This window comes from Rhamphochromis longiceps, linkage group LG1 (genome assembly GCF_057381845.1).
Source record: "Rhamphochromis longiceps isolate RC_006_pf linkage group LG1, R_longiceps_female_GT1.1, whole genome shotgun sequence".
Classification (NCBI taxonomy): domain Eukaryota; kingdom Metazoa; phylum Chordata; class Actinopteri; order Cichliformes; family Cichlidae; genus Rhamphochromis; species Rhamphochromis longiceps.
The window spans coordinates 40,347,261-40,418,983 of record NC_140557.1 but is presented as its reverse complement, the minus strand read 5'-3'; the positions used below and the strand labels follow the sequence as shown (position 1 = coordinate 40,418,983).

General features: G+C 41.3%; 4 protein-coding genes across 4 annotated transcripts; 2 read left to right on the top strand and 2 right to left on the bottom strand.

Moving 5' to 3' along the window:
• Nucleotides 1-14,602: 14,602 nt before the first annotated feature.
• LOC146679207 (uncharacterized) lies at nt 14,603-21,912 on the bottom strand. Its single transcript, XM_085406916.1, has 12 exons — nt 21,907-21,912; nt 19,520-19,581; nt 19,183-19,221; nt 18,730-19,074; nt 18,293-18,519; nt 17,815-18,051; nt 17,679-17,713; nt 16,787-16,939; nt 16,486-16,614; nt 16,239-16,277; nt 15,573-15,698; nt 14,603-15,057 (listed from the first exon to the last, which is right to left on the bottom strand). The coding sequence occupies exons 1-12, from the start codon at nt 21,910-21,912 to the stop codon at nt 14,986-14,988; spliced, it is 1,470 nt and encodes a 489-aa protein (XP_085263042.1). The 3' UTR covers nt 14,603-14,985.
• Nucleotides 21,913-28,843: 6,931 nt separating this feature from the next.
• LOC146679206 (serine/threonine-protein kinase pim-2-like) lies at nt 28,844-30,959 on the top strand. Its single transcript, XM_085412907.1, has 4 exons — nt 28,844-29,137; nt 30,148-30,328; nt 30,415-30,585; nt 30,675-30,959. The coding sequence occupies exons 1-4, from the start codon at nt 28,859-28,861 to the stop codon at nt 30,764-30,766; spliced, it is 723 nt and encodes a 240-aa protein (XP_085269033.1). The 5' UTR covers nt 28,844-28,858; the 3' UTR covers nt 30,767-30,959.
• A 13,992-nt stretch (nt 30,960-44,951) lies between these two features.
• On the bottom strand, nt 44,952-57,246 carry LOC146679205 (lactase-like protein). Its single transcript, XM_085412894.1, has 14 exons — nt 57,153-57,246; nt 56,225-56,357; nt 52,119-52,279; nt 51,395-51,482; nt 50,139-50,248; nt 49,923-50,051; nt 49,727-49,822; nt 48,886-48,940; nt 48,555-48,716; nt 47,397-47,671; nt 46,993-47,119; nt 46,685-46,884; nt 46,537-46,600; nt 44,952-45,067 (listed from the first exon to the last, which is right to left on the bottom strand). The coding sequence occupies exons 1-14, from the start codon at nt 57,159-57,161 to the stop codon at nt 44,952-44,954; spliced, it is 1,725 nt and encodes a 574-aa protein (XP_085269020.1). The 5' UTR covers nt 57,162-57,246.
• Nucleotides 57,247-58,662: 1,416 nt separating this feature from the next.
• On the top strand, nt 58,663-69,426 carry crybgx (crystallin beta gamma X). Its single transcript, XM_085412880.1, has 6 exons — nt 58,663-58,706; nt 59,152-59,200; nt 65,629-65,750; nt 66,671-66,806; nt 69,067-69,206; nt 69,294-69,426. The coding sequence occupies exons 1-6, from the start codon at nt 58,663-58,665 to the stop codon at nt 69,424-69,426; spliced, it is 624 nt and encodes a 207-aa protein (XP_085269006.1).
• The last annotated feature ends 2,297 nt before the right edge of the window (nt 69,427-71,723 follow it).

Genomic DNA, 71,723 nt, shown 5'->3' with positions numbered 1-71,723 from the left:
TAATACTGTACAGACAACTAACATATTATTTCTCGTCTTACACTTTCAGGAACCTGACTGACATCTGTGCTTTGCCTGGTAGGTGTGCACATATTGTAAGAGAAGTAGACCAACATAAAAATATAATCTGACTAATATAAGCTGTAAAGTGATGGGTTCAAACTTTGTGCTAGACCTTTTAAACACAATTTTATAATAAATACATATATGTGCAGCTTAACAATTGGGCTAAAATATTTTTGATTAAACATGTGATTAGTTAACGATTCACTCAATCATATTTTTATTTAAAAATATTATTATTGAATTAAATATTTATTCTTTTAAAAAATACCTAATTATGCAACTTTTTTGCACATGGCAGCCAACAACAGTGTAGCTTGAATATTTGTTTTGTCCTGTTTCAGTAGTCACAATTACCATGTGATATCATTTTAATAAAATTATAATTTTTTTCTTGTTTTTTTGTTCACAGTGTGCAGAAGAAGAACAAGGACCAGATCTCCAGTCTTCTATCTCACATCCCAACCCCCCAACCCCTCTATCTTCTGTCCTACTCCACCTGTTGTCTCTGCCTTCTTTCCATCTGTATTTCACCCTGTGGTTTGTGAGAAATTTTGCCAAACCAAGAATCTTATTGCGGTTTGATTTAAAGCCGTGTCTCTCCTGCTCTGTCTGTTCTCTCTGCTAAATTTTCTCTCTACCTGTTTTTCACTCTTTGGCTTGCTGCTGAAAAATGCACAAGCCAATAAAGCAATAAAGAGTGCATATTTTGCCTCAACCTGAGAACAAACTGAACAAACAAAGAAAACTCTGCGGTTTGATTTCCAAGCCGTGTCTTTCCTGCTCTCTCTGTTCTCTCTACTAAATTTTCTCTCTACCTGTTTTTCACTCTTGGCTTGCTGCTGAAAAACGCCAAGCCATTAAAGCAATAAAGAGTGCATATTGCCTCTACCTGAGAACAAAACTCTAATTCACGGTTTGATTGTGATTTCCCAGCCGTGTTTCTCCTGCTCTGTCTGTTCTCTCTTCTAAATTTTCTCTCTAGCTGTTTTTCACTTTGCGCTTGCTGCTAAGTTGTGCCAAGCCAATAAAGAGAGTGCATATTATTCTCTCGACTGACAAACTGTCAAACAAACAAAGACATCTGTTTCTGAGAAATAAAAACTGAAATATAAAGACAAAGAAAGAGTGTGCCACTCTTATTTTATAAACATATTTTCTAAAGACTAAGAGAAACACTTGTGTAAAAATGCCAAGGAAGCAGAAAAAGTCACAAGCTGCAAAACAACGCTGGAAGAAGTTCCATGAGTTTCACAGTGTGCCAACATGTGAACAAGCTGAGTGTGATTTTCCTCAGTGCTCTGCAGAAGACAGTGTGTCTGCAAAGACCAATGCTGATGTTGTCAAACAGGCAGGTCAACATGTTCCTGCACATGTACAACAGGTATCCTATGCAGATGCTGTAAAGAGTGGACTGCAGCATGAATTTAATGAACAACATGAGGTGTCAAGTGCTCCACAGGTGGGTTATGCTGATTTTGTGAAAAGAGGCCGTCACAGTGATGTGGTAGGACGATCTCATGCAGAAAGAGTGAACCTTGAAAACCAACCCTCTGTAACACATGTCTGTGCATCTCACAGCCAGGCTCATCCTAAATATGGAGACTCCAGAAACAAGCAGTGCACATGTAACTCACTCACATTTCTTGCTTTCCTTCATGAGAATGAAAACATGTCTACAGTTGACCTTAATCTGGTCTTGGATAAAGGTGATATGATATACAAAGAGGCCAAGAAAAGATTTCCTAAAAATATTCATTTGGCAACCGATGAGCTGCCAGACAAAGTTGATGCTCGCTGGTCTATGTATGATGTCGACATGACACAGCCTTCCCGGTATGGGACATTTGAAGAACCTCCAGAGGAGGCAGTAGATACCTTTCTCAGCTTAGAAGCAGGACTGAGCTGCCTGTTGTCAGATGTGCAGTATGCCTTACTGATTATGAGTGGATTGTGTATCGCAGTGTTCAGATCCACATCAGGCAAATATGGTTTCTTTGATCCACACTCCAGAACAGCCAGTGGTCTTCCTCTACCACTACAGTCACGTAATCGTGGCACAGCAGTGATGCTGAAATTCACACTCCTCAGTGACATGATTAAGAGGCTCCAGGATTCTTATGAAATGGTGGAGATATCACCCTCTTGTAACTATGAGCTGAAACCTGTGCAGCTCTACAACATGAGCACAGTCAACATAAGTGATACTATCACAGACACAGTCTGCAGACCAAGTGCCACTGCTGTGGCACCTACTCACTCTGATGAAGCAAACTCCTCTTCTCCAAGGAGAAACACAACCACTGATCTTACTGAGATCGCTCAAATGTCCATTTGTACACCACTGGTAAAACAACATGAAGTCCAAATGACTCAGTTCACATCACATGAAGATCCTGAGAATGAATATACTAATATACCCACTGAAGAACTATGCAGTGAATTAAATTTGCTTCCATCAAATGATGCTTTTTCATGTCAATCAAATGCTGCAATAACAAATGTTGCTGCCTGTGATCTTTCTGATATAGTTTTACAAAAACTGAAAAAAGTTAATAAACACCAAAGGCGCAAAATGAAAAGAAGATTAATGGCATCAGAGAAACAAAGATATAAGAACAAAGAAAACCAAAAAAGGAAAGAACGACAAAAGTATGCTTCAAACAAAGACTACAAAGAAAAGAAGAAATCTTACGCAAGCAAGGCATATAAAAACAATCCTGAAGTCAGACAGAAACAACAACAACGATATATTAAAAGGCTATATTGTGAGAATGCTGAATTCAGACAAAAACGACGCGCCTATATAAGAAGACTTTACTGTGAGAATGCTGAATTCAGAAAGAAACAAAAAAGTTATGTCACTAAAAGGTATCAAGAAAGCCCAGAATTCAGAGAGAGACAGAGATCTCGAGTGACTCAGCGTTATGCACGTGACGATGCATTCAGAGTGAGACACAGACAACTGATGAAACAACTAATGCGAGACAGGTATCAAAGTAATCTTGCATTTAGGATTATGCACAACATGAGATGTGCAATGAAAATAAAAAGGAAATACAGATGGGTGAACAGACAAACCCAAGAGAGTGACAACAGTGTGATCAACGAGGCCATATCTGTGTTCAAATCACAAATCAAAGTTGGACCATCATACCCATGTACTGTGTGTTTCAAGGCTTCATTTCCAAACCAAGTACGACCCTGCAGAAGGTCAAATTATGTCAAAAACCCACATATGGTTGCAACATGTTTGACAGGAAAGTATGTTCATGTTTGTGATGAAAACTGCAGAAATGAGCAGTGCAATGTTCCCGATGAGAGAAAGAGAGAGTGGATTTGTCACACCTGCCACGATCATCTTAAAAATGGATCCATGCCAGCACTTGCTGTTGCCAATAAACTGAATCTTGCTGATATTCCAGCTGAATTGTCTGATCTCAACATACTGGAGAGACATCTCATAGCCAAGTGCATACCATTTGCCAAGATCATTCCTCTTCCCAAAGGCAGACAAAGAGCAATTAGAGGAAATGTGGTCTGTGTCCCATCAGAGGTACAGGAAACTGTTGAAGCATTGCCTCGATTAAGAATTAATTCTCAGGTCATGAGAGTAAAATTGAAGAGACGCTTGTCTTACAAAGGTCATCAGCTGTTTCAGACTGTAAGCTGGTCTAAACTTGTGCAAGCACTGCATAAACTCAAGCAGATTCACCCACAGTATAAGGATGTGAGCATCAGAGATGATGCTGAGCTGTGTGATCCAACACTTCCTGATGAAGATGAGGAGGAGGAGGAGGATGAAAACATGAATGAGGACGATTATGATGAGGCTGATTTAATGGAAATTGACAGCTGTGAGAAAAATGCACTGAGTGAAGCACAAAATATAAATGAACAGGATATTGACATGTTACCCTGTGATGGTGAACAACCACGTGAACAGATGACAGATGATTCAGAGCAAGCAGATGGACTGACTAATGGTGGTTTTGCACTCGAGTCCTGTTTGCAGCCCCCTGATGTGGCTGAGGAAATATTATGTTTCAGTGAAGGAATCTACTCTGTTGCTCCTGCAGAGAGAAACAATCCAATAAGTTTTTTCAAAACACCTAAACTGGAGGCCATGGCCTTCCCTGTGCAGTTTCCTACAGGCCAAAACACACTTGATGAAAGAAGGCTGATCAAAGTATCCCCCAGTGGGTATTTCAAATCAAGACTTTTCTGCATTGATGATCGTTTTGCCAAAGACACAAACTATTTGTTCTTTGCACAGTTTGTGACTGAAATACACTTGGCTACATCCAGCATGACAGTACAGTTAAGGAAGGCAAAGCCTCTGACCAGAGATGGTAGAAAAATAACCTCAGGCATGTTACAAGATAAACATGAGGTGGAGAAACTGGTGCGAAATAAAGACGCAGTGAGATTCATGCAGCCTCTGAGAGGAACCCCAGCCTATTGGGAGAAAACAACAAGAGATCTTTTTGCCATGATCAGACAGTTGGGAACTCCCACGTTCTTTTGCACATTTTCAGCCGCTGAAATGCGCTGGCCCGAAGTGATCGAGGCAATAACAAGGCAGCAAGGTGAACAAGTGAATTTTGAAGGACTCGACTGGTCGGCAAAGTGTGACATACTGAGAAGCAATCCTGTCACAACAATGCGCATGTTTGACAAGAGAGTTGAAGCATTATTCAGAGATTTACTCTTATCTCCCGCAGAGCCACTTGGCAAAGTCATTGACTACTTTTACAGAGTTGAGTTTCAGCACAGAGGAAGCCCACACATACACTGTCTCCTGTGGGTAGAAGGTGCTCCTGTGTTTGAGGAGGATGATGAGCAAACTGTTGTTGATTTTATAAACAAATACATCACAGCTCAGCTGCCTGATCCACATAAACAACCTGAACTGTACAAGAAAGTAACAGAAGTGCAAAAACACAGTAAGAACCACACAAAGACGTGCTTTAGGAGTTTAAGCTCCGGGTGCCGTTTTGGTTTTCCCAAACCACCCTGCAATGAGACAATGATCACAAGACCCAGTGAGGATGATGCACTGGAAGTAGAAACGGCAAAGAACAAGCTCAGACCACTGAACCAGCTGCTGAATGAACCTGAAACTGCTTCCATGAGTTTAGAGCAGCTCTTGGCAAGATGCAAGTTGACACATGCAGAATATGAGCGATACCTGAATAAAATGAACACAAGGAGTACGATCATACTAAAGCGTGATCCAAAAGACTCTTGGATAAATGGCTATAATCCACATCTGCTTGAAGCCTGGAACAGTAATATCGACATAAGCTTTGTTTTAGATGCTTTCGGCGCTGCAAATTATTTAATGAAATATATATCAAAAAAAGAGGGCGGGCTATCTGAGTACCTGAAAACTGTCATTGAGAACTCCCATAAGGACAGTGTAAATGAGTGCGATGAAATGAGAGCCGTCATGCAGGCATATTCAAAGAAGCGAGAGATCAGTGCACAGGAGTGTGTTGCTCGTGCATGTGGTCTTCACATGAAGCAATGTTCACGTGCTGTAATATTCATACCAACAGATGATAATCCTGTGAAAATGAGTCGTCCCCTGTCAGTTCTGGACAACACAACACCTGAGTCTTCCAATGTTTGGATGACATCTTTGAATGACAAATACAAAGCCAGACCTGAAACACCGGAGTTTGAGGAGATGTGCATGGCAGACTTTGCTGCTACTTGCAGGATTGTCTATGGCCAACAGACAAAAGGTAAAGATGTTTTGCCCCTTCTCAATGAGATGGGTTTTGTGCAAAGGCGCAAAAACAATAAGCCTGCTATCATCAGATTTCACCGCTGCTCACAAGAAAAACATCCAGAGCAATATTACGGAAGACTGCTTAAACTGTACCTTCCTCATCGTTCAGACCACGAACTGAAAACGCCATCTTTGCCAACCTATCAGGCTTTCTATGGTGCTGGCTGTGTACAGCTGCCAGGTACTGACCGTCTTGAGTACGTGCAACACATTGTCAAAAGAAACAGAGAGAAATATGAGAAAAACAGTGAGGAGATCGAGAGCGCTGTTGAGGAATATGAGCAGAACAGAGGTGTGACTGACGAATGGTGTAATCTGGCACCTGAATCAGATCTCGTAAGGTTGCCACTTGTTGAACAAGAGAGAGAGCGAGACAATGAAAATGAACAGGAAGATGTGCCCGACTACAGCCGTCAGGCTGATGCTTCAACAGAAGTCAGAGCCATCAGGGAACCCCCTGCTATTGATCCCACATTGTTACGTCAGATGTTTCAGAATCTGAATAAGAAGCAAGCCTGCATATTTTATGCAGTTAGAGACTGGTGCATTAAAAGAGTCTGTGCTCTAAATCCAGAGCAGTTTTTCTTTTATATTAATGGTGGTGCTGGAACAGGAAAATCACATCTTATCAAATGCATCTACTCAGAAGCATCTAAGATACTGAGCAAAGTGCCCAGATATGCAGACGACGTTGACATATCAAAACCCACTGTCCTGTTAACTGCTTTCACTGGGACTGCAGCATTTAACATTTCTGGAACAACACTGCATTCTCTACTCAAGCTCCCGAGAAGCTTAAAACCTCCCATTCAGGGACTTGGCAATCAGCTGGATGAAGTCAGATCAGAACTTTTGAATGCTGAAATAATCGTCATTGACGAAGTGTCTATGGTGTCAAGACATCTCTTTGCATATGTAGATGCAAGACTCAAACAGATCAAAGGGACTCGGAGACCCTTTGGAGGCATGTCAGTCATTGCTGTTGGAGACTTCTATCAGCTACCCCCAGTGCGACAGTCTAAACCTCTCTGTGTGCACGACCCATCCGAGATCGACCTGTGGCGGGAGCATTTTCAGATGATCACTCTGACCGAGATTATGCGTCAGAAAGATGATGTTGTCTTTGCTGAGATGCTGAACAGAATTCGTGTAAAAGGAAAGTTGGATGAGCTTTGCGAAGCAGATAGAGATTTGTTGTTACAGGCCATAACTGAACCAGCCCATTGTCCGACTGATGCGTTGCACATTTTTGCAACTAATAAAGAAGTGGATGCACACAACTCTTCAACACTGGCTCTGCTCCACACTCATATCATTGACATCCATGCAGATGATTTTAGAAAGGATCCTAGAACTGGCAGAATGGCACTTCAAGACAGACCATTCAAAGGAGGTAAAAACGAGTTACCAGACACACTGAAAGTTGCAGAAGGAGCTCGTGTCATGCTCACCAGAAACATTGACATACAAAATGGTTTGGTTAATGGAGCTTTTGGAATACTACTTAGAGTAGTTTACTCTGAAAACGACCAACACATCATCAAGCTTGGACTTAAAATGGATAATGAGACATCTGGAAAGAATAACCGCACACCAGCAGACGACATGGTGTACATTGAGAGAGCAGAGGAGAATCTGAAGCAGAAAGGAGTGGTACGAAGACAGTTCCCAGTGAAGCTGGCCTTTGCATGTACAATACATAAGGTACAGGGTATGACAACCACATCAGCTGTTGTCTCTCTTAAGAGCATTTTTGAGCCCGGCATGGCCTACGTAGCTGTCAGTAGAGTGACGTCTCTCAGTGGACTGTATCTTCTTGATATGGAGGAGAAAAAAATATTCACCAACCCAGAAATCACTGCAGCACTTGAGAACATGAGACAAGCCAACCTTGATGACATGATGCCTCTTCTACACGTGAGACAAACCCTCAGCAGGTCAGAGGTTTTCACCATTGTTCATCATAATACAGAGGGACTGCCAGCTCACATTAATGACATCAAAAGTCACCATGAATTGTGTCTAGCAGATGTTTTGTGCCTAACAGAAACACACCTGCGGGGCTCTTTTGTCGCAGAGAGTCTCCACTTGGAAAATTATAATTTGTTCAAACGCAACAGACACCTGTCCTACACAAACTTTCCCCAGATGGCTAACAGAAGTGGTGGTGGAGTTGCTGTTTATGTGAAAAGTGACATTCAAGTGCATGAAAAACAGTACATCCATAATGTAACTGACCTTGAATTTCTGGCTTTAAAGGTTGAAGCACCAGTCAGTGCTCTGATTGCAGTTGTATACAGACCTCCAGACTACACTCTGAGGCCATTCCTGAAAAACCTGGTAAGCCTATTAGACTCATTGGAGATCATGGACTGTCATCCCATCATAGTTTGTGGTGATTTTAATGAGAATGTTTTATCCAGTGCAAACAAACCAATCCTGGAGCTGTTTGAGTCTAGGGGATACGCACAGGTCATCACTGCCCCTACCACAGAGAAGAACACACTGCTTGACCTTATTTTCATTTCTCAGCCAGATCGATGTCTCCATTCTGGAGTCATGAAGACATACCATAGTTACCATGACCCAGTATACTGTGTATTGTCCTGTGATGATTCATGATCTAGATCTTTGAATACAGTAAGTAATTTCTATATTTTTGAATGACTTAAGAAAGTAGAGCGATATTTAAAAGTTGACGCCCTGCATTGCAGTATAATGTTTGAATTGTTTACATAAAATACAATTACATGAATTAAGTAATGATATCAGTAAAAGATGACAATTTTATTTATTACAGAAAATCTAAAATTCACTAACAGTAACCTATAAATGTCAGAAAAATCAAATATAGCAGTTTAAAATGAATAGTGTAGGCATATCCTCTCTGCAGCCAGGCTTCAACATCCTGCCAGGCTGCCCCAGTCTCACTGTGGCTGGGAGGGAGGGAGGGTGGACCAGAGGATTGCCCACACAACACATAAATGTTCAACAGCTTCTTCATTGTTTCTGAGAGAACAATAATGACTAAAGGTTGCTTTTTAAAAAAACAAACAAACAAACCTAATTACAGCAATAATGACAGTTAAGCCACTTTATGTGTGCCTCTATTTTGAAATACTATTTACAAAAATGTTATTATTTGGTTTGTTATAAACTTTAAACTTTTTCAAAAGTATACGATTATATTTTTGGACAAATTTTTCTATGAAACATAAATTTTTATGAGCTTTTATCATGTTTCGGCCAGTGCATTTATTAGGGTGGGTCTGGGTTGATAACTGCACATTTCTGGCCAGAAATGTTTCAGCAGTGTTACATATGTAGTACATATGTTACACTTGCTTTCTGTTACCAGCTGATACCCTACATTTTTATAGACATTGGATGGTGTGAGGTTGGGGAGTTGAGTGGGAGGGGGGGGGTTACGGTGGGAGTTGAGGGGGGGGGTTCCATTCCTGTTAGGTTTCCTTTGTTTTTCTTTTTAAGAGAGACACAGTCCTCCTGTGTCTTCTCCAAGCTTCACATGTAAGATCCAACAGTGTGAAGCACATAGCAGCTAGAAACTGTAATGCCACAGATCAGAGAAACTTCATCATCACCATCTTCATCGCCATACGATCAGAGCGTGAGACTTCACATCTGGAGCACAGGAGAGATTCTGTGATAAGTCTTCCTTCTAGCTTGTCCCACAAGCAGTCGGTGAGATTTACTAACAACAAAAAGGGTTAATGACATTATTTCCATGAAAACATGTATTCATTCTTTGTAAACTGTTTAAATTGTGTTTTCACTTGACCTTAGGAGTGTTAGAGTGTATTGTAATGTCTGTACTCAGGTGTTTCCCTCTGTGATTCATCCCCTTCAGAGCTGAGACACTCAGGACTGAACAGACTGCACAGTTTCTGTGACTGAGCCTTCTTTGAAACCACACATGATAGAAGGGCTTCATATTTGCAGCAGCACTACTACAGGTATTCAGTTTATTACAGGATGTGTTTGTTTCTTAGGACCAGCTCTGAGTGCACACTACCTAACATATACACCTTTCTGTTTATTACAAACCAACTACTCTGGATCATACGGCCAGTTGGCAAGAATGTTGCTGCAGGAAAACATCCCTGGAGATCACCATCATTGTCAGACTGACTGTGCCTCCTCTGTGCAGTGTCAAGATCCTCCCTAAATGAGTGTGTAAGTTAACATTTTCATTATTTTATTCCCTTTGATAAGACAAGTATCACTGATATTTACATTTACAACTACATATGTTGCTATTTTCTGCTCTTCTTTTAAAGTCCTCAGCTATCCTGCTTCTGTGCTGCTTGCCACACATCAAACACTGGCCGGATGACAGGGAGGATCCACTCTGAAGTCACTGGACATGATGAGGATCATATGGGACTTCATAGTTTCACAGAAACGTTGTGCTCTGTGATTACAGGTTTTAAATGGATACAATGACGGCCTCTCTCTGATCAACAGGCTAAAGGATTGTTTTCATTGTTAGTGCTCTGTACAATGTATGCTTATTTAATATTTCATCACAGAGCAAACCTTTATTTATTTAACATATTTTTATTTTGTTTTAATGTTGAATTAACTGTGGGGATTTTTTTAAGTGGGCACTCGGGATGTCATATGACCAGAAATGTGGTAACTGGTATTCAACAGTATGGAAGAAAAAATCTGCTAAGAACAAAACACACACAAAACCCCCCAAGAAAATTCAAATTCATTCCATGTAATCCAATCTAAAACATTTTAAACTGCTGAACAGCAACACAAACAGTGTTAAAAAACAGTGTTAACAGAATGATTATGATGATCTGGTACCAAAGTTTCAGGTCACATGGCACACCTAGTGTGTAGTGTGGGGTATCAGCTGGTAAGTATAGTTTTTTTCGTATTTGTGTCCTTAGAGTTTAGATAGATAAAGCCTTGTGTATAATATTTACTTATAATTTATAATAATGCTTCGTGTCTGAGCCCAGGTTAAAACAATGTGTAAAAAAAGCATTTAGCGGCATGGCTGAACAATGCTGTAAACTATTGATACTTATTTATCCATGTTCACAAAAAGGACTAATGTTTTTATTTGATTATTTGCATGTGTTAAACTGTGTCACCACCTTAGGCTTTCATTTGAGTTTACTCAAAAATCTCTAATACAGTTCTCTTTTACCACTGTGTGGACTCTGTTTACATTAAAACATAAAGAAGAATGAGTAATAAAAAGACATGTAGACAGATCAGAAGATTAAGTAGACCGATAGAAACAGCTGTTCAGCCATGTTTTAAGAAACCAACACAATTTAAAGGTTCAGGAATGTGGTTTTAAAAGTTGAATTTTCATGTATTTCATATGTTGCTTATTATTTTTTATTTAGTTATTTAATTTTGTTATTTTTATTTATTCTACTAGTCCTTTTCAGAAAGAAGCTGTAAAATATGACTTAAGATTTTTATGTTATTTTCTATGACATACAAAACAAATTGATGTATGTAATACTATTAAACACGATATACACATGTGTATATGGCTGAAAAACATTATGCTGTATATTAAAGTTTGTATTTTCTCCAAAATGTTTGTTCATCTTTTAAGTTCATTTCAATTAGAAGAATATGAACTTTTAATATTCATTCAGAGGTTTTCTGACTCTAAATTTTCTCTAAATTTAAACATTCAAAATTTTTAGCTTAATATTCAGCAATTAATTCATTTCAGTGCATACATTCAGATTCAAGCATTCACACTGCAGTTTCTTCAGAAAATGCACTTTCTAGTTACACATGCAAACCTACCTATTTCTTTCTTCATTGGAAACAATTCTGGAAAGTGCTTTCAATAAAACAGAAAAGAAAAGTATGTTTTGTTTTCAGGTTTTTTTATTCAACATCTCTTCACATGTACTTAGCAAGAGTCACTACACAGCGTTAAAAAAATCCTACTTAGTGTAGTGAGGAAGGCCAAAAGCAAAGAGAGCGTATGAAGGAAGTGGTGAAAGGCAAAGGCATGAGTGTAAGCCTCATTGGGATTTTCGGCTAATAAAAGGTAATGAGAGAGATGTAGAACGGGCGGAGGACTTGGCTGGAGCAGGAAAAGGCAAAAAGGAAACGCCAGTGCGCTTCCCCGCCCCCCGCGCAGGGCCGTGGCGGTGAGTTCGTGGGGGGTTCGAACTGGCGGAGTTCTGTAGCAGGGTGCTCCGCCACATGTCATGTGCCAAACGGCCGGCCGAGTGAATGCTTAAAAAAAAGGACATTTATCATTTCTTCTTCAGACACCTTTTTTCCCCATTGTTTTTACAAACTACACATTAAGCTTCTTCTGCAATAACACACTAATTACACATGCAAACCTACCTATTTCTTTCTTCATTGGAAACAATTCTGGAAAGTGCTTTCAATAAAACAGAAAAGAAAAGTATGTTTTGTTTTCAGGTTTTTTTATTCAACATCTCTTCACATGTACTTAGCAAGAGTCACTACACAGCGTTAAAAAAATCCTACTTAGTGTAGTGAGGAAGGCCAAAAGCAAAGAGAGCGTATGAAGGAAGTGGTGAAAGGCAAAGGCATGAGTGTAAGCCTCATTGGGATTTTCGGCTAATAAAAGGTAATGAGAGAGATGTAGAACGGGCGGAGGACTTGGCTGGAGCAGGAAAAGGCAAAAAGGAAACGCCAGTGCGCTTCCCCCGCGCAGGGCCGTGGCGGTGAGTTCGTGGGGGGTTCGAACTGGCGGAGTTCTGTAGCAGGGTGCTCCGCCACATGTCATGTGCCAAACGGCCGGCCGAGTGAATGCGTACAAAAAAAGGACATTTATCATTTCTTCTTCAGACACCTTTTTTCCCCATTGTTTTTACAAACTACACATTAAGCTTCTTCTGCAATAACACACTAATTACACATGCAAACCTACCTATTTCTTTCTTCATTGGAAACAATTCTGGAAAGTGCTTTCAATAAAACAGAAAAGAAAAGTATGTTTTGTTTTCAGGTTTTTTTATTCAACATCTCTTCACATGTACTTAGCAAGAGTCACTACACAGCGTTAAAAAAATCCTACTTAGTGTAGTGAGGAAGGCCAAAAGCAAAGAGAGCGTATGAAGGAAGTGGTGAAAGGCAAAGGCATGAGTGTAAGCCTCATTGGGATTTTCGGCTAATAAAAGGTAATGAGAGAGATGTAGAACGGGCGGAGGACTTGGCTGGATAAGGCAAAAAGGAAACGCCAGTGCGCTTCCCCGCCCCCCGCGCAGGGCCGTGGCGGTGAGTTCGAACTGGCGGAGTTCTGTAGCAGGGTGCTCCGCCACATGTCATGTGCCAAACGGCCGGCCGAGTGAATGCTTACAAAAAAAGGACATTTATCATTTCTTCTTCAGACACCTTTTTTCCCCATTGTTTTTACAAACTACACATTAAGCTTCTTCTGCAATAACACACTAATTACACATGCAAACCTACCTATTTCTTTCTTCATTGGAAACAATTCTGGAAAGTGCTTTCAATAAAACAGAAAAGAAAAGTATGTTTTGTTTTCAGGTTTTTTTATTCAACATCTCTTCACATGTACTTAGCAAGAGTCACTACACAGCGTTAAAAAAATCCTACTTAGTGTAGTGAGGAAGGCCAAAAGCAAAGAGAGCGTATGAAGGAAGTGGTGAAAGGCAAAGGCATGAGTGTAAGCCTCATTGGGATTTTCGGCTAATAAAAGGTAATGAGAGAGATGTAGAACGGGCGGAGGACTTGGCTGGAGCAGGAAAAGGCAAAAAGGAACCCCGCGCAGGGCCGTGGCGGTGAGTTCGTGGGGGGTTCGAACTGGCGGAGTTCTGTAGCAGGGTGCTCCGCCACATGTCATGTGCCAAACGGCCGGCCGAGTGAATGCTTACAAAAAAAGGACATTTATCATTTCTTCTTCAGACACCTTTTTTCCCCATTGTTTTTACAAACTACACATTAAGCTTCTTCTGCAATAACACACTAATTACACATGCAAACCTACCTATTTCTTTCTTCATTGGAAACAATTCTGGAAAGTGCTTTCAATAAAACAGAAAAGAAAAGTATGTTTTGTTTTCAGGTTTTTTTATTCAACATCTCTTCACATGTACTTAGCAAGAGTCACTACACAGCGTTAAAAAAATCCTACTTAGTGTAGTGAGGAAGGCCAAAAGCAAAGAGAGCGTATGAAGGAAGTGGTGAAAGGCAAAGGCATGAGTGTAAGCCTCATTGGGATTTTCGGCTAATAAAAGGTAATGAGAGAGATGTAGAACGGGCGGAGGACTTGGCTGGAGCAGGAAAAGGCAAAAAGGAACCCCGCGCAGGGCCGTGGCGGTGAGTTCGTGGGGGGTTCGAACTGGCGGAGTTCTGTAGAAGGGTGCTCCGCCACATGTCATGTGCCAAACGGCCGGCCGAGTGAATGCTTAAAAAAAAGGACATTTATCATTTCTTCTTCAGACACCTTTTTTCCCCATTGTTTTTACAAACTACACATTAAGCTTCTTCTGCAATAACACACTAATTACACATGCAAACCTACCTATTTCTTTCTTCATTGGAAACAATTCTGGAAAGTGCTTTCAATAAAACAGAAAAGAAAAGTATGTTTTGTTTTCAGGTTTTTTTATTCAACATCTCTTCACATGTACTTAGCAAGAGTCACTACACAGCGTTAAAAAAATCCTACTTAGTGTAGTGAGGAAGGCCAAAAGCAAAGAGAGCGTATGAAGGAAGTGGTGAAAGGCAAAGGCATGAGTGTAAGCCTCATTGGGATTTTCGGCTAATAAAGGGTAATAAGGGAGATGTAGAGCGGGTGGAGGACTTGGCTGGAGCAGGAAAAGGCAAAAAGGAAATGATAAATGTCCTTTTTTTTAAACATTCACTCGGCCGGCCGTTTGGCACATGACATGTGGCGGAGCACCCTGCTACATAACTCCGCCAGTTCGAACCCCCCACGAACTCACCGCCACGGCCCTGCGCGGGGGGCGGGGAAGCGCACTGGCGTTTCCTTTTTGCCTTTTCCTGCTCCAGCCAAGTCCTCCGCCCGTTCTACATCTCTCTCATTACCTTTTATTAGCCGAAAATCCCAATGAGGCTTACACTCATGCCTTTGCCTTTCACCACTTCCTTCATACGCTCAGAAGGCTGTACCAAACGCCAAGGCGATCAGCATCACGAAGAGACTGAAATTCGATAAACACCTGAAACACAAGAAAGAAAATGTATTCTGAACATTTTACCTTCACATTGTAAATGTTAGAAAACAAGTGCTAAGCACACGTGGAAAGAGTGAACTAAGTACAGCTTTATTGTGGAGTTCACTGGATTCAAGAGTCAGAAATCCTGGCTCAATGATGCACTGGAGCCATGCTCAACATGACCCCTGCACTAATGCTGTAATGTGATAAATACTAGTGCGCATGAGCATATGAAGAATTGCTCAGCGAGCAGCTTATCGGCAGTCTCTCTTTACTATCGCTATAGTTTTGCAGTTGTGCTTTCCTCAAGATAAGTAGCATCCAAATCTAGACACATTATCTCTTTTGAAGGATGGATTTATGAAGGTTGGTGCACGTCCTTTAGTTTGGTGTGCAAGCGGTTAATCTGTCAATTTTTCTGTATGGTTAAGATTACACTTACACAAGCACATATCTCACACAGCCTTTCACAGACTTCTAACACATGCACTTGTTGGCATTTATGAGTGTGTTTATACCTTGTTGAGAAGAGGCAGGTAGTTTCTTACACAATCCATTTTTTTCAAAGCTTCTCTGAGATGCCGGGACTCGCCTGGCGAAATGTTCCTGATGTAGATTAATCGTGCTCCATTGTCAGTCACTTGCTGCATCGAGAAAACCGGGTTAACGTGAAAAAACAACAACCCCACAAACAGTATGACATTCCAAACATTCTTATACTACAGCTCCAAGATCAAGGCCATAAGTTTGCACTTATATTCACACAGCAGGTATGCACCCTGGCAGCTATCTTCATTTTCCAAACAATTTATAATTGCAGCTCTTGCTGTTTTTGATAACACTGGTTGAAAAAGTATTTAAACTAATGTACACACAGTGCCGTGGAAAACGCATTTGGCTCGTTCCCAATTTCCTAATTTTTTGCACAAGTTTCAAATCGTTAAACAAATGTTTAAAAAAAATACAAAATGCATTTTTAAATGAGGATTTCATTTATTCCAGGAAAAGAGTTCTCCAAACCTTTCCTAGCCCTGTGTGAATATCTGAAAAAACGGGTATGTCCCCATTTTTCAAGGTGTTTTGACTTGGATGTGAGTGCTTCCAGTTATGACTTTATACTCTGACCAATAAATCTAAAGGTATTCGAGTGCAGTCTTTGTTTCTGAGATATGTGCGTTACTTACATAGCATAGCCGTTTCATCAGAGACTTATAAAACTCAAGCTGAAAGAAAAAAAACAGTTCAAAATCATTACATCACTTCGGATTCGGTTCGATTTATTTCAGCTTAAAGGTATTTTTTTCTACAAAAAGAAATATTTTTTACATTTATAATCACACTTTAAATAAACAAGCAGAAACAAATATTTTCAAATAATTGTAATAACATCTGTCACAACAGTAGATTGCATTATCTACACACAGTGCTTACCGGCGTCATTAAAATGTTGCCCTTCTCAACCTGCAGTCGAAGTTTAGACCCACTGAGAATAAAATCGTGATTTTCTGATGCTAGCACGATGTTTTTAGCTGCCACTGCTGTCGGCATGAGGGCAAAAGCCTGAAGGAAAAACAAACAACCAAACACTGATTTTTACTGAATAACCATGAAGACAGGCACTCACAAAATATGTATTAACTAACTAAATGTTAGTTAGGTCGTCTTAGAAAAGAGATTTAGAGCGCCATTAAAATGAAGGTCATAACCCAGCCCAATGCAAACTGGTGCTTACCATGCGTGCCTGTGGTATAACGTAGATCGTGTCGTCGTAATACTCAAATCGGTGTCGAGTGAGCAGACCGGCGATGTCCTCCTCTGCGTAACAGCCATCGTGATACTCTGGCAGGTTGCTTATTAACAGCACCTTGTAATCAAGCGAAACAAGCTGTGCAAACGAAAAGAATTTCAGGATCAGTTCACAATTGCAATGGAAGAAATTCCAGACAGAAATCTGAAAAATGCAAACATTAACTTATAAACCTCACTTTGAGCACTGTCTACAACTATGAACACAATCAGGTACCTATTACAAAATGTTTCTGATGCTAATTTTCCTTTACTTCTTTTTTTCTTTCTTTGTTTCACGTAGTGCAGCTCTACCTTGACTCACTGACAAAAAAGGCAGTAAGAGTCAGCTATGAAAGTACTTTTCATTTAAGGTGGATCCATAAACAGTGATAACTGATTCCCAAAAGGCAATGTGTAAACAGCACTATTGCACATGTCAAACTTGGGAAGGAAAAACCTTTTTAAGCACTCAAAACCACCATGTCCTGGATGACTGTGCATACAATTTGAACATGTTAAACTAGCTTTTCAATAAAGGAGTTTTAGTATGTGTTAGTACATGAGATAATTGTTTTATTACAATACTAAATTGGTAACCAAGAATGGTGCAATTCTATTGGTGTCTATACTGACTACAAAATCTCTGGTATTGCGACATCCCTAGTGAATTTTTAACATTTTTCTACATTTACACCTACTTGAGCGTCACCTGACAATGAGATATAACCCAACTACAAACTTGTAAAACAAACTGAACTATTTCAGATCAAAACTTAACCACTTTGATAAAGCATGTTTTTCTTACAGGTATAATTGAAGTGTTTTTTTAATGTTACCTTTGAATTGGGAAGTTTGACTGTCTTGAGACAACCTGTGAAGTGCAGAGCAAAAGAAAAACCAAAAAATAATTATGAAATAGAAAATATCTTCACATTGAGAAATCTTTCATACAGATCTTTGGGGATTTCTTACGGATTCTTTCTGGACGCAGTTGCTCTTGTATCCGCTCCCAAAATGTTGGGTGGGTAACAGCGACCGGCTGATCCTTTGAGATCTTCTCTGCAGTCACAGAGTCTTGGAATAAAGGAAATGTAGTTGATGATGATGTTGATGGGGACGACTTCATCTTGACTAGCTCAGCCAGCAGGGCAGGAGCCAAAGTTTTGACGACAGTCTCCAGGTCAGACTGGTTTGATAAGGACTGGAGAGCTAAAAGACCACAGGTGCAAAAGAGATTCACACTTTGGTGGGTGCCAAGTCTCGAAAATCATCTACCGTTTCTGAAAGTTTTATAATAGTAGAAAAAACTATGCTGACATTTCTGGTGGCACTGGTCTTTATTTATCCTTTACATTAGTAAAGTTAAGGTTGTGAGGGGGGAGGAGAACTTTGATCTTAGAAAAACTAATGAGTACATACAAAAAAATAAAACATGAAGCAATTTTCAAACCTGATGTTTCCAGCAGTTTCTTTGCCAAGATCTTTGAGCTGCTTGACTTCTTTCGCCTCGGAGATGACCTCTCAGTCGACGATCGCCTCTCCCAGCTTTTCCTCGGTGATGAACGTTTCTCATCTCTTCTTCTCAGTGAGGATCGTCTCTCGCGGCACCTTGAGCGTGATCGATATCGTGAAGAGGAAGGACGGTCATACCACGAGGAGTCAGAATGAGACCGGGACCTGAAAAAAGTATGGATCAAAGAACTTAATAACTCAGAAACATCTCAAAGCACACACCCAGCATGGATACAAAAGGTAAATGCTGTCCACCAATTAAGTTTTTTCAAGTTGATATTTTTATATATATGTTATATTTCACCCTTTAACAATCCACTGGAGAGCTAAATCTTCTTGATTGATCCTAGTTCTCAAAATGTTTGTTGGACAGACCTGCGATTGCGTCTGGACCTGTACAGAGATCGTGATTGGCTTCTGTGTCTCTCCCTTCGGCGGCTGCGTGATTGAGAACAGGAATGACTGTTCCTCCTATTCTGCAAGTCACGGTGGCGACGTGGGCTGCCGGAGCGGGAATGGCTGCTTCGCCTGTCCCTGCTACGCTCCGAGTCACGATGAGTGCGGGGTCTGCGAGAGCGGGAAAGCCTTCTTCGCCTGTCGCTGCTTTGCTCCGAGTCACGATGACTGCGGGGGCTGCAGGAACGGGAACGACTCTCATGTCTGGTTTTCTTCTGGGAAGTCTCAGCAGACGTTGCGGGAGAGGGCTTGGCACCTGACGCACTAACAAGTGCATTAAAAAGAAAAGCACAGTTAAATGAAAGAAAATGAAAGGCTCCAATGCTGGCATGTTTTTTTATTCGCCAAATGACTTCAAATGAAGATATTTACCCTCGCGGTGATGCTATTTCACCGTTCCACTCTGGGTATCTGTGGAAAAACACAGGTACATTTTTGTCAGATGTTGCCAGGTAGAATGTCCTTAAAAATATATTATTGTTCATTAATTCAAAAACTTAGAAATGTATTCAGCCTTTTAACAATAAATCATCAAGGTGCTTTACAGGAACGCAACAAATATGACAAAGAAAAATGAAAAAATACAAATGAACAGTTCTTAGGAAGCTATCCTAGCATTACAACCCCGACATCATTTCGGCACAACCATGGTTGCGCTGCCCCAAAGATATCGGTTCATAATCACGAAGTACAGAGAAGAAAGACTGACTGCTTTCGCAGAAGTTTGCAGTTCTCGATGTGAAGGCTGGTATTCTGGTGGGAGACCCAATCCTAGTGGTCACAACAAAAAACAAACATTTAGACCAGATTCATTATTATCAGGAGCAATGTTTGTCATTGACATCACTTGCTGATAAAAAGGTCACTAAACTTTGCAGTGGCCTTAAAAAAAATCTTAAAATATTAACAGTTAGTCCTTCACTGAACAGAGAAGCATTATAACATTAGCCAGGAGCCTGGATTGCACTTAGAAACCTTCATGGGCCAAAAACAAAACAGGAACAAATAAGCATGACACATTATACCTCTCCTGGGATACAATTTTAAAGATGAAATTATTTAGTATATATGGAAAACACAAGTCAAACATCTGACTACAAACAACCAAAACAAAAGGGTCATCTTAGGCTCTGGATTCTGGACTCTCAGGCTTAGGGCTGGGTTTTTATAATCGATTCATCGATTAAAATTGATTCTGGCTTGGATAACGTAAAATCGATTCATTAAAATCCTGAATCGATTTTTTAATATAAATTTATTTTGCCCAAAATGCCAGAATCTCAGGTGACATCTCACAAAATTTCAAGAACCACCAAACAGTTAAGACAGTAAATGAGAGCAGGAACACGGCTTCTGCACATAGACTTAAACACACAGCGCGACCCGCGGATCAGAATCAGTGAGATGTCGCCTTTCTCACGGTCGGGGCTGAAAGCCGACAGCTCGCTGATTCTGATCTGTCGGCGGGTCCGCGCTGTGTGTTCACGCCCTTTATGAGCCGATTCTAAAGCTGTTAGTTTGATCTCTCTCCAAACAATATTGACCGAACCAGCAGCAAAAGAAGATCCAAACGCTTCACATAAACATCATCATGAATTCACTCTGACTTTTACTGTTTTGCTTCCACCGCGATGCACAGCTCTCTCTCCCTCTCTCTGTACTTCAAGAACAGTTTCCCTTTCTTCATTATTCGCTTGCTTGTTACGCACAAGTCTACCGCTGTTTACAGGCTGTCGGCCGCTGTTTTTTTCCCTTTTACATTCTTCCGAAAAGAAAACCTCATTTCTGCTGTTCAATACTGAACAAATTAAAACTTTTTAAAATTATTCAAAATGTAAAACGCTTAACTGTGTCTCTAATAAAACCGCTGTAACGTCAGAGGTGATGTTCATATGTTGATTAATGGTTTTCTTTCATTTTTGATGTACTGCAGAACATTTTTATAAAATCCCAGGCCAGGAAAATCACCTTCATGTTTTTCTGTGTTTTATCTTCAGCTACTTTGACACAAAAGCATCTGCTGTGACGCTTACACCTGTGATAAAGTCTTGCGTGTGTCAGCTTCCTTTTGATTGATACAAAAATATGTAAATGTACTGATCTGAATTATAATATTTCTGACTGTCAAAATTTCCCAGATTTAAATCGAATCGAATTAAATCGAATCGTGGATCGAATCGATTCGGGACCTTGTGAATCGGAATTGAATCGATTCTAGAAATCAGTGACGATACCCAGCCCTACTCAGGCTCTTCTTATGGCATCAAAATTTCCCAAGGTTCCAAGAAGGTCGTCTCAGGAGAGGCCAAGTTTGGATTAGGACAAAATGCACCACCAAACACTAACTTAAAGTATGAGCAAAGAAAATTAGTATAACACAAAAACAAGGTGCCTACTGATATAAAATAAAGGACCAAACACACTATTGTTCACTCTAGTGACAAAAGACAAAAAGGGGAACTTTTACATTCAGCAACAGTTCCAGGAAAAGCAAAGCTGAATGAGCACTGTGGAACAGTAGCCCAAGGACAGAGACAAATGAAAAAACAGCCCTCTTCCAACATTTTCTGATGCACAGGTTCTTCATGCTTGCAGATTCTTCCTCATCACGTCATCTGAGGCCTTGGCTCCATTGTTAGCAAATGCCTTGAATGTCTTCGCATGGGTTTACATCAAGTCAAAAGACATTAAATCTATCAATTGCAAGTACAGACCACTGAAGTTTCTGAAGGTCTCTTTGAAGTAGTTTTTTAAATTACAACATCTGGTAGACATATAGTTAAGTTTAGTCTGGACTGTAATCCTTCAAAAGTTCTGTTACAGAATACTGAATTGCAGAAATATGGGAAAATGTGTCCAAATGTTTGCAGTCCAAGTTGGTAGTCTTCCTACAGTCATCATTATGCAGTAATAGTGAATAAAACAAACCAAATAAACTTTAAAGTAGCATCCATGAAGCTTTTTCAAAACCAAAATCCTATAATGGCATTCAAAGTCAAATAATTAAAAACAATCCCAAAACAAAACAAAAAACATTGCGTTTCAAATAAATAAAAACTGACTGAAAGCAAAAACATCGAACAATCTTCGACTTACCTTCATCTGATTACATTCCTTGTTACACAGAGAGCAGGTATGCGGAAAGACCCTAGGTGAAGTGGCAGTGTAGTCTTGCATCTGGGCCAGCACTGGGATATCCTCTGTCACTTGTAAGGTAAAAGGCAGGTTGTCAGGAGTGATCTGATCTTCAGAGTATGAGATTGGATGTTCCAGGTCCTCTTTTTCAAGTCCAAATTGCATAAGGATGTTCACAGCTGTTTCTGAAGTAGACTCTGCAGAGCCCACAGGTTTGGACTTCTTTATGTCCTCTTCCATTGAAGTCTTACTCCCTTCTGGCCTGCAGCTCATTGGCATAGTTAGCAGTGATGGGATTGTTCCTCCAGATTTTGCAGGAGACGCAGATGAAACTCCAGAAGAGCTAAAGCTGGACCCAGGCCCAAGATGAGGAGGTGTCTTATGAGAGTCTCTCTCTGCCTGCATACTCGACTGTCCATAGCGCCCCTGGGCTGAACTTTGTTTCCCAGAGGCATAGGGGTTATATAAGGGATGGGACATGGTGTTAGCAACCTTCAGAAGGTTTAGTAGACTGATGGCTGCAGCTGTCAGGAAAGGGGGGTGTTGTAGATATAAATGGGGCGCGTGTATTGGTTCGGCCACCAATAGCAATGGCGTTATTTATCTGTGTCAACGCAAGGCGGGCTTTCAGCTGAGCCAGCCGCAAGCATGCAGCTTGCTGTCCGATCAGTAAAGAGCTCCCTGGGAGCCTACCATGTAGGGGGCTCTGTTTGTACCCTGGTGCAGGAGAAGGGGTGTAACGCTTCGATGGCAATGGAAAGCTGGAAAGTTAAAAATAAAGAAAACAAAGAAAACAGGTTAATGAGTTGTACTGGGCCTCAGAATCTTGGAAAGATGAAATCCACACAGATGGACCTGGACTGGTGCAAACTGCCATAAGTCATGAACACATCCTCCTACCCCCTAAACATGATCGCAACAAGCAGGATTCACTGCACTGTTAATGTTAGCTATGTTATATTGCTGCCTCTGTTCGGTGGTGTCGAGCCAAACGGACTTTAACGTGTGTTTGAACGAGCTGACGGTTCACTCGTTAAGCTGAAAGAAAGATGCTTTAATCACAGCAGTCACACATGTGTCCACTGTACCATCTGGGAACTCTTCTTGTGTAGCACTCGTAATAACACAAACACTAAATCCTCCTTCTCTGGTGCTGTTGTGTAGCAGTGTGTACACCTGAGACTGTCACCTGTCTGTCTGTCCTGCACTCTCTCTGTTTCTTTCTCTCTGATTGTGGAATAAAAGTATGAACGTGTGTTTATAAGTTACACTTGTGTCTGAATCCTGCAGCTTATCGCACATTTCATTTCCATGTGTGACAACTGCAAGTGTCCAGAGTGAGGACAGACTGAGGGACCCACTGCTGCACATCATCTGTGAGGCTTTGCACCGCTGATGATCCACCAGGACAAACTCAGCAGTGTGTGAGGAAGAGGAGGAGGAAGAGCCAGCAGCAGCTGACAGATGGAGAGAATAGACAGACTGTTCCCTGTTTGTGAAGGACTGCTAGGAAAGTTTAACATAACTGTCTGTGCTGAATCAGTCTTATTAGGTAATGTTCAAATAATGTTATCATCCCAGTGTTTTCAGTGTGAGAGAAAGTACTCAGGGCCTTCAAGTTACACACTATGAAAGGCAGCAACAAGTTCAATGTTCAGAAACCTAAAGTATGTATCAGCAGCAGAATGGAGCTAAAAATAAATGTTTGTTTCAGTTCTATGAAGCTTTGAGGATTTTGGATCAGTAGCACTGCTGTGTTTGTTGCATCATATTGCTGTAATTGTTTATATGCTTTATATATTCTGAGCTAAGTTGATCTATAGTGTTACATCATATTCTATAAGGATGTTATGTGTTTGTAGACTTTCTGCCCAGTTTGACCCATTTAGCAGAAGTCAGCCTGTTTAAGGCTCTGATATCTATTCTGTATGACTTAAAGCAGTTATGACATGGTCTGATTTTCTCACCCAATAAAGGAATATTTCATGTATCAGTCTACTCTTCATTCTATCAGACACAGTTACCACAGCTCGCACATTTTCTTTTTACACATATATGTAAGCATTGAGCCAAATTTAGTAATGCCAGCATATTAAACGAACAATATTTGTCTTTTCTATATGATACATCTATATACACACTGTCAAACATACTTGTCTTTGAGTGAAGATTTAAGGAGATAGGAAATATAAATAATTGTAACTTGAATCTTATGGCGTTATTTTTGTGCCACTATTCTGAGCGCAAGTAAAAAGAATTTGAGCATAGTGGCACTAAAATAACGCCATAGAATCTTTACTGAAGCTCAGTATTTGACACAGAGTTCGAACTCACTGCTGTGATAACTAATAATGATTAAGATAATAACTATCATATTGGCCATATTATATTTACATTACCAAAGTAAGATGACTTTAGTCTCATGAACAACATGAGCTAATTGTTATTTACTAGCTAATCTTAAAATGACTGTTCAGTACAAAAATGAAGCCCAACAATCATGTTTTACACTCGTGTGGTCTCAGCCTCAGATACTTATCACATCACACAAAGCTCATGTAGAAACAAATGAACAAAATATGTTCTACTCCGTTTCTGTCAAACAAAGCTGTATGAAACGTTTCCCGCTTTTAGTATAACGGTTGATAGGCAACCTGGGCAGCGCGAGGGAGGCTAGACCGTCCCATTTCACAAGCCTACAAGCCTGTTTTTGTTTTCTTTACAACAACTCGGTGTACATACCGTGCTTTATATGTGTGTAATCCCTTTCTTCTGGTGTGCTCAAATGTATACTCGCAAAAAACTTCTTGCAATCTACAACTTTGCTAACGGAAAGTAAACGCTAAACGGTAGCCAGGTGACCCAGCGCAACGATTTCCGTTTCAATGGGCTGCCTTCAAAATAAAAGCACGAACGGAAACGGCAAATTTCAAGATACTGTAGTAATTCCACTAAAGCATATTATTAATGTTTTTGCTTTTATTCCACTTGTTTTGTAGTGTATTGCATTTATAAAATGAGGTTGCTGTTGTAAAATGTGTGACTTTGGGATATCCTTTAAGTGTGTGAGCTCTCAAGATTATGTTGCTGTCATTAGAAGGACCACATTGTGTGATTATTTCACCAAGTGTCTGAATAAAATTTGACCAACTAATTTAGTTTGTGTGGCTATTTCTGTGTGTATAGGTTAATAAAATGATTAGGTTCCATTCAGTAATCCAAATCAAGTGAGTAAACTTTGGAAATAAATCAGGAGAGGATACATACACATAATTCGGTAGTAGAACGACTTTTAGCAGCTATATCTTGAAGTAATCATTTTCTGTATGGCTTTATCATCTCACATAACTGTGGAGGACATTAGGCCCCTCTTTTAACAAAAGAAACTGTTTATTGGGCTTGATTGCTATTTAAAAGTCGGTGCTATAGTTCGGATATTTTTTCTTTTCTTGTTGCATTACACAGTTTTACTAAAGTAAATGACTCATTGTCTTGATACATGCTCAATCATCCAGGTAAGTACACTGAAAAAAAGGGATTGGCCAGCTCTTGGATTTACGTAAGCATCTTGCGTGTATTTAACACAATTGCCTCATGCTTTAAAGTTAAGTGTAACTACATAGTGTAGAAACTACATGATATGCAGAGAGGCTAGATTAAATTGTTTATATCATGTTCAAGTGAAGTAAGTCAATAATATATCAATGTTAAATCCCACGACACTGCACGGGTTTCAGACTCGCGCTCTTTAGATCGTGGTTTCAGGAAGGCATCCATCTCAGTCAAGTCGAGCAGCCACCTCTACTGTTTTTTACCAAAAAAAGTAAGTTGGGTGGTTGTTACATTAAAAAAGTCTAACTTGTAATTTGAACACAATAATTTCATGTTTCTATGAACGTAATTAAATCATGAAGAATCTGTACGAAATTCAACAACTTAATTTGTTCTTGTTGAGATGAGCTGATACAATCTAGTGAGAGTGGTTAGTTGCTGAACTCATGAAATTCACAAGATCGCACAAGATTTCAAACTGCAGGAGTTATAAGAGGCACTACACACGCACCACGTGCATGCTATTGCTATTGCTATTTATTGTGTATTATTACAAAACAAAACAATTCTGCATCAAATACAGGAAATCATAGCTTTCCTACATTTCCTAGATTGTTGGCATGGTGGTTAGTGCTGTTGCAAATGGTTGTTTGTTTCTATGTGATAGACTGGTCAGCTGTCCAGGGTGTACCGTGCCTTGTAACCTATCACTTCAGGGTTATTTCCCAGCCCTCCTGCAACCAGGATAAAGATAGAAGGATGGTAGTTGTTGAAGACCCATTCAATTTTTATGGTAACCAGGATCTAGACTTTGTTGAACATTATGTAATATGAAGACAGCATGTAGTATTTAAGTGACCAAGTAGTATTGGGGTAAAAGTTATTGAATACTGTTGAAATAAAATGACAAAATTGTGAAGGATTAAAATATTCCAAGAGCTCAACTTACTTCATCTGAACATGTTTCAATCGCATTTTATGAACACAAAATGCACAGGTTTATTGAATATGAAAAAGTTGTGTTGATTTAACTCAGTTGTTTAAGTTTCTGCCAAAGCAAAACATTTGTGTGCAACCAATGTCCATTATTGAATCAAATAAATCCAACATGGCCTTTTTTTCAGTGTACATCCCCAAAAGTGGATTTTGTTCATCTGGACATAGCGTTTTCAGTGGGAAGAACCTTTTTGTCACTCAGCCAAGTGACTCCTGCAGTGCAAAAAACCGACTCATTAAAACATACTAATTACAACAGCTAATATTCATGCTTTAACATTCCCACATCTTAACATATCTTAAAATATAAGTAAAGTTATTTTTATTTATAGCATTAAACATAACTGACATTTTGGTGCATAGCAAAACTGTCAGTCATACAGTCATAGAGCATGGTTAGCACCCTCATGACTTACCATATTTGCAATGGGCAATTAAAAATGGTACACTCATACTTTTTTGAGGTATAGTAAATATGCTTCAATTGATAGTCATTAATTAAGAGCTGTTAGTGACACTGAGTTAGTCATGACTATGCTTTCTGTGTTTTTTCCCTCCCCTTTTGGTATCCTGTTCCTGCTGGATGAGCCACTTCATGATAATCCTCATCTGATGACTCCGCTGCCTGGTAGATTCTCCTTGCTGCAGGTGTATGCTTCTGCCAGCTGGATGCTGTTACTGGATAGTACACCGTTCCAATGGAGCGGTAGGAACAAATTGAAACACACTAAAAGAAAAGGGTTATTGTTTAAAATTGTGTTTTAATAAATGTGTTAATGTTAATTAAGTGTTCATTGTGTGCTGGAGGTCCTACTGGTCCTATGGTGGAGCAGCTACTACCTCTCCTTTAAGAAACTAGCCTCTGATGGGATACAGATATTTGGGACACATTTCAATTCTTGTAAGGGTTTAAAAAATACACAAACTTGGAAGAGTTGGCTGGATTTGTACAAAATGAGATGGCTGGCAATGGAAAGATGCAATTCGATTGTTACATGTTTAACCCTTTAAAGCCGGTCGGAGCAGGCACGCTCTGTTTTGCGTAACTATTTTTAAATCCCTGTAGAACCGGGAACCGCATAAGCTAGCGCAATAATATTTTTTGCATATGAAACCAGAGGAGTTGTACTTACATCTTATGCCATCAGCTTGTCCTAGGTCACGGTTTCCTTCCACATATAGCTTTGCAAAAATTGCATAAAAAGCGCTTGCAGTAAACATAATATTCCAGAAACACGCTTTGCCGATCCGATCAGCTGTTCGTATTCCAGATGTATTTCATTTTCAATCAAGATGGCAGAGCTGTAATCTTGCTCTAAAATTATATATTGTAATATGAAAATTGTAAAGTTACTTAACCTGTGAGTCCTTGGTAAAGACATTCTCTTCAAAGTGAACGCTGCAAAGATGAGATGCAAGTTTCAAGTACAGTACAAAACATGTAGTTAAGATGATGGTTTTTAATTAGCTGCTGTAAAACAATGTAATAATAAATAAATGCAACATGACATTAACTGCTTTTTAGGTAAGTACTTTATGTACTTTTGGAGAACTGTTAGATCATCCATGTTTTCTACAGTCATTGGTTTGCTGGACAAAGTGGCCCACCCGAGGGGTCCCCTGCCATTGACCAGCAAGCCACCCTGGCTGAGGATCATCTGGTTGCCAGGGCAGAAGGAGCAGAGCATGCCAGGCAGTCATGGAGGTACAGCACTCTAATAAGGTGTCAAGGGGGTATACACCAGGCCTTGGTGGACACGGGCTGCACACAGCTCCTGGTTCACCAAACCCCGCTTTGCCCCGGGACATTATTGGTGTTGCAGTGGGTGGAGGTTACATGTGTACATGGGGGCATTCACAGACAAAACACATGGAATAAAGGCTGCAGTCACTGCCAAAAAGTCAGTGGCTGAACAGAAACGTAAGTAGCAAGCAGCTTAGCTTTTATATTCAGGTGAAGAGCAAAATGAACATTTAGGGTACAGCAGAGAGTAATTTGTGTGACAGCTGTAGTAAAACCCAATTTGTGTTTGTCTGTTTAGGAGACTTCCAAGCGAGATACGTGGAGGAGCACCGGCTTGGAGAAGGAGGATGCGGAGCAGTGTTTGCTGGCTACCGCATAAAGGATCATTTACCAGTAAGTGTTCAGATGGTGGTAGTGAGACAGGCAGTAATGCAGATAAGGGATAATATCGTAAGCTGAGACGTGTGCTGTTTTACACCTTTAATTATGTCATACTGAGGAAATGCTCATCAATGCCCTGTGTCTTTTAGGTGGCCATCAAACACATCCCAAAGGGGAAAGTGTACTGCAAAGTGAAGGTAAATGTGCAAGACTTGCATTGTTTTTACATTAGTGGATTGCATGCAGCGTTCACCTGTGGAACGTCTGTGCCTCATCATCCACTTTGTTAAAATATTTCAGGATGACAACGGGAAGAATCTGTCGGTGGAAGTTGCCATCATGCTGAAGCTTGCAGCTGAAGCAGATGGATCAGTGGAAACATCAGCCCCAGTGTCTCTGTTGGAGTGGTTTGACTTTGGCAGAGAGCTGATCCTGGTGATGGAGAGACCTGTCCCCGCTGTGGACCTGGATAAATACATAGAAGAAAATGGAGGATTTTTGCCAGAGGACAAGGCCAAGGCAAGTTGACTTGCCTTGGAAGAGTCTTAGACTGTACATCATTCAATCAAAGCACAGAGTATTAGAGAAACATTAACCCATTGATTGATTATTGTCTTTTTCATCGTTTCCAGGTAGGGCTGGGCTATATCACACCGTTCACGGTAATACCGGTGTAATTTTGGGCAACGATAGGAAAATGAAATATGGCGATAGAATATGGGTAAAACGCGCATGTGCAGTGCCTTTGTTTACATATGCACATGGCGGTGACGCAGAAAGAGAAGAGCAAAAGTGGATCGTTGAATGAAACGGATGAACCAGAACTGGTTTGTAAAATGCTGCAGCTTCAGTGGTGTGGAACTGGTTTAGCTTTCGTCCGTCAGATACACAACAAAGCACAATTTTTGGTAGCGCATGCTAGCAGGCCGTCGTTATTACCGTGTTGTATGGAAAATACGGCACACTTAAAATCAATCCTTTGATTTTTCTGAAAGTCGACAGAGCCCCTTATAATCCCGTGCGCCTTATGTATGAACTCTGGTTGTGTTTACTGACCTCGAAACGGTTTTATGTGCACGGCGACTTTGCTAAGCTACAAAGCCGCACCGCTCGATGGATTGTCGGAGCATTACGGCTATCGTAGGCAGGCGCCTCGCGGAGTGATACGTACTGCACCTCAACATGATATTACCGTATTGTGTGTGTATAACCTCTTTTTAAGTTTTGTGGATATTATACATGGTTATGCTGAGGATATGTCGGCCAGTTTCCACTGGAAATGCCTTTTGGTTAAACTGTCAGCGAGGAATTTGCACTGTTACATTTTTATATAACTTTAATGGACATAAAAAAACAGCTGCTTGTTTAAGTGAAAATACATTGATGGGGTTTTTTGCACTAATAAAGTTGTGGAGTTGTAAAGTATTTTGTCTAGTGTCAGTTATATCGTCAGTTATATCGTTATCACAACTTTTCAAATGTATATCGTGATGAATATTTTTGGTCATATCGCCCTGCTCTATTTCCAGGTCATTCTGAAGCAGCTGGTTGATGCTGCGAAGCACCTGGAGGATAAACACATCTTTCACCGGGACATCAAGAGTGAGAACATTCTAATTGAGACCGGCTCAGATGTACCGCGTGTTCGTATCATCGACTTTGGACTCAGCTGCTTTTTTAAGGAGCGGTCGCAGTACCGCCTCTTCTATGGTAACATATTCTGCTCTTGCTCTTCACAGATGTCACAGTTTTCGCCTTTTGTTTTAGAAGAAATTGCAATTGTGTCTGTTTATTAGGTACAGAAATGTACTCCCCTCCCGAGTGGTACGGGCGCAGTTGCTACAGGTGTGGACCCACCACGGTATGGCAAATGGGAGTGGTTCTGTACGAAGCGCTTCATGCGGGGGACTTTGACACCACGAGCTTCCTCAAAAAGCGCCTGAAATTCAAAAGACATCTGTCCAAAAGTAAGAAAACGTCACACTTCAAGACTGACTGATGGCTTGGACCACTGGAACTATCATCTTCATGTTTTTTCTCTTTCCTTTCTTTCCAGACTGCCGGGATTTCTTGGACGCGTGTTTAACCAAAGTCCCGGAGACGCGGCCGACGCTGGAGGACCTACAGCATCACACTTGGCTGAGATAAGCCTATCACACACACACACAAACACACACAATTCAGACGTTATCATTTATGTGTGATGTATGAATTACCTTTCTTTTTTTCAGGAAATAATTTTTTTAATTGGCCCACTTTAAATTTCAGTGTTTTGGAATTCCTGTAACCCCCCCAGCCATCCCAGGAAAGGGGATCTCTCTTTGAATGGGCTTTCCCGAGGTTTCTTCCCGTCAATCTGGCCCCCCCAGGGGAGTTTTTCCTCGTCTTCATAGAGAGCTTGGGCTGGCTCAGGAGCTCCATCAAAACTGTCTTTATTTAATTACTCAAATGTAATCATATACTTTAAAGTAATCAAATAAAAAACAGTAAAAATCTAAGACTTGAAGTAAACTTCCATTAAAATAAAACTTGTTTAATTCATCTTTGCTGAGGATACTGTGTTATTACTATTTCAAGGATTATGACACTGGTACCCATCCCTACCCATCACTAGGGAACAGAACAAACCAGACATCAATTACAACAAAAATGACACTGACCCAGCCAGCATGACTCGTCTGCCTTCAGAAATGTTTAGCAATATTACAAACTGGGTGATATGCCTTAAAGTAGCTTGTCATGTGTTCAGCATTGTCACAGGCTACATTTTAATTAAAACCACAATCTAGTAATGTTCTGTCTTTAACCTTCCTAATTTGTTTTTTGTCCTAACCTAACACTAAACTGCCAGTGAAAACAAAAGTTACATAAATAAAGAAAATTACGGTCTCACACAGGAGTCAAACCCTAGTTTCTAAATGATGTCAGTAATAGGAAATTCTATCTTTAAAAGAACCCAAATTGTTACACCACTTTGTCAGCCTCGCTGGCGTCAAGAATCATTAGTATGATGCTAAAGCTTTAGTAGAAGTTGCACATCAGTTGGTGTCCCCGCCCCTTATCCCCCTTAAAATCCTAACTTGAAGATGCAGAATTTGCTTCCTAGTAATATGGATGTCATTCATGAAGGTAATACCCAAGCAAATAGCAATTTTATTATGATCTGTGCTGCAGTTGTAAGACCGGGCACTCGAATCTTTCCTAAAACCCTCTCCCCACTCCCTACTGACATTGTCGTGATGTTACTGCTTTCTCACTGCAGTCATGCAATTTATTCTATAAAAAGCTCTTACGGTGTGTTCACACCGAACGCGATAGACGCGAACAGAGCGTCAGGTTTACATGTAAAGTCAATGGAAAAGCGCGATGACCCGCGATTGCGGCTCCCGCGAAAATTCGGAAGCAGATTTGTGTCGCCAAAACGCCAAAACGCCTGAAACGCGCGTCAGTCTAGCGCGTTTGGAGCGTTTGACTCGCGAATAAAACCACGTGCGTGACTTTTTGTGTTGCATTTTGTGCATACGTGCGTTACGCGTCTACCTGGAGTTGGAAAAATCTGAACTCCAGCGTCAAATCGTGCCGCGACAACCAATCAGGAGCCTGGTGACGTGGCTGTGACCTAGGTCAAAGGGGCAGATCCAGCCAAAGCCCTTCATTCTTCAATGGAAGGAAGGCTAATCAACGCCGTAGCAAACAACCTGGAGCTGTACGACACCAGCTGCTTTCTGGACCGAGACAGGAATATAAAGGACCGAGCTTGGAGGAAGATATGTGAAGGGCAACCTGGTTCATTCATTTCTCTTAAGTTTTCTCTTAAGTTTTCGCTGACCCGGGGAAGCCGCACAAAAGCTAGCAAGCCACCGCTATTTTCCCACTGACGTACAAATACCGTTCTGCTTTCATGCATGTTGTCATATAGGAATATATTTTCTTTATTAATAAGCAGCACACAGTGGTCCCGCTGTCACTGCTTCGCTTTTCCGCTGATTTTCTTTTTCTTTTCTTTTTTTTGCACCGTACAGCATTGCATTCTGCAGCCTGATTGACAAATCTGCTCCGTGTCGTGTCTCCTGCGCTTGCCAAATTTATCATGTTTGGTTTTGATAACCATCACGTCCAATAGAAAAAACAGCACAAAAACACCCATAACTATGAGCCTCATTCGGAAATAGACACCTGCACCGCGAGGGAAAAGGGCGCACGAAAGTGGCGGGCAGATGAAGACAAAACGCGGCATAATAATACTTTTACGTTTTGCAATCTACAAAGGTTTGCACTTTGAGAATCAATTGTGAGAACTGTGACCAATGTTCATGTGTGTGGGGAAAACAGTGTATAAAGTGCGTGGCCAGGGGCTAGTTATTCTGAGAACCCCTGCTGCAATAAAGGAGGGACCACTGTATATACTTTCTCTGATTATATTCAACCTGTTAGCATTTAATACTGTATTGATAGAGCCAACTGGTTCTGCAGCAGAGCATCCCCTGTTGCTTCTCCTGGCTCCCCAGTCCCTGAGCTCCTGCTGCTGCACCCACAGGTATGTACAGCAAGCACTGATACCTTTTTAGTCGGTGGGATTGCCTTGTGATCACCTTTACTAAATATCTACAACCAATCTGATTATATCCTGTTTTTGTTTTTTTTCACTGTTGAAATTAAAATCTAGTAGCAGCCTTCTCATTTCTTTGTGTTTTGTGCTGTTTTACAGGCCCACAGAGGAGGACGGCTCCGAGGCAGATGAGGGACGGGTCCCAGGACGGTCCATCGGCGGTGGAGCTGGCCACCCTGGAGTCCCTGAAGAGACCACACCAGTCTCCAATGGAGCATTTCCTCCTCAGCCTTGTTCCTGCTCTGGAGAGCAGCTGGTCCTTTTTATTCCTGTCTCTCTGTAAATACTTATATTTTATATATTTATGTTTAATGTTTTTCTGTTTGAGAATTTTAATATTATTTCAAATAAATTTTTATAATGACTGATGTCTCAGTTCTACTACACAGCAAATGTTGGCACACGACTTGACACATGTAGAAGTTATTTCATATTATACTAATGACAAAATATACTGATACAGTGGGATGCAAAAGTTTGGGCAACCTTGTTAATAGACATTATTTTCCTGTATAAATCGTTGGTTGTTACAATAAAAAATGTCAGTTAAATATCATACAGGAGACTCACACAGTGATATTTGAGAAGTGAAAAGAAGTTTACTGGATTTACAGAAAGTGTGCAATAATTGTTTAAACAAAATCAAGCAGGTGCATAAATTTGGGCACCACAAAAAAGAAATGCAATAAATATTTAGTGTATATCAAAGTGTGTGTCTCCTATATGATATATGGGGTGCCTTTGTCTGGACGTGCTTCCCATCCAGAGCTGCACAGCACAGAGGGAAGTTCCAGCGCTCCTGGAATCCCTCTGTGATGGAGCGCCAGTCTCCAGGTGAAGGCGCAGCCATGAAGTCGTCCACTAGAAAGTCCCAGATGGCCGTCGCTATTTTCGACGTCGCAAACATTTTCTTAAAACCCTACCTCTGTCTGGAACTTTATACCATATTTTCTCTCGTTTTGGTGGCTTTAATTTTACTTTAAATTGTAATTACAATGTTGAGAAACTCCCTGTAAAGCTTTCATCCTTCCATAAGCAGGTCCTCTTAGCGTGGACCCTCATTTATAAACACAACTTCTCACCTCACAAATACCTCATCTGGAACAACAGAGAGATTTTATAGAAAAATAAATCACTTTTCCTGGAAACTTGGCTCCAAAATGGGATCCTATTGGTGGCTCAGCTGGTTAGTAAAGAGGGACAACTACTTACTTACAACGACTTTATTGCACTATATAATTTTCCAATCAGTGTTCAGGAATTCTCAATGGTGCTTGGTGCCATACCCTCAGGGACTTTAATGTTATATAAAAACACTGACAGCTCGATCTCTACCTCAGTCACTCTCCCTGATCCAGCTGAGTCACCAATAGGAAAAATCTGCTTTTCACAGGAACTTGGTAACAGCAATAAGAGAATACGTAGTTTATTCCAAGAAGATATCGTCTCTCTCCCATATATAATATCTTATTGGAACCGATATGTTCCAGATATCAAGTGGAAGATAGTCTGGATGGTCCCCCATAAATATTTGATTGTAAATAAGGTGAAAGAAGTCTCTTTTAAAATTCGACATAAATGTTATCCAGCCAGTCACTACATGGTAAAATTTAAAAGGGACATAAATACTAATTGTACTTTCTGTGGGGATCATCCAGAAACTGTGACACATCTTTTTTGGTACTGTTCTTTTACACAGAGATTCTGGAAGGAATTTAGCAGCTTTGTTATTGTCCATATTTTAAGGGAGTTTTCTTTACGATGGGAAAATGTTTTATTCTGTTTCTTTAAGTTCCCCAAGAAGTATGAGAAATGTTTTTTTATGATAAATTTCTTAATACTTTTAGCTAAATTTTTGATCCATAAATGTAAGTTTACTAACAAAACACCATATTTCTGTCATTATTTTAAGGATGTGCACATGCACATACAATCAATATCAGACTGCACCAACAAAAAGGCTCAAAACAATATATGTATGTGAATTTTTGCGTGTATTCTTATAATTGTTACCTTTTTCTTTTACCCTTGGCTTTTATATTTATTTACGTATTTAAATATGATTTTTTTAAAGTAATGCTGCGAGATGGACAGTTAAATAAAGGTTTCATTGAATAAAAAAAAGATTTAAAGATGACTGGTGGCGGAAGCAGAGCACAGACTGTCTGTGAGAATCTATCGCCATCGTGTGGTGCAGAGATATATTGCCATTGAATTTAGACAACGAAAGCTTGGCTCACAGAGCAGCTGCAACAAAAAACATTAAATAGCAACATGATATATTATATTATATTATATTGTATTATATTATATTATATTATATTATATTATATTATATTATATTATATTATAGTGCAAACAGTGCAGGCTTCAGCTCTGGGGAAGAAGCTGTTCCTCAGTTTGGGTGGATTCCGTCACTCACAGCGTTGTTAGCCCTCTTGTGCGTGCAGACTGCAACCCCCCCACTGTGCTTTGCCCTGATATCTGCAGTGTGAGGTTGGATCGCTCATTTTCATCCTCACACTGATGCCACTTATTTCGGTCTTTGTTTGACATAAAAGGGCATATTTGTCACTTTATTGCAACTATATTTGCACTCTTGAGCTCCTTCATTCACTGACTGATCATAAAGTTATTACTTGCGTTATGTATTCATCCTTTTGAACATAATTAATGAAGCCACATGTAATCACTAAAATTTGTATTTTGGGTACAATAAGAGAGTTTCGGATGTAACGCTGTTTTGTTTTGTTTAAATTTCACCAACTTGCTGATGCCCACGGTTGTGAGTGCGGCTTCTTACTGTACATGAGTGGATGGTTGTAAATCACATCACAGATGCCAAAAACCTCTCAAACCAAGCCCTCTTGCCGGTGATGCTGTGCGCAACCTCGTGACAACCACATCACTGATACTAACTCCTGAGCTGACCGTATGTTAACATGCGCCACAAATAAGGGTCATATTTGGATTTAAAACAGTCACCGAGAAGCTTCCACTGAATGCTGCTTTCCCCTGCATGACACTGAAATCATTAACACATACTAACCCTCCATACCCTGTAGGAAACTCACTTCCTTGGAATAACATTTCAACAGGGAAAGAGTTGAGAGCAAATGTCCTTCTCTTGAACCTTCTGTCAGTCAGACAAGTGTAGCTTGAGCTTTTGTTTGCACAGGACAGGATTAACAATGGCGACATAAACGAGCTAAGGAAGCATAGAAACTGCAGAAAGGGCGTATGGCTCCTGTGTCAGTGAATCCAAACTACCTCTATGTTTGAACAATCCAGTTACACAGCTCAAGAAAATATTACTCTGACAGAAGGAAAAGGCAGTATGTGTCTCAGTAGTACTAAAAAGCTATTATATCAAAACGTAAAGGGAAAACAGTTTGATGAGCTGTATAGTGAACTGAAACTGAAACAAAACGAAGCCTATCATTAGGAATACTGACTTTTTACAGCTTCAGTTCTTTTTTCACTCAGTAGGTGGCAGCAAACTACAAACAATGGTTGCATTTTACACTCATCCGTTTTCATTAGAGGCAGAAGCCAGAAGCACATCCAGGTTTAGGTCTGCTGCTTGGTGCTACACAGAAACAGGCTGAACAGACTGAAACTCACATGAATTTGGACGAATCGAAGTAAGAATGTCACTTCTGCTCAATTGAATTGATTATCATGACCCTCACTAAGAGCCACTTAATAAGTTAGGAGTAATGTGCCAGTTTTTTTTTTGTTTTTTTTTCTCCATACAGGTGACCCAGGAGTTTTTTTTTTTTTTTCTCTCTCTTCCCCCCCCTTCTCACCGTCTCTTCTCCCCTTTGGTTTTCTTTCTTTCTCTCCCCCTCTCTCTCTCATTCATTCCCCCTGTCCTATTTATTAAAAAAAAAAAAAAAAATGACAAAGGATGAACTGAAGCTCTGCCATCACGTAATGTCGCATACTGCTGTTTCTGATGTCATTTAAAAAAAAAAAAAAAAAAAAAAAGGAGTAATGTGCCAAAGTAGTATAAATATTTGAACTTTTGGCAAATCCAGCAGGTTAATGAAGTGATTTCACATCATGTGTTCAAACGGCTTGTCAGTTTTTAATATATCCCATGTGTGCATACTTAAGCTTTAAAAAAATACAGTCCAATGACCTGATAGATGTTTGCTGAACATTGTGGTTTACATCAGCACTTAAACTAAAACATAAAGAACCTGTTTTGTGCGGGCTGTTCGATACCATGAAGCAAGACCTCTGAACATCTCAGTTTTTACACACACACACACACACACACACACACACACACACACACACACACACACACACACACACACACACACACACACACACACACACACAACAGGAGTTATAAGGTTAATGGGCATCCAGTCAGTTAGCTAGTAAGTACTTTGGGTTTAATATCGGCACATATGGCAAAATAACCAGTTTCTCACATTAAATTTCAAACAGGACAGTGGTAACAACAGCAGGCTACGGACAATCTGAAGTCTTAGATTTTAAATAGGCTGTATACATTTCAATGGGAGCAACAGGACGCTCAAATATCGCTGATTTTACTACAGAGCAGGACGGATTGTAGGGTAGCAAACATCGTGGGGAAACGCGTTTTCAACACTGCAGGTTACCTGGTGTAATGTTTTTCAGCTAAAAAGAAACATGGCCCGACTCCTACCAACTATATAAAGAGTAACTGAAGGTTAAATGCAGCTAATGTGTCCTGTTTTAAGACAGGCACTTCCACCTCCGCTCCGCTGCGTCTCAGACACCATCGCTCTGGATTTTTGGGGGATAAAATCGCCCCTGCTTTCACCTCATGAGTGTTTTTACAGTAAGTCGATGAGCTTCAGTGTGCTGTTATTCTACTGAGATCATAGGTCAGTCATCTTCTCCTAACCAGTTATTTCTTACAGTGTAACATAACATGTTTACCAAAGTAATCACATTCCCCTTTTTTGTGGTTCCCTATCATGAATAAATGTACTGTTTAAACCAGTGTGCCCAAATCTAAGCTTGTGTTTGTCATTTCTCCTACTTTAATTTTAGAAACCTTCCTTCCTATTATTTCTACCACATTTCCATCTCTTTTTTCCCCTTACTATGCTCTGTGTGATCCTGTCCATGACCCTGTACTTTTGCTAGAGAGATAAGTTTTGGCAGCTCTTTTCTAATTTCTAATGACATTTTTCTGTGTCTACCAATAATGTTTCTGTTGGAGCTGTTTTAAGTACAACTATCCAGAATCTTGCCTGATATTGAATACAGTTTCATTTCAGGAGAGCTGTGTCTGCTGCTGCATCATATACAACACATCTACAGTATAGCACAGATCTGATGAACCCACTTTCACCTAAACACTGAATTATATTTAATGCCTTCTTGCATTCATTCGTCTACTATTTTCTGAATAGAATAATAAGGAAGGGCACGCTGCTCCTCCACATCGAAAGGAGCCAGCTGAGGTGGTTCAGGCATCTGACAAGGATGCCTCCTGGGCGCCTCCTGGGTGAGGTGTTCCTGGCATGTCCCACCGGGAGGAGGCCCTGGGGCAGACCCAAGACACGCTGGAGAGATTATATCTCTCGGCTGGCCTGGGAACGCCCTGGTGTTCCCCCAGATAAGCTGGAGGAGGTGGCTGGGGGGAGGGAGGTCTGGGCTTCTCTGCTTAGGCTGCTGTCCAAACAAAACAAACAAAACAGTGAAGAAGGCGCAGCAGCGCCTCTTCTTTCTCAGGAGACTGAAAAGATTCGGCATGAGCCCCTGCATCCTCAGGACCTTCTATCACTGTGCCATTGAGAGCATCCTCACTGGATGCATCACCACCTGGTATGGCAACAGCACCGCCTACAACTGCAAAGCTCTCCAGCGAGTAGTGCGGTGCTCTGAACGGATAATTGGAGGTGAGCTTCCCTCCCTCCAAGACATCTACAGGAAGCGGTGCCTGAGGAAAGCGGGGAGGATCATCAAGGACTCCAGTCACCCCAGCCATAAACTGTTCAGACTGCTTCCATCAGGAAGGAGGTTCTGCAGCATCCGGTCCCGTACCAGCAGACTGAGAGACAGCTTCTTCCACCAGGCCATCAGACTGCTGAACACGTCATAGACACCTCAGCTTCACTACTGGAACTTCAACATTATGCACTCCACACTGTATATAAATGCCACTTGTTTTGCACATATTCAACTCTGTATATTTTATATATTTTATTATTATTATTATTATTATTTTATTTTATTTTTTTACTATTTAATTTGTAAAAATGTGTATACACACACACACACACACACACACACACACACACACACACACACACACACACACACACACACACACGTAGGAAAATATTTAGTATACACATCCAGAAATGCATATACTATTATATATTGTACATATATTTATTAGTTTCAGGTTGGCCATTCTTGTATTTTGCTCGTTTGTGTTGTTGTGTTTGCACATCTCTGTTGCTTGTGGGGCTCGCACACAAGAATTTCACTCGCATGTGCTGTGCCAGTGTGCCTGCACATGTGATGTGACAATAAAAGTGATTTGATTTGATTTGATTTGATTTGATTTGATTTGTCCTCGTGACCTGGCCCCGGATAAAGCGGATGAAGATGGATGGATGGATGGATGGATGGATGGAAGAGCACACCATATTCCCTGGTGTTCCACTTTCCACCCAAAGTCTTTCAGAGTAACTTGTATTTGACTATACAATAAATAAAATCCTTCATCATCTAAAAATTCAACCATTGATAACAGTTTTCCTCATTTTGTTTACTAGCCCCTCTCTAAACATCATGTCTTATATTTTTCTCATTTCATGTTCTAAACATTATGCTGGAACCACTTTGATATTCTATACAGTGTGATCCTCTTTCATTTATAATTTTCTCCATTATTTTGCAGATCTTGGATGTTAAAGCTCTGATTTGAGTACTCGCATTCAGTTAAAAGGACTAGATGCTACAGTCCCTGATAAAGCATTGCTTTAGATGGAGAGACTCTTGAGGGATGGCTGTTATGAGGAAAGGCAGCCCAGAAACTTTGTCAGCAGCACGCACCATTGTGTGCCTCAACTTTTGGTCTTTTACCCAGGCTAATCTGCCATTTTCCTTCCTTGGTTAGGTTTAGGGATTAGAGATCAATCTAGATTATCATTTTAAATTTGGGACACATCATCAGTAGTGGACCTTGGATTCATCACGTGTTTCGGCCATAATCACTAGACACCTTCATCCAAGGAGGCCCTGCCAGGGTTGATCAGGCCCAGTGTGTCACTGATTTATGTTAAATTGTTATTTCTCTTCTTCTTTTTTCTGTTTAGTTTCCTACAGTTTATTTTCTATCTATTCACTGCAACTGAGAAATAATACTTACCTCTTTAGCATTTAGAGCGGAATATTTCTTTTCTCTCGTGGTTAGCTGACTGCCTTAGCTGCCCAAGTGGTGTCAGCCCTTTTTAACCATAGCCAGTGACTGGTCCTCTAAGCAGTGTTAGCTAGTTCTCTTATAGCCTGCTGTTGCGCCTGTCCTCTGATCCCAATCTTGTTAGGATGCCTGGGTCGTCGACCCAGGGGTTTTGAGTTTATTATATTATTTATACTTTCTAGTCTTTGGTTTCTTTGAGTTCTGTCTTATAGTTTATGTCTCTGTCTTCTCTAGCTGCTCTGTCTCCCCTGTCAGCTGTATCCCCTTGTCTAGTTCGCGTCTCTGTGTGTCCTTAGTGGCTATATCCCCGTGTCCAGTCAGTGTCTGTGTCTGCCCTGGTCCCACGTCTCTGTTCCCTCTGTTGCAGTGCGTGCGAGTCTGTGTCTTTGTTCAGTCTGTGTTATGTTTCCTGTTTTACTTTGAAAGTCCATGTCTGATGTTAATGTGTCTGGTTTTGCTTCCCCTTGTCTCGTTAGGTCTGATTTGCCCCAGCTGTGTTTCCCTCCTGTTACCCATTCCCTAATTGCTCCCTCTGTGTATTTAAGCCCTGTGTTTCTCTGTGTCCGTGTCGCGATCTACCGTTTACGTTGCTGTGTGTTTTGTCAATCTGCTGGTGTTAGTTTATTTTTGAGGTTTTCCAGTTATTTTATGTTTGCGTTCAGCATTAAAGCTGTTTTGGTTTAAGTTCTGTCTCCGGAGTCTGCACCTTGGGTCCTATCCCTGTCCGCACACAGCCGACACCTAACAGATCTCTCTAAGCAGTTTTGCTGTTGTACTGGCAACAAAGCCCCTGCACCCCACTTCCACAGGGCGCACCTTGATCTTCCAGCCTCTGTCCTCTGCCTCAGCTGACAAGTTGGCATTGCGCAGCTTCTTGCGCTCAAATGCTTCCTCAATTGCTTCCTCCCATGGTACCGTCAGCTCAATGACATACGCAAGTTTTTGAGAGTTAGACCAAAGGACGAGGTCTGGTCGCACAGTAGTTGTTACAATCTCTGTGGGGAAAATTAGCCTCTGATCCAAGTCCACTTGCATCTGCCAATCCCTTCAGCGGGCCCAGGTCTGGGGTTGAGGGGCTTGTCCTCGGCTTGTTAACAAGAGACATGTTTGTCTTTCATCCTGTCGTCCTTCTCTCTGCCCAGCCAATCACAGCAGATGGCCCCGCCCCTCCCTGAGCCTGGTTCTGCTGGAGGTTTCTTCCTGTTAAAAGGGAGTTTTTCCTTCCCACTGTCGCCAAAGTGCTTGCTTATAGGGGGTCATATGACTGTTGGGCTTTTCTCTGCATGAATTATTGTAGGGTCTACCTTACAATATAAAGAGCCTTGAGGCGACTGTTGTTGTGATTTGGTGCTGTATAAATAAAATTGAATTGAACTGAACTGATCTATGAATTTTAAAAAACAACCTTTTGCCAATGTTACCTTTTCATAATTTAGACCTAGATATTCATTACCTATAAATTTGCATTATATACAGAACAATTTAAATCTTCAACATCAACATATTTTGCATTTCCTGATCACTACCTAACGTAATTGTTTCCTAATCAGCAGAACTGAAACACCACGTCTGGTGTCACCTCTGTGTCATACTCCTCTACACTCAGCTCTGTCTCTCTTTAAGTACCTGCTATGAACAAAAACTGGCCAGTGAATCTGAAACTAATGTGATTCCACAATTCCAGCTCTAACATTTAAGCTTTTACAGCTTATATCATGCAGATGAATCCATTCATTCTTCAATAACTGCTCCATTCTGGACATTGTAATTCCATCTAACATGCTGCTTGCATCAAGTCCCCCACATCAAATTACTTTTGCTTGTGAATGTCTGCCAAGTTCATCCATTGATTGTGACGATCTGTCGCACGGGCTGTAAAAACGAACTTATCAAGGTTTCAATTATAATGTGTTCTAAGTGTGTTTCTATGGGATCGTTTGCTGCCCACCACAGTTACAACATTTATCTCGTACATTATTTTTAAATTCTTGGTGCGATTAGCACAGTACATTGATGTGTCCATGTTTTTGGCACCTGAGGGGTGAAGGGATATATGGCCTAACCGAAAAGCTTATGCATCCTATTTTAATTCTCTGAAGAAGAACAGCCTATTGACATTCCAATCCGATGTTTCAAAATTCCAGGTATAGATCTGCTAACCTGTTGTTTTTTTTACAAACCTCACCACTGTTAACACTCTGTTACTGTTTTTCTAGATTGAACTGGAAAACCCGTCGTTACTCCCTGCATTACTTTGGTTTCTGCTAGTATCCTCTTCTCTTCTCTGCATATTCTCATCTTCCTTTCATTTCAGGGTAATTTAAAATTCCTCCTTTACCAGCTTTTGCCATATAATACATTTGTCCAAAGTGTTCTCCACTAAACTCTGTTTACTGCTCTGTATAAGCTTTCTACTTTTTCTCCCTGCTTCATGAGTAGGTAGAGAAAACATTTCTTCAGAAAAAAAAGTTACTTCTGTGGCATTTTATTATGAAAGATTTCATGAAGCTTCAAATATTTTTGTGTGGCTGTATCTTAGGAGTTGGAGCAGGTTGTGTATTTGGAGGTCATCTACTATTCGAAAGGTTGGCGGTTCAACAGCTGCTTCAGTCTACATGCCAAACTATCCCTGGCAAGATACTGAACCCCAAGTTGCTGTCTGACGCATTTATCAGGATGTGAATGTTAGATAGAAAAGTCAGATAAAAAGCACTTATGCATAAAAAAGAGTTCATGTGTGAATGAAACATTTTATAAAACACTTTGAGTGCTTCAGTAGGAAAACACAACTGTATCTAAGAACCAGTCTATTTACCATTTTTCCACTAAAAACTGATTCCAGCTGCCTAAATCAATGTTATGCATCATCTGCCTGAGACACCATTATATTTCAGGCTCATCAGCACATATAAAAATCTCTGTCCATCTGTGGTTGACTCAGTGTTTGGGGTTTTCATACAATAAAAATACATGATTACAGTGCAGGAACAGAAGGAAGCCTGAAAGCCTGTTCAGCCAGCAGGAGTCTCTGAAGTACAGCAGGTTGTTTTCTACAGCTTTTCTTTTCCAGTTCAAGTTTTGAAGTAATCAAAAAATGATAAAGAGCTCATATTATTATTTTCAGCCTGTTCCTTTAGGAATTGCCACAGCAGATCATCTACCTCCATCTTACCCTACACCGACAGAGATGTCGTCCTTCGACATCCATGCATCTACATCTATGCGTCTTCTCTGTGGTCTTCCTCTTCCATGGTAGCTTGATCGTTCAACATCCTAAGTCCCGTATATCCACTTTTAAACATGTCCATCTCAGCCTTGCCTGCAAGCCCCTCAACCTGAGTTTGTCCTTCTGATATGCACGTTTCCATCCTGTCGCTGTCCGTAACTGCAAAAACATACATCACAACAGGTCTCGCTACCTTATTGTAACCCTTCCCTTTCACCTTTGCTGCTATTGTCACCCCCTCCACCCCACCTGGCTAGATGTAAGACGCAGTCTGTCTCAAAGCGACTTATATTCCTGTTGTTTCCCATGCGTATCCCTCCAGGCTCTACCTGCTCACTACAATTATTTTTGATTTTTGTTACTCAAAAGAAGCAAAAGAAAACACAATAAACACAACGTGATACAAATGAGCAACAATAAAATTATAAATCAAACTGTTCATCAAGAACCAACAATTTACTGATGCTTAAATTGAAAGCATTTTGATCTATTTATTAGGAACACCTGTGCAGGTAATGCCATTGACACTGGACCGCATCAGAAAGATGATTAAAGTTTACTGGGTGGTAGCGCATTGGGCTCCTTTATTACATTTTTACATTGGTTGTTTTTCATAAGATAAAGTAATAACAAAGGAAATGAACCTAAATATTCACTCACCATTGAATTCTTAAAAATATATTTAATCAAAGTTTCATGACCACAGCATGGACATCACCTTCTCCCCGTCAATCTTATTAGAAACTTATGGACACAAGCCAACACCTCTCTAAAATGAACTTGGGCAGCCAATAGAGAATACAGCTATTTCAAATCACACAGGGTCAACTGATTAATGAAATAATCGAGCACAAATCTGGATTTCAGTCTCACATGGCGACAGACGTTTGCTTTTGGATTTTTCATGATGACCCCCAAACATTTCTTTTTCAAAGCAGCAGCAGGACAGTTAAATCAGCAATAAGCTTGAGACAGGATACACGTTTACAGCATGGAAGCAAAGCTTAGATTATTTTCTTTATCTGTGAGCTCTCAATGATGTGACTGCGTGCACTTTTCAGAGGCGTCGACGCAGCAGGAACATGAAGAAAACCGCACTGATGAGGATGCAGAGTGTACACACAGTGGGAACCACAATCTCTGTTACCATCTCCATGTGGCCTATCAATGGATCTGCAACGCGTACATGGAACCAAGAGTTAGTGTATCGCCATTTATTCAATTCAGCTTTATCTATTCAGCTCAAGGCATTTTATATTGTAAGGTAGACCCTACAATAATACACAATACATTTAGAGCCCCAGCTTACTTAGATTTTTGATTTAGTTGTGTACTATAAAAAATAATTTTTTCCTTAGTGCAAAAGCACAGCACTCTTTTAACAGAATGATAAGATGGGATGCTATGGTGGTGAGGATCAGAAAAACCCTTTATATACTTCAGCATGAACATATTATACCAATTTTACAAAGAAAATGATAAAACTGTAACAAATACCTAGAGTTACAAATACAACTAAATATAAATGTAGAAATACGTGTTGAATATGTTTATGGTGTGAAGCTCTGACTGTATTACTTTTGGCTATTTCTAATATGGGTTCATTCCTGGTGTAAGATGATTCTATTCAGCAGCTTTTCCTTAACTTGTGTGACTCGTTCTATTGTGGAGTTCACCACCATCTGCACTCTAAAATACCTACGAGGATATTCAGCATTGTTGTGACATTATGTTGTGCATGAGCTTGGTGGCTGACTAATCTGAACAAAGAACATACAGTGCAAATGAAATACAAATAAAATAAATATTAATTGTAACATATTAAGTGTTATATAATGTTAGGAGTGATTAATTTAATTAAGTGATTGTCAAATGTGCGAGCAGGGCTTAAACTGAGCTGGAAGGACGTGGAATAGCGTTCCGGCCCCTTTAATTAATTTCAATCTAATAAGCAGATTAGTTCATTTTTTGTGTCCTGCTAGTATGGCAATATTTGCTGAGTAATAAAAAAAATCCTGATATCTTTTTTCCCTTCTCATCCCTGTGATTTGTTTATGGTGCAGATGTAAGTAAAAGTGGCTGCAGTACAGCAGAAGACGAGTGAGCATAAAGGGAGTGAAGCTCAAAATCCCAAACACACAACCAAACGCACAGTTTCTGTGCAGTTTGGTCCAAAATGTGTCTGCTCTCTAAAGGTGCAATCGCTGTGAGAGAAAAAGATGTTATTATGTAACAGTACTGGAGACGGGGAAAGAAAGACAGGATGGAGAAATTATTTTCAAAGTTAAGGACCGCTCACCACGTGAAATGTAAATTTAAAGCTTACATATAACACCCTCGCATATTCTAAGGCTCCTATCTGTACCTGATGTGTTGCTGAAATGTGTTTTGACTCAGTAAAAGCTGGGAGAATCACATTAATCTCACACAGCATCAAAGTATGTACCTAAACTTCATCATGGATTGACCAAGCCTGTTCCATTCCTGCAAGTTCCTGATTTTCCTTTGACTTTCTTCTAGCTGGAGGGGCAAAACAAAGAAAAACCCTGTTAGATGAGACAAAAACAAGCTTCAGACTGAATTTTCCTTTGTTTGGCCCCACCAAGCTTTTTACAGCCCACGCACTACTTCATTATACTAACCTGCAGCCAGCAGCTGGTTACTGGAGGAGCACGTCTCTACAGCTTTCCTCTTCCAACTTTCAACCTGTAAAGCCCAAACAAGCCCTTGTTTAAGCATAGTGTCTTCACTTCCATGGGGGACTTTTAGCATGAAGTGTGTAGCGTTTACCTCTCTCTGATTGGGAAAGCCATTTGAGCTGATAATGCGTTTGTAGTAGTGGACAGAAGCTTTTGGGTAGCGTGGCTTATTTTTGCTCCTGAAGTCCACGTAGTAGAGCCCAAACCTCTCAGAGAAGCCTTCATCCCACTCAAAGCTGTCGAGGAGAGACCAGGCCGTGTACCCCTTCACATTGACCCCATCTTTTATCGCTGTAAGTCGAATCGTGGACACTCGTTTGATTGACATCATATCTAATGTACACAGGTTTGATATTTGATAGGCAGTTTTTGAGACAGTGACGTCTTCCTGGGTTTCACCTTTGAGCATTTCGTTGATGTAGTCTTTGAAGTACTTCATCCTCCAGTCGTCACAAAGGTCGGTGCACAGCATTTTCTCTGACACGCCATTTTCTGTCACATAGATCATGGGGTTTCCATACTGAGTCTGTTAGTGAGATGCCATATCACATATTTTTGTTATTATATTTGCTGAAAAACTATATTTCAAATGAATACAGTATCACCCAGGTTCACAACAGAAAGACATCAACAATTTATATAATGCTGATACATTTGCCATACATGAACTTGTCATGAGTGATCAGTTCATCCAGTCTTCACTGTGAATATGTCCATGATGCAGTGGTTTCACACAAAGCCCCAGTTTCCCCCAAATACAGCTAGAGTTTTAATTTGAATAGCTCAGTAATCAGGATGTGTACCTTAACAAAGTTCAACAAGCGTCGGAAGCCCCAGGGAACGGAGTAGAGCCATTCAGAACCAGGGTCAGGCCATTGTGGGTCAACCAGTTCAGCAAGGTCACGGTCAGAGAAATAGTTGTCTCCAGCTCCTGATGGGTAATTCTTCAGAGTGACATAGCGAGTTGTGAAATGTCCAAGACCCAAGAAGTCACAGGTGCCCTTGATGTAACTTTTCTCCTGAGGAGAGAAGACGGGCAGCCGCGAAGCTCCCAGACCCTGCTGGCCACTCTTCCTGCCTGAAGAAATTTAGTACACTGTGAAACTAAGTAAAGCTATATGCAAGGCATCAATGACAGCAGGGGTGGGGGAACATAAGGAGCATAATATCAGACTGAAGTCACGCTAAAATTACAATGCACTAAATACTGAGTATGCAACTTCCTCTTATGCAAACAAAGAGAAGTGTTACATAGTGGATCTTGATTGATTCAGTATTCTGTTCAAACTAGCATGTGTACAGCTACTACACATGATGACACTGGAATATAGGAATTAATCTACCAGCGGAGGTAATAGTGCATTCACTCAGGTTAAAAGCATTCGTGGTGACTTATTCATGGCTGGTCACACAGAAAGTGAGGTGCATAGTTGTGTGACAAGTGTGTACACAAACCCCCAAGATCACAATAGGTTAGCACTTACTGCAGCGCATGGCTGTTTTCTTCCAGACCACAACATATTTGCTATCAACTACAAGTCAGGCTCTTAATTGCTATGTTTTGCTGTTGTGACAAAATCTGGCGAAAGACAGACATGTAACACTTTGCAAAGTACCCCCGGCCCCCCGTGCTTCTTTCTGCCAATAGAGGTCTTCCATATACCTCCGTATAGCAACAGCTTCTAGCTCAGCTCTTCTTCTCAGTTTAGCAGTTCAGCAGTGTGTGTTGACCACTGAGTTTGAAAAGGCCAGGATCACAGCAGCTGCTTTGGAAAGTATTACTTCCTATTCAGAAATTCATGAAAATAAATGAATGACGTGGTGAGATTTTTCTCTTTGAAAGGGATGTACGTTAAACTTCCCTTGAAAATTCTTGACACATGTAGTTATATCCTTTTTCTTTTTTGGGGTGAGGACATTTTTACATATTGCAAAGGTCTAAATGGTTGCATTTGACATACCAATGTAATCTTTCATAACTTGTGGGTAGTCTCCATGGAAGAGAGGTGTAGCAAACCAGCCCAAGTAGAACTGAATGTATCTCTCTGCTGCTTCGATATCCCTCTGGTTGGAGATGTCCACTGGTTCACCCCAGTCAGCAGTCAGCGAGATCCCAACCAGGCCTGCACACATGCAAGAGCTTTGTTGATAGAAATTATGCATGTGCATATATTATTTACACATAAATACAAACACACACACACACACACACACACACACACACACACACACACACATATATATATATATATATATATAGATAGATGAATGAATGAAAGTTTTCCCTTTCACCTTTTTGTTTGCTTCTCCACTGCATGTCATACGTGTGCCATACTTTAGCATGTGCCTGTTGCAAAGATAGAGATGCAGGTTTAGCCTTATGTCTGTTCACCATTATTTTTTCAATCAAAGGTCCCAGTGAGATACAGTATCTTTTCTGGGAGTAACAAAAGTAACAAAATAAGATGTGAGGCTTCACGAAGAATAACGTACAAACTGCTACATAAGCAACACAATATATTTGACCAATTTTAATGTAATATTTAACAAAACACAATAAACGAAAAAACATGTAGGAATCATACGGTAAAGAAAAATGTGTAAAATAATAACATAATTGTAAAGAGCATTTTTGTAAACACTGATTACAGTAGTGGTAAATAATTATTTGCTGCTCTGCTGAATTTAAAGTTTGTTCAGTTACAGATTCAGTAAAATATGTACGTGAGCAAACTTATAAATGAGCTCTCGACAGTTTGGTTTTAATGTAGGAGACAGAATATCAACCAAAACATGAAATCGTTGTTGGCAAGTGCAGCGATAAGACATTTTTATAGCTGATCACCAGGTTTGATTACATGTTGGGAGGGATTTGACCTTTGACGACTGGCTCAGCCACTTCATGACATTAATGTGCTTCCTGATGCCAAAGAACTTAATTTTGGTTTCATCTGACCACTGCACTTTCTGGCCTTCTCTTGGTAAAATTGATGGAATTATAATCTTGACAGCAACTGATTTGGAGCACCTTTGTTTTTCAAGTTTGCAATCATAGTATTAAAACTAATAATTGGAAATTATGGTAAATGATCAGATTTATCAGCAAAACTGGGCACAAGTCATTCAGTCCTACCTTGATGATATGGTGGGCGGCTTTGTAAGCTCCTGTTCCCTTCAGTTTCAGTCCAGGTGCATGTTCACCTGTTTCATATCCCTCCACAGCAATGGACTTAATAACGAGACACTGACAATCACTCTCTGACACAGCATACTGTATTACATTACAACGGCAAACTGTGAAGGAACCATTTTTCTTTAACCTGACATACCCAAGGATTGTTGAAAGTAATCCAGTACTTGACTCTGTTTCCAAATCTTTCAAAGCATAAGTTAGCAAAGTCGTTAAAGTAATTCACCATGCTGATATTGTGCCAACCGCCATATTTCTCATGTAACACCTGTGGAGAGTAACATAGATTTTACTGTTGTATCTACAATATAGCTTTGGATAAGAAACTATGTTGAGCAATAATATTAGTGCTTACCTGTGGTAAATCCCAGTGGTATAGAGTGACAATGGGTGTGATCTTGTTATCCAGTAGCATGTTAATCAAGTCACTGTAATATTTAATTCCTTTCTCATTGATTTTTTCACCTGTAAGAATTGAAAGTGACATACACTACATGGAGCAAAGTGCTGGGAAACTATACATTACACCTAATGCAATTGTTGGTTGTGGAAATCCACAGCATGAGGCTCACACATACAGTGTGAGCACAGTTTTTGTGCATCCATGAAAAACTTGCCAACCAGCTCGTTCTGCTACTGACTCTTGCTTGGTGTCAGATTATTGACGTCTGAAGAAGCAAGTTCATACTGGCAATTTCATTAAACAGACCGGGGCCTGAGTAGCATGAAGAACCATACACAGCTACAATACCCAGGCACCTCGTTGTCAGGCTGGACACCAGCTCGGTCACAGACTGGAGGAAGATGGACTTCAGACCTGAACTGTGGAGATGTGGGATTGCCACTGGGTGCCACATCTCATCTCGATATCATTCTGCATTGATATTGTCTCCAGTGATGATAAGCCTTGTTTATTCAGTGAGGGAGATGCCGCCCCAAACCATCACACTTACACCACCTAACGCTGTTACCCTATCAGTGCAACAATCAATCCACACTTTGACCCCACAATCCAACTGCTGCAGGGGGAATCTGGACTCTTCGGTGAACATATTGTTCCTCCACATGTTGAAGTTCCAGTGCTCATGGTGCAGACACCAGCAAAACTGGGCCTGATGGTGAAAGGCAGTCATGGTAGGCTTCCTGGAAGCCCTATTAGACCAGAGCTCTGTTTATGGCTCCTAAATGCCGGTGTCATCTTTTTGGGATGTCCGCTTCACAACCTCTGACATCCTCTGTTCTATGAAACTATAATACTGCTGACACTTGGTTTTGTGCAACACATTCTTTAAGTTGCCCAATGGCTTGGTCCCTATCCGGGTGAGTCTTAGATTATCATAAGCTCACAGTAAGAGTCCATAGCAGAATAAGCTGTTTATACTGGCAAGTTTATCATGGATGCAACCGCCATATTCAGCTCTACTGCTCAACCCACAAATGCATTTTCCTTACACGTGTGGCACAATTTAAGAGGAAATAAATAGATTTTCAAAGGGAACGAAGTATTGTTACAACTAAGAAAAATCACGCAAATACAAATGTCCTAATTTTTTGTGCAAATTTCAGATATATACATTTTTAAATGATGTCAGATGTCAGATTTATGCTTACTTTTCAGTCCAGTGGGTAAAATCCTTGGCCAGGAAATGGAGAAACGATAATGATTCAGCTTCATGTCCTTCATCAAGGCAATATCGTCCTTAAAGACAGACAGCAGGAAATATTTCTTTAAATAAATCACAAAAGACGATGTCTTTAGATGTGAGTCTTTGTCTGATAACATATGAAACAGGTCTACTTTATATTATCTTCAGATAAAGCTGTAATCAGATTGAATGTTTCCTAAAATTCCTAAAACATATTTTCCATTCTAACTATAACAGTTCTGGATGTTGGTTGGGGTGTAGGAGTCATAAGTCATGTGGCTTATGTTGGAGTCTGTGGTTTGATTTGAATGTAAGACCACTCTTTTATTTTATTTACTTACTTTCATGTTGATTTTTTATTTTTACATCAATTTTTAAATTGATCTTTTACTTAATATTTACTTTTACTTTATTCACTGTCAGGAGTCTGACACCTTTTGAAAATGTTACCTTTAGTGTAAAAGCTATTCCTTCACATTCTGGGCTGCAAATAAACATTAGAAGGAAAGCAAGAAAACGGAAAATATATTTTTATATTACAGTTATATTTGTAATATGCATCCATATGTAATGTAGGCTGTGATAATGAATGTTAGAGGAAGAGAAACGAGTCATTTAGATCGGTTGAGCAATAAAATATTGTGTGTAACAGTTTGGCACTGAAGAAAATTCCATTTTTTCCACGTCACCTTGAATTTGTGGTATCCCTCACATGAAGAGTCTGCTGTGTCATTCAAGAATATTTTCCCCTTTTTATGGGAAAATGCATCCCAGATGCTTATTCCCTTTCCATCGACATTCCAGGCTCCTTCAGTCTGGTAAGCAGAGCTGCCAACTCCCCAGGAGAAACCTGCAGAGGAACAAAAAACAATCAACAAATCTTATTTTATTTTGTATTCACTCCTGAGCTTATAATCATGATCACATTACGGTTTTCCAGGTTAAGGTAGAATTTTATATTTATGTTTAATTATATGATCAACTTTTAAACCAACATGAGCACTTTAAGAACGTTTTATTCTTACTTTGTTCTTTAATAACATTTTGTGCCCAGAAAAAAATTATGGCAACTTAGGAAAGATCCGTCTGTCATGAAGATTGTGTGATATGAACGAACGCTGGAGACATAGGTTTCCTATACAGTGTTGCATAATATGGAATTAAAAGTCATGCCTTCATAAGTATTGAAAAAGCAAAAGAGAAAAATGTCATAATATATTTATGTTCTGAAAAATCTTGGTCAGACAATAAGCATTTGTATGTTTTTCACAGCCTTTTGAGCCTTTTGAGCAGACACTCAGTATCAAAACATTTATGTATGCCAGGAAGCAAGTAGTGCATGTTCAAAAAATTACAATATCATGGAAAATATCAGATTTTTAATAATATGATTTAAAAAAGGGAAACTTTCCTTATTCTGTCTTCACCACACATCAATTAAAATAGTTCAAGGCTTTGTTCCTTTAATTATGAGAGCTTCCTATTTGAGTACATCACTATTCAAACTGTAATACTGTATATATTTCAGTCTAGTTCAGTATATTCAGCCTTAAGGATGGCTGCTGACTTGATATTTGTCCACATGATTATCATCAACACCCCATAATGGATCAATTAGATCAGTTGGAGGTGTTGTTGGCCGACAGGTTGCAGGTGGAATACGTGACTCTGTGGACCAAAGGTGGAGGAAGAGGAGGCCAGGTGGAGGTTGTATTAGGAGGCAGTGAGAGAGAAGGAAAGGCGGAAGTGTGGAAGAGTAGGGACTCTGGGGATTATGACTGGTTCAGGGGTATGTATGATGGAGAGAAGGAAGGTTGATATTATAATGTAGGCAGGAAACTAGGTAGAAGAGAAGCAGGGCCAGGAGCACCGGAGCTGTTCTGTCACGGTGTAGATAATAACAGAAATACAGCAGGGGTGATCTTGATGGAAGAGTATGTGAATAGTGTCGTGGGGTAAGGAGAATATCAGCTAGGATCAAGAGTTTGAAGTTGGAAATTAAAACAGTGATGTGGAAAATGTTAGGGGTGCATGTGCTCCACAAACAAGGAATTCGGGAGTAAGTTGTGTGAAGTGGGAGAGAGAGTCTCCAGGGGGAGATTGGAACAGATATCAGTGGAAAAGGAAGCAGAGGTGATGAGGTGTTCGGCAAGAGACAGAGAAATGCCGAAGGACACATGGTAGCAGATTTTGCATAAAGGATGGAACTGGCTGTTGTAGAAACATATTTGAGAAGAGAGAGGAACACTGAGTGACATACTAGAGTGGAGGATGGTGCACACGGGTGAGCTACGTCTGAGTGATAGCAGAATGTAGCTACACAGCACTGGATGGGTTCTGTAGGATGACTTTGGACTTCAAGAAGAAGAAGCAAGTGAAAGTAGAAACAACTTTTAAATGGTGGAAGATGAGGATGAGGCTTCATGCTGAGAAACAGCTCTGCAGGTGCAATGTTAGCTTTGAGATTCCTAATAAAGAAGTATACAGATGGTCAGAAGGAGTTTCACTCTGTCTTTGTTTCTAGAGAAACTATATGATAAGGTTCCACGAGAGGAACCCTGGCATTGCATAAGGAAGTTAGGGGAGGTATGTGAGGCTGGTGCAGGACAGTAAGATAGTGGTGGGGTAGTAGTGAAAGTCCATAGAAGTATGACAGAGTACATGTGTGTGAGTGAGAGAGAGGCACGTTGAAAGGTTAAAATGCAAGAAGCAGAGGTAGTGAAGGTAGAGGATGGGGTCAACCATCCAAAGCAAGTCAGGTGAAGAAGAGAGTTCAGACAGGGTGGAGTGGGTGTAGATGCGTAGCAGGTGGGATTTGTGGGAAAAAGCCAGAGTGAAAGAAAAATTTACATGAAAGATGGTATACAAAGTTCAGAGATGATATTACTGACAAAACGACAGGAAGCCAAGTCGGAGGTGGTAGAGTTGAAAATATTACGATTTTCATCAGGAGTGACCAGAATGGACACGATTAGAAAGAGGAGGAATGGTGAATATAGTAAACAAAGAATGTTGAAAATGAGCTGCCAGTCCTGAGGAAAAGAGAAACACCTTAGATGTATTATAGCTGTATTGAAGGATGCTGGGGATAGGGTGAGATGGAGGAAGACGATCCGCTGTGGGAACGTCTGAAGGGTGAAGTCAGAAGAAGAACAAGTAGTAGTGGAAGAATCTTACGCTTGATTCATTTATGAATTCTCAGATAACTCCAGTTGCTCAAGTTCAAGTTCAAGTTCAACTTTATTGTCACTTCAACCATATACAGTTTAAAAATACACAGTGAGGCGAAACAACGTTCCTCCAGGAACCAAGGTGCTACAAGACAAGTTAGTGCAAAAAAAAAATATATATATATAATATATCTAGTAATAATATTGTGCAAAAGAGCATTTACAGGTTGGTGTGTGCGATGGTTTGGTGGTGTAGGTCAGTGTGTTTGCGCTTGTGTTGGTTAGTCAGTCCAGTCTCAATGTTTTGAGGTATTTGAGTTAAGCTGAGTGATAATGTTAGTGTATGTGTGTGTGTGCGTGTTTATCAGTCAGTCCCTTTTTGCTGAGGAGACGGATGGCTTGTGGAAAAAAGCTGTTGCACAGTCTGGATGTGCGTGCCCGAATGCTTCGGTACCTTTTTCCAGATGGCAGGAGTGTAAAGAGTGTGTGAGAGGGGTGTGTCCGATCAGCCACAATGCTGGTGGCTTTGCAAATGCAGCGTGTGGTGTAGATGTCCTCAATAGAGGGTAGAGAGACCCCGATGATCTTCTCTGCTGTTCCCACTATCCGCTGTAGGGTCTTGCGGTCTGATATGGCACAGCTCCCAAACCAGACAGTGATGCAGCCGCTCAGGATGCTCTCAATAGTTCCTCTATAGAAGGTGGTCAGGATTGGTGGTGGAAGCCGGGCCTTTCTCAGTCTTCTCAGAAAGAAGAGACGCTGTTGGGCTTTCTTGTGCAGGGAGCTGGTGTTGAGGGACCAGCCGAGGTCCTTCTCCAGGTGTACGCCCAGGAATTTGGTGCTGTCAACGATCTCCACAGAGGAGCCGTTGATGCTCAGCGGTGAGTGGTCGCCTCGTGTCCTCCTAAAGTCAACAACCATCTCTTTTGTCTTGTCAACATTCAGAGACAGGTTGTTGTCCTTACACCAGTCCGTTAGCCTCTGCACTTCCTCTCTGTACGCTGACTCGTCGTTCTTGCTAATGAGACCCACCACGGTCGTGTCATCAGCGAATTTAATGATGTGATTTGAACTGTGTGTTGCTACACAGTCATGAGTCAGCAGTGTGAACAGCAGAGGACTGAGCACACAGCCTTGTGGGGCCCCAGTGCTCAGTGTGGTGGTGCTGGAGGTGCAGTTCCCGATCCGTACTGACTGAGGCCTTCCGGTCAGAAAGTCCAGGATCCAGTTGCAGAGGGAGGTGTTCAGGCCTAACAGGCTCAGCTTTCCGATCAGTTGTTGGGGGATGATCGTGTTAAATGCTGAGCTGAAATCTATGTACAGCATTCGGACGTGTGAGTCCTTCTGATGACTAAGATATTTGTATTTTCTTGGTTTTGTGACAGATTGTTTAATAAATTGGTTACATAATAAAGATTTAACTCTGAGCACTGAAAAAGAAATATGAGTGTGAAAAAGTGCGGGATTTGGGATTTGCATGTAGGAACTAGGAATACTCGATTCTACCAACAAAAATGAGCTTAGCTGAATATACCAGAGAGATATTTTATATATACGGACACTATATTGCTCTCCTGTGGAACTGTAAGTCCAGCATGTGGTCTGCTGGTCTCCTGGTTTCCTACCAGTTGGGAAGGTGCCGTAGTAGAAGGACGTTCTCTCGTTCTTTGTCCAGTCAAAGTCCTCAGTGGCTGACACACATAGCACCAAGGCAAGCACATGGTGTGGTCTCAGGATTCCCCACTGCAGCATTGTCATCTTTGGCAAAGAGAGCACTGTCTTTAGTTACAATTGACTAGCCAGATTTTAGCACAGATTTAACATCCTCATAGCTTGCACATTCATTTTTTAAAGTGTAGTGTCTTCATTACACTAATCCTACTCATATTTTGGAACGGCACAAAGGACTTTTTTGGAAAAAATATAAATACCTTTTGATTTTCTTTGTACCCTCGTGAATAATTAAAAAACAAACAAACATATTAGGGTAGGATTAGGTTTGTCACCAGTGATGACATAGACCTCATAGGGTTAATGGCAGTAATGTGTGGGATGGCAGCTGCTGCAAGGCTTCAGTCTGCTCTGAACTATACAGGATGGAATATCACAGAACATGCATAAATGTTTAAGTAAAACAAAGACTCAGAAACTTACACTCAGGTGTCAGGTGTCCACAGGTTTTGAGTAAAATCATCCTAATTCAACCCCAAACCTCAGGATCATTTAAATATCCACTGAAAAAAGTTACATATCCACCGAAACACCCAGTCATTGTCAGAAGAGCCTAGTTTCATTTCAGCCAGCTGTAGGACACACTGACACAAAATGCTATCAGAGACAGAAAATAAGCCAACTTGTCCAACACGGTTAGGATGACTGACATTTCAAGCTGCTAAATCTTTTCAAGGATGTGGAAGATTTTAAAAAGTAAGAGTGGGGAAGAAATACAAAATTGCCCTTAATTCCTGTGCTGTTTCTTTCCCTATACTTTCCCCTTTGCTCAGCCTGTGTCGCCCCAACCACCTCACTCAGAACCACATATAGATGTCTGACCTGCTGCATTTGTCTCAGTTGGAAACTGCTCCAAAATGCAAGAAAAGTCTCCAAGCTTCTCCACCTGATCAGTGTTCGCCAGCGTTACTAGCTGGTTCGCTGCCAATGGTAACAAAAACAAAACCGAGTCGAGTATCCAGGACATTTTCTGCTATTCATCAGCACATGTACAGCAACCCCCACCCCACCAGACGCACACTGAATACCTCTCCATTTGAAAGCAGTGAAGTGTGAGCATAAAGCTTTTGCTGGGGCCAACAGATCTTTTTGAAAAGGAGGGATTTTGACACTGTAAGCAAAGTTTATGGCAGAGAGCATAATTTGTTTGCAAAACACATCAGAAGATATTAAAAAAGTTATCTGCTGGATGTGACTACTGGTTAAACCTCTATTTGGCAGCAGTAATGTTTATTGGGTTAGTTTGTCTCTGGCGTAGCTGAGTACAATACTCAGGTGGGGAAGAATTTCAGTACAATCTTCCTGATAGATGTGCTTCAGCTCGGCCACATGTTTTTTCTTGATGCATCCTCCAGCTTCAGCTGATGTTTCGGCCAACTCAGCGTTATTGTTTTAGCTTCATACGACCACTAGCCCATTACAGCTATGTAAGGGTAGGGTCTGTGGTAGTACCGTCTATATTAGTGTCCCAATGCTGAATTATTATGATCATTATTGCCATTGAAGTCAAACATTCATTAATTTAGAAAATACAGGAAATAATCAGTCAACATTTTCATATGATAACCTTCTATTAGGTAAAACAGCTTGCTAGAGCACATGAGTGATGAAGGTAAAGGTTAGGTACTGGTTCCACTGGGACAGGCCTTTCCATGACTTGCTGTGACTCAAGAACATTACCAAAATCCACCACTTGATTCAGATCCAGTCTGAAATGAATAAGTTCTTAATTTTCCCATGATTCCCACTCTAGCTAGATTCAGGAATACAAAGTGTGGTCATTTTTCTTGGAGTTCTGAAACCAGAAGGTGAAACAATCAGAACAATACCACGTTTTCATTACAGTCGGGTTTGCAGAGGTGACGCTCGTATAGTAGAAGCTCACCAGCCTCAGGGTCATGACCACTTCAGTAAATACAGTGTGGTGGAGCGGGGCCCTGTACTAAGCATGAATACAGCCATTATCATAAGATGCTTTGTTTACAGAGCTTTGTTGAGAAATGCTGAAATGTTCAGAACTAAAACTGTTGGCACTGCACTCTCACTTTATGTTTGGGTGCTGAAGCTGTGCTCTCTGCTTGTTGTGTTTGCGTTCACGCATCTGTTTCACTTGCTCGCTCTATGTGCATTTGTATATTGTTGTTGTTTTTTAGTGCACTGCATGTGGTTGCAGTGTTTGCGCCTGTGGAAAAAGGAGACAACATGGGTTTAGCATATCAAAGGCACAAGGGCCCCAACGACTGTTACAGAAATTTTTGAGATTTCTAGCACTTGTCCGCTCACCTCAGCTGGCCATATTTAAGGGGCTTTATTGTAGCCTCGCAGAGCTGACATGAACATCTTTACTAAGGTCCCAGGATTAGTCCAACAAACCAGGTATGTTGAGAGTGCCCTACTCTGGCCACAGTCCACAGAGCAAGACACCCACCAGTGTTATTGAGGTGGGTGGGCCTGTGGCTTTACAGCCAGTTTCTCCTGATTATCATGCTGTGCTCTCTGTGATGCCTCCAACACCAGTTTCCCAAAATCACCTGGAGAGTGATGAAGGCTGTATGCACACATACTGTCTCGCATTTTAAAGTGCCAGATGATAGCGCTAATCCAAATTAATCTGAAGCATGAAACTAATTTGATGTAAGAGTTGGAAATAGAAATAAACACTGCAGTGATTTTTTTTTTTTAAAGACATTTTCAAAGGCTAAAGTCTTGACTTTTGGTTCCAGACCACAGACTGGGGAGTTTCTTTGATCGCTGTAGTTTATGTCTTGATTATTACATGTGTGTGTATATATAATTCATTCAAAGTTTTCTGTATCTACAGCAAGCTGGGGTCTGTGCTCCAACGTGCCTTCTACGGGTCCAGTGGGAGGGTGAGTCAAATAATTACTTAGTTACTTTGTCAAAGTATAGATGGGTTTCCTAATATAAAGTGACTAGAATTTAAAAAATGAGTCAATCTGTGACACATAATTTGAATTGTCAAGTTAATTAGTAACTATTCTGATAATTGAGAAATCATGTTAGTAATTTTCACACCAAAAGAAAAAAAATGGTCGACTTAACCTTCACCTAACATATAAACCCACATATTTCAGTTTAAGAGAGCATAATGTTATTTTTATACAAAAATTAGCTTAAAGGCATACCTTTTAAAATTCTTTAAGACATTTAAAATCTTAGCATCACATCTTACATCACTTTATCAAAAATAAACAAATCAACAAAAATCATTTATGATTTGACTTGGTGTTGTTTAAATCAAACAAACTTCATCCATCCCTGCATACGTTTTCTTCTGCTTATCCGGGGCTGGGTTGCAGGGGCAGCAGCCTAAACAGAGAAGCCCAGACATCTCTCTCTCTCCCCGGCCACCTCCTCTAGCTTGTCCGGGTTAACACCAAGGTGTTCCCAGGCCAGCCGAGAGATAAAATCTGTCCAGCGTGTCCTGGGTCTGCCCCGGGCCTCTTCCCACTGGGACATGCCCAGTACACCACACCCAGGAGGCGCCCAGGAGGCATCCTGGAGGCATCCTTTGACATGGCTACCCAGATGGCTGAATTCCTCACCCTGTCTCTAAGGGAGAGGCCAGCCTCCCTGAGGGACATGGTCGAATGCCTTCTCCAAGTCCACAAAACACATGTAGACTTGTTGGGCAAACTCCCATGAACCATCAAGTATCCTCGAGAGGACAAAGAGCTGGTCCAGTATTCCACGACCGAGATGAAAACCGCATTGTTCCTCCATCTGTTAGTCAACCGAGGTTTGGCTAACGGATGGACTCTCCTTTCCAGACTTTGGCTGTAGGAGAGGCTGAAGAGTGTGATCCCCCTCTGGTTGGAGCATGATGGTTCCCTTCACCTCTGCTGTCCACCATCTGGTTTGGGGGTTATCATTAATGGAGTAGCTCCAGCAATCGAGGTGCTGAACATGGTCCATTCAGACTCAATGTCCCCAGTCTCTCTTGGAATAGTGTTGAAGCTCAGCCAAATGTGGGCATTTAAGATCTCGCATTGTCTGCTAGGTGTTCCCAGCGCAGCCTCATTGACAGCGCAGCCTCCCCCGCCACCTGATCAAACCTACTATAAGGTGGTGATCAGTTGACAGCTCACCACCTATCTTCACCCAAGTGTTCAGAACATGCGGCTGCAAATCTGATGATACGACTACAAAATCCAGAATCGACCTGCGGCCTAGAGTGTCCTGGTGCTATGTGCACTTATGGACACCCTTATGTTCGAATATGGTGTTCGTTATGGACAAACTGTGGTTTGCACAGAAATCCAGTAACAAAACACCACTTGGGTTCAGATCTGGCAGGCTGTTCCTCCCAGTCAGGGCCTTCCAGGTCTCTCTGTCACATGAGTGCTGAAGTCTCCGAGTAGGATGACAGAGTTCTCAGGTAGAGCACCCTCAAGCACCCCGGCCAAGGTACTCCAAAAAGACCCGGTACTCTACATGTATATATATATAACACCCAACACGCCCCTGCGGGCGGTTTATCCTTCAAGCTCGGGTCCTCTACCAGAGGCCTGGGAGCTTGAGGGTCCTGCGCAGTATCTTAGCTGTTCCCAGGACTGCGCTCTTCTGGACAGAGATCTCCGATGTTGTTCCCGGGATCTGCTGGAGCCACTCGCCTAGCTTGGGAGTCACCGCACCTAGTGCTCCGATTACCACGGGGACCACCGTTACCTTCACCCTCCACATCCTCTCGAGCTCTTCTCTGAGCCCTTGGTATTTCTCCAGCTTCTCGTGTTCCTTCTTCCTGATATTGCTGTCATTCGGAACCGCTACATCGATCACTACGGCCGTCTTCTTCTGTTTGTCTACCACCACTATGTCCGGTTGGTTAGCCACCACCATTTTGTCCGTCTGTATCTGGAAGTCCCACAGGATCTTAGCTCGGTCATTCTCCACCACCCTTGGGGGCATCTCCCATTTTGACCTCGGGACTTCTAGGTTATACTCGGCACAGATGTTCCTGTACACTATGCCGGCCACTTGGTTATGGCGTTCCATGTACGCCTTGCCTGCTAGCATCTTGCACCCTGCTGTTATGTGCTGGATTGTCTCTGGGGCATCTTTACACAGCCTGCACCTGGGGTCTTGCCTGGTGTGATAGACCCCAGCCTCTATGGATCTTGTACTCAGAGCTTGTTCTTGTGCTGCCATGATTAGTGCCTCTGTGCTGTCTTTCAGTCCAGCTTTGTCCAGCCACTGGTAGGATTTCTGGATATCAGCCACCTCCTCTATCTGCCGGTGGTACATACCGTGCAGGGGCCTGTCCTTCCATGATGGTTCCTCGTCTCCCTCCTCTTTCTTGGGTTTCTGCTGCCTGAGGTATTCACTGAGCACTCGGTCAGTTGGGGCCATCTTCCCAATGTATTCTTGGATGTTCCTTGTCTCATCCTGGACTGTGGTGCTGACACTCACCAGTCCCCGGCCCCCTTCCTTCCGCTTAGCGTACAGCCTCAGGGTGCTGGACTTGGGGTGAAACCCTCCATGCATGGTAAGGAGCTTTCTTGTCTTTATGTCAGTGGTTCTATCTCCTCCTTTGGCCAGCCTATTACCCCAGCAGGGTACCTGATCACGGGCAGGGCGTACGTGTTGATGGCCCGGATCTTGTTCTTACCGTTCAGCTGACTCCTCAGGACTTGCCTGACCCTCTGCAGGTACTTGGTGGTTGCAGCCTTTCTAGCGGCCTCTTCATGGTTCCCATTTGCCTGCGGGATCCCCAGGTACTTGTAACTGTCCTCTATGTCTGCAATGTTGTCTTCTGGTAGTTCAATCCCCTCAGTTCTGACTACCTTCCCTCTCTTTGATACCATCCGACTACACTTCTCCAGTCCGAACGACATTCCAATGTCATTGCTGTATAGCCTGGTAGTGTGGATCAGTGAATCGATGTCTCGTTCACTCTTGGCATACAGCTTGATGTCATCCATGTACAGGAGGTGGCTGACAACTGCTCCGTTCCGTAGTCGGTATCCGTAGCCAGTCTTGTTAATGATCTCACTGAGGGGGTTCAGGCCTATGCAGAACAGCAGTGGGGACAGAGCATCTCCTTGGTAGATCCCGCACTTGATGGTGACTTGTGCTATGGGCTTGGAGTTGGCCTCTAGTGTTGTACGCCACATCCCCATTGAGTTCCTGATGAAGGCTCTTAGGGTCCCATTGATCTTGTACAATTCTAGGCATTCCAGTATCCAGCTGTGGGGCATTGAGTCATAGGCCTTCTTGTAATCAATCCAGGCAGTGCACAGGTTTGTCAGTCTGGTCTTGCAGTCTCGGCTGATTGTTCTGTCTACCAGTAGCTGGTGTTTTGCGCCTCTGGTATTCTTGCCAATTCCTTTCTGTGTCCCGCTCATGTATTGACCCATGTGCCTGTTCATCTTAGCCGATATGATGCCCGACAGGAGCTTCCATGTAGTACTGAGGCAGGTTATTGGTCGGTAGTTGGAGGGGACCGGTCCCTTCTTGGGGTCCTTGGGGATCAGGACCGTCCGACCTTCGGTTAGCCATTCCGGGTGTCTCTCGTTAACTAGCAGCTGGTTCATTTGTGCTGCCAGACGCTCGTGGAGTGCAGTCAGCTTCTTCAGCCAGTAGGCGTGAACCATGTCGGGCCCTGGTGCTGTCCAACTCTTCATACTGGAGACCCTTTCTTGGATATCTGCCACTGTGATGGTTACTGGACCCTGTTCAGGGAGGTCGCTGTGGTCTGCCCTCAGATCCTCTAGCCACTGAGCATTGCCGTTATGGGTTGCATCCTTCTCCCATATGCTCTTCCAGTATTGCTCCGTCTCCAGCCTTGGTGGTGCTGTTCTCTTATTGTTCCCTTGCCACTGAGAGTACACCTTTGCTGGTTCTGTGGAGAACAGCTGGTTTATTCTCCTGCCTTCTATCTCTCTGGTGTACCTCCTCAAGCGGCTGGCCAAGGCTGTGAGTCTTTGCTTGGCAGTTTCCAAGGCCTCAGGTATGGACAGCTTGCTGTATTTCTTAGGCACCTTATTTGTCGCACCTTGCTGCAACTCCGTTAGTTGGCTAACCTCCCTCCGTGCTACTTTGATCTTGCCCTCTAGCCTCCTTCTCCATGGAGGGTACTGCCCCTTGTCGCTGTTCAACTTGTAGCCAAGCATCTCACTGATCACTGCTGCCGTATTGTAGATCAGCTTGTTAGTGTCGGTAATCGTGGTTGTAGGTATTGCCCGTAGTGCTGCATTAACATCATCTAGCAGACCTTCTGAGGGTACTTCACGTAATCTTGGTAACCGGCTACGGGGGATCCAGGTTTCAAGCTTGGCCATGATCCTATTTTTCAGGTCAGTTCCTCTCGCACTCAACGATCCTTCTCCTATCGCACTTGGGGCTATGTACCCAATCTCGGGTGGGGGTGATGATATCGCCCCCCTGACCTGGCGTCCTGACTCCTCCTTGCCGTAGCATTTGTGTTGTACCTCGTCAATCTCTAGCTGTGAGAGCAGTCCCTTCTTTCGAATGTTGGAATACTGAGCTACTAGTTGTTTCGCCGTCATTGTGGATGTTGGGTATCGAAGAATCCATATATATATATATATATATATATATATATATATATATATATATATATATATATATATATATATATATATATATATATATATATATATATATATATATATATATACATATATATATATATATATATATATACATACATATATATATATATATATATACATATATATATATATATATACATATATATATATATATATATATATATATATATATATATATATATAAAAAAAAAACACCCAGCACGCCCCTGCGGGCGGTTTATCCTTCAAGCTCGGGTCCTCTACCAGAGGCCTGGGAGCTTGAGGGTCCTGCGCAGTATCTTAGCTGTTCCCAGGACTGCGCTCTTCTGGACAGAGATCTCCGATGTTGTTCCCGGGATCTGCTGGAGCCACTCGCCTAGCTTGGGAGTCACCGCACCTAGTGCTCCGATTACCACGGGGACCACCGTTACCTTCACCCTCCACATCCTCTCGAGCTCTTCTCTGAGCCCTTGGTATTTCTCCAGCTTCTCGTGTTCCTTCTTCCTGATATTGCTGTCATTGGGAACCGCTACATCGATCACTACGGCCGTCTTCTTCTGTTTGTCTACCACCACTATGTCCGGTTGGTTAGCCACCACCATTTTGTCCGTCTGTATCTGGAAGTCCCACAGGATCTTAGCTCGGTCATTCTCCACCACCCTTGGGGGCATCTCCCATTTTGACCTCGGGACTTCTAGGTTATACTCGGCACAGATGTTCCTGTACACTATGCCGGCCACTTGGTTATGGCGTTCCATGTATGCCTTGCCTGCTAGCATCTTGCACCCTGCTGTTATGTGCTGGATTGTCTCTGGGGCATCTTTACACAGCCTGCACCTGGGGTCTTGCCTGGTGTGATAGACCCCAGCCTCTATGGATCTTGTACTCAGAGCTTGTTCTTGTGCTGCCATGATTAGTGCCTCTGTGCTGTCTTTCAGTCCAGCTTTGTCCAGCCACTGGTAGGATTTCTGGATATCAGCCACCTCCTCTATCTGCCGGTGGTACATACCGTGCAGGGGCCTGTCCTTATATATTCATATATATTCATATATATATATATATATATATATATATATATATATATATATATATATATATATATATATACATATATATATATATATATATATATATAACATTTACAGCTGAAGCCTGGGAGATTTTAGCTTGACTTGGCATAAAAACTGGATTCAGGGAGGAATGTCTGTCCTTTGGCTCTATTGGAACTTTGTATCTCTATGTAAAACTGATCAATCGATCTGTTTCATCTTGGTTGTTTAGCATCTTCACTAAAAAAAAACCCACGAAAACCGCAATTTGTTTCTTTAGGAATTAAGTGGTTATAAAAAAAAAAGCCAGAAACCTCTATAAAATCAGCTTATTTGAGTCACATATTTTCAGACAGTCTTCTGTGAAAATTTCCATTCCCAGTACAAAAACCTCAGATGGTTCTGACAGCCAGATAATAGCTGCTTGTTTACTGTTAGCTCAATAAAATATTCAAAAATTGAAAGATGTGTTCATGTCAGACTAAAAAGCTACTCACACAGGAGCCTCACAGATAGGTTATGCTGCCACAAAGTCTAAAACTTGGTATACATGTGTAATATTTGTCAAATATCTCCTAATAAGGAATACCTCCATTTCATGCAGGCTTCCTATGTTTGATGCTTTTTGGTTTGGGGTAAACTGTAACCATATTTTTGTGCTGCGGCTGCTCTCAGGTGACCCTTTTTGAACAGCGAAACTTTGCTGGCAGAAAGCTGGACCTGAGCTCCGACTGCACCAGGGTCAGTGACAAGAACTTCCCAGAGAGATGTAACTCTGTCCAGGTGGAGAGTGGAGCGTAAGTCTACTTAAAACAGGCAGCAGGCCACTGATGCACGCTCTGCTGTCTAAGGTTATCCAAAAAGCAGATGAAAGCATCTACAGTGGTGTGAAAAACTACTTTCCTATGTCTTGTATGTTTATCACATTTAAATGTTTCAGAGCAGCAAACAAATTTAAACATTAGACAAAGTAAACACAAAATGCAGTTTCTAAATGAAGGCGTTTATGATTAAGGGGGGGGGAATCCAAACCTAACAGCTCTGTGTGAAAAAGTGATTGCTGTCTAAACCTAATAACTGGTTGGGCCACCCCTAGCAGCAACAACTGCAATCAAGCGTTTGCGATAACTGGCAATGAGTCTTTTACAGCAGTGTGGAGAAATCTTGGCCTACTCGTCCTCACAGAATTATTGTAATTTAGCTAAACTGGAGGGTTTTTGAGCATGAACCTCCTTTTTAATGACATGCCACAGCATCTCAGTTGGATTCAGGTCAGGACTTTGATTAGTCTACTCCTATATGGCCACTCCAAGTCTTCATTTTAATTTTCTTCAGCCATTCAAAGGTGGACTCGCTGGTGTGTTTTGGATCCTGCTGCAGAAACCAAGTGCGCTTCAGCTTGAGGTCCAGACAGATGGCCAGACATTCCCTCTCGGGATGTTGTGATAGCAGAATTCATGGTTCCACATTACCACAGCAATTCTTTTAGTTCCTGAGGCAGCAAACAAGCCCATTTAGCCCACTTTTTCACACCACTGTATATCTGCGGCCTTCAATAAACAGACACTAAAAGCAAATGAAATCAAAATGATGTTTAATCACTGTTTAGAGCCTATTTGAATCTAAAACAACATTTCAAACATATTTTTATTTTAGCTTTGTTGTTGTTTTTGTCTTTGCCACATTGATTTTTGACTCTCTCTCTTCTCATTTAAAGATGGGTGGGTTATGAGCATGAAAACTTCCGGGGACGTCAGTACCTATGGGACATGTCAGACAGGGGCGAGTACAACTGCTACGATAGGTGGTGTGCCCAAGGGGACCACATCTCCTCTGTCCGTGCTGTCAAACAGGTGGAACACAGAAACGCACACTAGTTACAGAACATACAGATCTTCTTCTGTCTCGACCTTTTTAAAGAAGCGCTCTCAACATGCAGTATGCGCTCCATATCTGCTGTACTGCTGACAAGCAACTGAATAAAAGAGATAAAATAGTTTACAGAAATACATCAGAGCTATTTATGGTGGATTCCAGGATTAAAACAGATTGTTTTGGTCTTAATAATTATGCAGACATTTTACTTGTTTTTGTGAAGAATGACTAATGCACAGTGCTAATGTCATAGAAGATGGTATTTTTCTACATCCAAAGACAATGTGTTGGTAAATAATGTATATTGAGCTAACTTTGTGATGAACAAAAAAGCAGCTTAATAGTTACATAATAAGTAATTTAAAGTAATTACATTTTGATTATTCTAATACATAATGTTTTAATATTTTTTGGTTTAGCAAAAGTCATACTAAAAAGATTTTATCTGTGGTTATTTCTAAAGATATACTCCAGTATTCAGCGGCACTTTGTCTCACCATTTTACAAATTTGTATTTAAAAAATTGCAGCATTAGAAGAAAACTTACAAAAGAAGAAATCAGCCTTAACAACAGTGTGCTGGTTCTCTCAGTCCACAGACACCAGCTAACCAGCTTTAGTGGGAATGGTTGTCTGTTAATTCAATTCAATTTCAATTTGTTTTTCTTTTAACCTTATCTGTTATTTCACAATAACAGTGGCCTCACAGCGGTAGATAAAGACCCTAAATTGTTGGAAAGAAATCCCCAGCAATCACATGACACCCATAAGCAAGCAATCGGCAACAGTGGCAAGTGAACACTTCCTTTTAACAGGAAGAAAGCTCCAGCAGAAAATCTGAGCTCGCTGGTTGGGGATGAGGAGGGAAAGAAGAGAACCGAGTGACAAAAGACACACTATGGGAGAGAGAGTCAGTTTTTAATAACTGCTAATTAAATACAGTAAGTTGTGTTGTATAAAGACACAGTGAGTCAAAATAGATGAGCGAACAAGAAACCTTCAGTGTATCATGGAAAGCGCCCCCACAGCCTCTTTGCAGCATAACTAAAGAATGGTTCAGGCTCACTGAGCCCAGTCGTATAGATCAGTGAGCCTTCAGCTTTCAGGCCCCTCTTCAGTTTGGATTCAGCAGACAGACTGTCTCAAAAATGTTCCTTTTTGCTGGATCAGGTGACCCTGCATCCTCCCTTAGGTATGCTGCCATAGGTGTAGGCTGCTGGGGGATTCCCATGATGCATTGAGTTTTTCTTCTTCAGTCCCCTTTCTCTGTATGTATTACTGTAAGGTCTGCCTTACAATATAAAGCACCTTGAGGCGACTGTTGTTGTGATTTATATAAATAGAATAGAATAGAAGTGATCCAGACCTGACTATATGCTGTATCGAAAGGAAAGTTTTGAGCCTAATCCTGAAAGTAGAGAGAATGCATGTCTCTTGAATCCAAACTGGGAGCCAAATCCATAGTAAAGAAGTCGAATAGCTGAAGGCTCTGCTTTCCATTCTACTTTTAAAACTAGAAAGCACCAGTAAGCCTGCAGTCTGACAACAAAGTGCCGTGTTCAGATAGCACAGTCCTATAGCTCTTTAAGATATGACTGGGCTTGATTATTTAGGATTTTGTATGTGAGAAAAAGGATTTGAAATTTAATTCTAAATTTAACAGGAAACCAATGAAGGGAAGCTAAAATTGGCGAAATATGGTCTCTGTAGTTCTTGCTGTAGTGTTCTCAATCACCTGAAGGCTTTTAAGGGAGATTTTAGAGCAATCTGATAATGAAGTACATTATCCAGCCTAGAAGTAATAAATGCATGAAGCAGCTTTTCAGGGTGTTTCTGATTTTAGCAATATTACACAAGTAAATCAAAGCAATTGTAAATATTTTTTAATGTTCTTTCTGAAGGATATGATCAAAATAACTTAGGTTCTTCCTGTTTATAGGTTATAGATGGACAATTGTGAACCACTGGACTGGAGTGCTGTTTTAGCACCTTATCTGCTGATTGAACGTGTATGTTGTAGTGTAATGTAATCCACCTCAGGTCATTAGCCAGTACATAACATTTATCTCAGTCTCCAAAGTTTCATGTTATCTTAAAGTAATTAGTAATCCAATATGATTAAAACTTTCGATTTCAACAGCAGTATAGCTTATTCAAAAATGCAGGAGCCATTAAACAAATACATTCAAAAACACACACACACATACACTCAACAGTTGTGTATTTCTGTGACTTCTAGGACAACAACCCTGCCAGAGCTCAGCTGTTTGAACGAGCTGGTTTCTCTGGTAAGAAGATGGAGCTCCAGGATGACATCCCCAACCTTATGAGCCGCTACAGCCTCAACAGAGTAGCCTCCATTCGTGTGCTCGGAGGAGCGTGAGTGATTAAACGAGTGAAGCCTTTGGACTTTGAGCAGTGTAACTAGTATCCTACCAGAGATCTAACCTTCCTCTGTGTATACAGGTGGGTGGTGTATCAGGAGCCCAACTACAGAGGACCCCACTACATCCTGGAGAAGCGTGATTACAACAACTTCTCTGACTGGGGCAGCCAGAACAGCACCATTGGCTCCATGCGGAGAGTTCGCTTCAACTGAACACCAACTCTGAGCTATTGACATTGCGCCCATGAAATTTGTCAGCTTTATATACAAACATTTACATATTTTTAGTAATAAATTGTTAAAAGGCAAATGTTTTTGGTATTTATTCTTCATAATTTATTACTTTTAATAAAAGACATATGGGTTTTCGAAATGTAAAGAATTTGTAACCGATGGGTAATCGATGGTTGTGCCCTAATACCAGAGACATAATAAGTCAGCAACATGACACTCAATTGAAATCTATAGAATTCCATAACATAAAAGATGGTGGTAGAAGTATAACATCTGTGATCAAAAAACTTCTCTAAGCTTAAATGTTTGAAAAAGCAACCCTAATTATTATGACATGTATTGATGTTTTGCAGACACACAGAGGATAACCATATCATATTAACTTGTTTGGCATTTTGGACATAGGACAGTCATAGTGTGAATGTAGGATCAAGCGAATAAGGCCCCAGTCACACTGGCCTAGAGACTGATGTGCAACTCAGCCACCAGTCATTAGGAAAAAGTGTTGCTTTGAGTGCTTGCAGGACGTTGATGGCACTTGCAGGAAAAATGGCGACTAAAGTCCCAGTAACACAGGTCTACAGACCAGTCAGTCATCACCCCCGGCAACCACTGTTTGGCAAAAACGTCCTTGTTATTTTTTGAGTGTCTAACACAGCATATTACTTTGGTCATAAACTGAATGGAAGACATGTGGATTCAGCTACTCTCTAAGCTGTAGCGAAACTGTGATTCAACACATGAATGGCCTGAGGATAAAAACTCCTCTTGAGCCTCTCCGTTTTTGTTCGGATGGTGCGGAACCTTTCAGAAGCTGGAACAGTTCATTGCTGGGATGGGACGGGTCCTTCAAAATCTGAGTTGCTCCAGTCCAGCATCTCCTGATGTAAATCTCCTGTAGGGAAGGGAGAGCAGTCCTGCAGCAGTGTTCTGCCATACAGATCACTCTCTAAAGAGCTTTTTATTTTCAAGACAGCTGTTTCCATACCGGGATGTGATGTTCTGTATGAGGATGCTCTCCACAGCGCCTGTATACAAAGTCCTGAGGATCACTGGAGAGACTCTGAACTTCCTCAGTTGTCAGAGGTGGTACAGGCACTGCCTAGCCTTTTTGGTCTGGGCCTGAATGTGGGCAGACCATGTCAGGTCTGAGCAGATGTGGACACTGAGATACTTGAAGGACTGCACCCTCTCCACTGGAGCTCCATTGATGATAATGGGCTTGTAGTCTCTGTGCTGACCCCTTCTGAAGTCCACCACCAGCTCCTTGGTCTTGCCGACGTTCAGCTGGAGGTGGTTGTCCCGGCACAATGATGCCAGATTCTTCACTTCATCCATGTAGGCCATCTCATCGTTGTTGGAGATTGTGCCCAACACCACTGTGTCGTCAGCGAACTTCACAATGGTGTTGGAGCCGTGGGTGGCCACACAGTCTGAAGTGTAGAGGGAGTAGAGCAGTGGTGAGAGGACACACCCCTGTGGCGCTCCCGTGCTGATGGTGATGCTGTCAGAGATGCACCCACCCTCACCACCTGAGTTCTGCCAGTGAGGAAGTCAAACACCTATGCACACAGACAGCTGTTGAGTCCTAGATCCCTCAGCTTTGTGAACAGTCTACCGGGCACTATTGTGTTGAACGCTGAGCTGTAATCAACAAACAGCATTATCACATAGTTACCCTGTTTCTTGTCCATGTGGCTAAGGGTGGTGTGCAGGACGTGGGCGATGGCGTCCTCCGTGGATCTGTTGGGTCGGTAGGCAAACTGGAGTGGATCTGTGATGTTTGGGATGGAGGAGGAGATGGTTTTCTTCAACAGCCTCTCGAACACCTTCATAACCACCGAGGTCAGCGCAACTGGCCGGTAGTCATTCAGGCATGAGGGCTTGTTGTTCTGGGGACAGGGATGATGGTAGATCCCTTGAAGCATGTGGGGACCACAGACTTCAGAAACAACTTTTACTTCTTTGCTTCGAGTTTGTGTCGTACTTTAAGGTTTACTATTGCTCGGCTAATGATATATGCAGAAAAACATGAAAAATTGCAGGTAACTGTGGCAATTTTTCATCAACTACAGCATTCACTAGGTTTTTGGTACAGTATTATCTTTACAACCGATTCCATCCAGTGATAGCCAGAAACCTCCACTAATCAGGGAATACAATTTTTTTTCCTAACAATCTGTCAATGTATCATGTCTTTAGTGGACATCTCTTGAGTAATGTGTGCATGACATCACATGAGTAACCTCCGAAGCATTGCAAAAACTCCACTGATG

Excerpts from the sequence above, each read along its gene's own strand:
- crybgx (XM_085412880.1), top strand. The coding sequence starts at position 58,663 with ATGAACATCTTTACTAAGGTCCCAGGATTAGTCCAACAAACCAG. Across the intron at positions 59,201-65,628 it reads TCTACGGGTCCAGTGGGAGG|GTGACCCTTTTTGAACAGCG; the intron begins GTGAGTCAAATA and ends GGCTGCTCTCAG. Across the intron at positions 69,207-69,293 it reads ATTCGTGTGCTCGGAGGAGC|GTGGGTGGTGTATCAGGAGC; the intron begins GTGAGTGATTAA and ends CTGTGTATACAG.
- LOC146679205 (XM_085412894.1), bottom strand. Across the intron at positions 50,052-50,138 it reads ACCACTGGGATTTACCACAG|GTGTTACATGAGAAATATGG; the intron begins GTAAGCACTAAT and ends TACTCTCCACAG. Across the intron at positions 49,823-49,922 it reads TTACTTTCAACAATCCTTGG|TCCATTGCTGTGGAGGGATA; the intron begins GTATGTCAGGTT and ends CTCGTTATTAAG.
- LOC146679207 (XM_085406916.1), bottom strand. Across the intron at positions 18,052-18,292 it reads GAAACTGCTGGAAACATCAG|CTCTCCAGTCCTTATCAAAC; the intron begins GTTTGAAAATTG and ends GTGGTCTTTTAG. Across the intron at positions 16,940-17,678 it reads TCAAACTTCCCAATTCAAAG|CTTGTTTCGCTTGATTACAA; the intron begins GTAACATTAAAA and ends TCGTTTGCACAG.
- LOC146679206 (XM_085412907.1), top strand. The coding sequence starts at position 28,859 with ATGCAGCGTTCACCTGTGGAACGTCTGTGCCTCATCATCCACTTTGTT. Across the intron at positions 29,138-30,147 it reads TGCCAGAGGACAAGGCCAAG|GTCATTCTGAAGCAGCTGGT; the intron begins GCAAGTTGACTT and ends CTCTATTTCCAG. Across the intron at positions 30,586-30,674 it reads CAAAAGACATCTGTCCAAAA|ACTGCCGGGATTTCTTGGAC; the intron begins GTAAGAAAACGT and ends CTTTCTTTCCAG.